We start from the raw sequence: 72,089 nt of genomic DNA on the forward strand, positions 1-72,089 counted from the left end.
CCCGAGCGCATCAAATCTACCAAATTTGTTGATGGTTTTTAAAAACACACTTAATGTGTACTGCCTATACAACTAATTGACTTTGTGTTTGAACTCTTGCTATAAACATTAGGCCCCTGTTTTTGGTTTTTATGGTCTATCATTGTATATCTTTATATTTTCTTTGACTTTGTAATTATGTTTTTCTTTCATTGCTTTTGAACATCATGTTTTGATGGAATATGCGTGTTATAAATTCATTAATTTAAATTAAATTAAGTTATGCATCGGTGATTTTGTTGTTGTTGAAGATGACACTCAAGTATAGAGTGTCGCAAGCTCAGCGCTCCAATCATATCGGCTCTAAACTTTGATAGTGATTTTCCCATCTATGGCCCAACAAAATCGAATCTTCCACTTGTCGATGTGCTGCATTGGGGCCGCCCTTAATCGTTAAGATGTTACTATCACAAGAGCCTGAAGGTGAACTCATGATAATAATGATTGGAATTTGCAGCATATGTGCCGCACAAACAGCAACAACGTGATTGGCCCATTCTCCACATTTTGACATACTTTCACAGAAACGTCCCCAGTCACAATCGTGGACATGTGCAGCAAGATCTACATCACCATCAAGTTCCTGAAATTCAAAAGTAGAAGCATTTTTATCTATAATATAATAGTTTAAGGATTCCGCAAAATTATCATTTAGCGTAGAATACTAATTTAGTAAACATTGTTAATGCACCAATTGTGTTTAATAGTTGCAGAGATTTGATGTGTAATTTTTCAGTCAGATTAGCAAGTTTTTCCAAATACAGGAATTGCATAAGAGACCACTTTCAGCTTTTAAAAAATCGCAACTATCGTGATTATTAGCCAATTATTTTATGGAATTTTGTAGAACAACCCATGTTAGAAATTTTCCGTAATATCTACAATTTGTAGTAAGCAATATTTTTAACATAACATGTTGAACCCCGCAGCCCCGGGAAGGATACTATTTGAGTGGAAGTGAAATAATTTTTTGGCAGCCAAAACGAAGGAAGGAAATTTTGGTAGATCGAAATAGAGGCACACATATTGGTATAACATTACCCACCTTTAGCACCCTGTGTTCTGCCATATAATTCGATACATCTTGTCGTAAACATGACGCGATAGGTCTATACTGATTGCCTATCCTATCCAGCTGGTCGGCAACTGCCTCAAAGAAACAATCTCCATTACCAGGAGTTATGCCACGATATTGGAGACCGTTCTCCGCACAGTTGGCTTGTAATCTGTCATCTTGCTCTTCCATAGGACCACTTCTAACAAGAAACTCTGTTAAACGCTCTAGAATGCTCCGACTCGAAAGAGGTATATTCATGTCTAAAAAAAACAAATTATCACACAATTTCAGAGTAGTTTCAGTTTGCCTTATCTACATAATACAGTAAAACACTTATGAAGCATTATTTCAATCATTATTTCATTTACACGCTTTAAACTATTAAATATATTTTGTTTTTAAGATCTTCTACATTTGAACTTGAATTTGCCTTAAGAATATGAACTCTCACAGGAATGTATTGGAAGGAGCTCTCAAAAGCTTTTGACTTTGATTGTTAACCATGGTTTCCTTTAGCTTGTAAGGCCAACGCATGAGCGCAATTTTACCGCAATTTGAGATCTCCAGTCAAAATTGTATTTTCAAAATATTTATGTTACAGAATTTGTTTACAAGCAATATTAAATTAACAACATTTATTTGAAAACAAGTCAATCCCGGGTTTTCTTCAAAGTCCAACGTTCTATTTCTCACATCTTTACAGATGATTTGACATCAAATATGTGTATAATTTTACCACTAACACTAACTCTGACACATATTGGTATTTGGAGCGCTACAAAAAAGTGCCTTTCTTCTTCTTTTTAGCCTATAGAATCATTTAATTGAGGGTCAAAGAACGTTACCTTCAAGATTGTTATTGATTTCTGACTGCGGTTGATCGAGACGAGTAGGGCTACTTGATGAAGGTAGTGCAAACAATTCTAGCGAATAATGATAACAAAAAAGTTCTGCACTTAGAAGGATGTATTATAGAATCATATAAAACAAGCGATCCTTGCTAAAACAAATGTACGAAAATACAAACCGACTAAAATCATGCATAGTTTAGTGAAAAAGATCATTATTGTTTGATCGTGTACACTGGTATGTAATGTGTTTTTTGTACTGTTTACCATGGCTGCTCATATCCATAAGTACATGACTTGAGTCCTGTTTATCAGGGACAGTCTGTGTAGCTCAGCGCTCGCCCGTCAAGCGAGAGGTTTGGGGTTCAAGTCCCCGCACAGGCAGGTATGTCTGGAGTTTTTACTCTGGTATATCTGCCTATATCTGCCTATGTATGTCATGTTTCCATTTGTAAATTCATGTTTAATTGTGCTAGTGTACGATGCGTAATTCTTCTCTCCCCTGTATATTGATATATTGAGAATAACGATCAAAATCATTAATTTGATCTCGTGCGCTAGTTTGTAATGTTTGAATGTTTCTACGTTCCAGTGTATGATGTGTAAGCCTCTTCCCTTGTTTTTACCAAAGCACATAACTAGACATGTACCTCCATCATGTCTTACACTTTTGTGATACAGCTGACGATGTGGTGTGTTGCTAGTGATGTGTTGTAACCTATATCACTTCCGAAAAATATGCGTTTTCATAAAATACAACTTTTACCTTGTAAAAGTTGTTAAAAGTTGTTAAAATAGTTTCCAAATTTACATTTTAAAAGAGTAAATAGTTTCCAAATTTACATTTTAAAAGAGTAACTAACATCTTCATTGCATCTATACATTTCACAGTGTCGGAATAGTGTGCTTTTGGATTGCCAAACTGTTTTATTGTTTTCCTTTTCTACTTTTCTTTCCCGTTTTCCAAACACGCATGATGTAATCTAATATTATAACGGCATTAAACTTACCATGAGGATTGTCCGCAAGTTGCAACTGTTGAGAGCCAGCAGATGTCGTCTGTCCTGCACTGGGTGTGGTTTCATTAGGAAACAGTCTACCTGTGTTTTATAAATGTGGTAACAGTGGTGTTATTCCTTATATGTCTAAAATTACGTGGCAAGTAAAATTAACTTAAAGTGAACTATAACTGTTTGGAGAATAATGCTTTTAACCGAAAAATAAATGAAATAGCCATATAATTACCTTGCATGATTTCCATGATAACTTTATAAAGTTCTTCTTTGTCAACTTCCCACAATGCTTCCATAAATCTCACATATGCTTTCACTGATTTCCTTTTCAATATGAAGAGAAGCTTCTCCACCCTTTCAGCCCGGTCCGCTATACTTTTTATATTCGCTACATCGCTATCATCCAAATCTCGATGAGATTGTAATTTGCGTATCACTTTTGTCGGTTCAAGATTTTCACAGAGGAACTCGGTAGCAGAACTTAAAATGTACCTCACTATTTCACGTTGTTGGCTAGTTGGAAGTGCTAGGTATGTAGGAAAAGTTTAGTAAAAAAACCAAGTAACTATATTTTGTGACGTTAAGAACACTTGTGCCATGTTAAATATGTGTTCTCGTAAAAGTTTGCTTTTCATGGTACAGCTACTTGTATCTGTTATCATTAAATTTGCTTTTATTATTATGATAGAAACATATACTAGAATTTATTATGCTAGTAACACGATAAACATTCTATGACCGGCATTTACATCCAGATCTTATCCAGATTGGGGCACAATCCCATCAAATAAAAACATTTTCGACATTATTCGCAAAAGGTTAGAAAAGGTTGCCAGATAACGTTTAAATGTTGGGTTATATAAAGGGTATATAAAGGGTATAAAACGTTTTCACAACATTCAACAACGTTTTTTGATTACTTAATGTTATTTAAGTGTTGACAAAATATTTGGTAAAAAATGTTTTACAATAACATTTTTAAAACATTTAAAATATATATTTGTAGTGTGTTTTCATACAAAACGTTTTATAACGTTTTCATGAAATAACCCGACATTTGATGTTATTAAAATGTTTTTACCAAAACCAAAATTCTAAAGTATAACCTATTAAAAACATTGTGTTTTGTGTTTGCTGGGATGCTAATGAACGCCTGTAATCGCTTACCATGAAGAACATTGAATATGTACACTTGCTGCAACCAACTGGTGTCCTCGTGCATGTGCATGTTACCTGTTTTGTGGAAGATGAAAATATCACATTCAGTTTTGTTTAGTAACTTATAAAAAGGCAGCCTTCCACAAAAAAGGTGAGGATGCCATTTTTTAAATCCTAATGATACAACCGAATCAGCCTGTATCTAAAAAAAGATCATCGCAACTTGGGTCAGCTCCCAAAGTTTTTGTATGGGTAAACAGAGACACCTAAATCAATTTTAACAACCTAATGCACCGTAGTCTAACCCCTTATTGATTAGGACACGTCAAAGTTGTTTAATAAAATTATACATACGTTCATGCTCATTGATGAAATCCATTTCTATATGTCTAACTGAGTCGTGAAGACGAGTGTCTATTCCTTGCAAAACTTCCATGAAACATTCGTATCCCGAAGGTTTCCATTTAAGTATATTCAGCAGTGTTTCAATTCTCTTATCAGTTGGTCCGTGACTGGTAATATTTTCTACGTCACTTTGACTCAAAATACCCTGTGATTGTAACTTGTGATGACATGGCTGGAGGCTTTCAGGTTTTAGATCCTGACAGAGTAAATCAGTGGCCGAATTTAGCATCTTTCTGTTGAGTTCTCGTTGTTGGGCAATGTTAAGTCCTGTAAATGTGCAAGTAAGAATAAAAATATTCGCATGTAAAACATGTCGAGTTGTCTTTTGGATAATAGCTACAACAAGGAACTAAAATAATAAAATGTGTCAGGTTAAATGATATTGTGAAGTATTTACTTGACCATCAACGTTCATCGGTCTGATGTGTCACACAAAAAATATTGTGCAAAAGTAGGGCACAGAACCCTTGAAGGGCCACATTGAATGACACTCTATCTATGAAAATCAAACCTGCACCATTAGCAAAAACATTTACGATCCTCACCTGATTTAACTCGCACACGCAATTCGTCATTTGCAGAGACTGGTTGCATTTCAGAATCTGCAATAAATTCCATAAAGTGTCATTTGCGTCAATAGCTTATTTGAATTCAGCAATTGTATTGGAGCAGTTAAGTCCGAAGCCAAAGGCTTCACAATCCGCTACCAAATGAAGTTAAATGTATAGTTTTGTCTTGTTTTCGCATCATTACACATTTTTCCGCACATCTCAAGCACCCCCACCCCTGCTGCCCTCAATTATGAAAGTCTAATTACGACACCATGGGTCGTATCACATACTGTTCTATTCGAGATTTTTGACTTATTTGACAAAATTGGTATGTAGCAATATGTTTTGGAGCTCTTCAAATCCACCAATTTACATACCTCAATTGTTTCTGATTAATAAATATAAAACTTTGATTTTGGTCTATTTGGTATATTCCGAAATTGTGTGTTTCACATACACCGCTATTCAACGAAGTACGCTACTTTCCCCCATCCATTAGTACGTATATCACATACAGATCTATACGGTGAACGACGCATCACATACTGATCTATTCAGAGCTTATTTATGTTGGTAACCAATACACACATCACATAGAGATATAAAGAAAAACATTGCGAGACTGCATCATAATATAGAGACAGAGTTTTGAAAAATGTTTCACATACAGAGCTATAAGTTTAACACCATATTAAACCACTTTACTTGAAAGATGGACATGTCCATTTCACCAAAATGAAACTTTCAAGTTTCTTCTTTATATACCCTGTCGAGGAAATTCTATTGAGAAATAAGACTTAATTAGTATGAGGCCAAATCCAACAACAGAATTTTCAATCGTAATTTTCTCGAAAATCGTTTTGCGTCAAATAGAAGAGAATGTGATGCGACCGACCATATAGCATGATGTGTGTTCATGGCACTGATATAAAATCATGAGTTTATTACAGGCATTGATCGCAACAATGGAAGTAAGTTTTGAAGATTTTCACCTGTTCTAGCTTTCACATGTGATTTTGCCTTTTCAGAGACAGGTAGGAAGTCTGAGTCTGAAATGACAAATAGCAAATATTTGACTACAATCAGAGTCACACTACCCTTACGAAAATGGCACGCAGTTTTTGAACGCATGCAGCATGCAAGCAGCACGCGTGCCGCACCGCATGCAGCACGCGTGCAGTTGGTAGCGTGCGGATGCGTATATTTGGAACGAGGCACGCATGCAGGGAAGCGTGCAGATGCTTGCTGCATGCGTGCAGGTCATTAGCGTGTGCAGTTTGCATGCAGCATGCAAATCCATTAGCGTGCACTGCATGCGTGCAGCACGTACTGGTCATATATATGCGAGACAAAATCATGAAAAAAAAAATCAAAAAAAATGGTTACCAGTGTATACTGTCCTTACAATTAGTCTTACATAACCTGGCTATACATTTCACAATGAACCAAAATTGCCTAGCTTAATTTTATACAAGTCACTTATCTAACTTAACCTACCTGATTTTGAACCTGGGACCTTCTGCATGGGAGTCTTATGCTTTACCATTTGAGCTATTGGGGTATACACATTTGATGAAGTGTTTTAAGTTAATATAAGCAATATTTTGATGACTAAACCGGCCAAAGTGCATCATTTTATGAATATTGGTCAAATTTACTGTGAATATTGATAACATTCACTATAAAAATGTTGAATTTTGTTTTGATTTTTTGCAGTGCCAATTAACTGTTGATTCATGAATGGCATACTAACATTGGCCCAATATTGCAATGCCAACTATCGAAAAAGAAATGGCATTCCAACATTGGGCCAATGCTGCAATGCCTACTATTGAAACAGGAATGGAATTCCAACATTGGCCCAATGTTGCAATGTCAAATTTCGAAACAGGAATGACATCCAAATATCCAAATAACAGGAATGGCATTCCAACATTGGCCCCCGCATTGGCCCAGTGTTTTAATGCCAACTATCAAAACAGGAATGGCATTCCAACATTGGCCCAAAGTTGAAATGCCAACTATCGAAACAGGAATTTGCTTATTGCCCTCCCCTCTAGACCTGCCAAAAATGCTTGCCCCCTCCCCTGTTGGCCTGCCAAAATTGCTTGCCCCCCCCCTCCCCTCTTGGTCTGCCAAAAAATTTTGGTCCGAAGGCTAACTTATTTATTCATTGTAAACATTTAAATATTTTCACTTCTAGATCATTGCCAAATTGTGACTTGATGTCAGTTGTGTAACAGTGAATTAGTCATTGAAAATCCTGCATGCATGCAGCATTTTACCTTTACTGCTTCTGGAAACCCTGTATGCGTGCAGCATTCTAACTTTGTGATCTGAAACCCTGCATGCGTGCAGCAATATGCGTGCTGCATGCAAGATGCGTGCAATTTGCATGCAGTCCTACAGTCCGCACACAAGTGTAGTCTGCGCGTAATTTGCGTACAGATTGGTAGTCTGCGCGCAGGTTCTGCAAGCAAATTGTGTGCGCGGTGGATATTTGTGTGCGGTGCCTGCATGCACACAGCTGGTTCGCACACATGAACACGCTACCAGCAGGCCTTGCTTGCATGCTGCACACATCTGCACGTGTGCTGCACACTGCCGCACGCGTGCTGCATGCTGTCGCACACATTTTTCATTGCTTGCATTTTCGTAAGGGTAGGTTTCAGTTCAACTACAAAGAAGGTGGATGGAAAAATACTCCAGGTGCTTGAACAAATAGGGTCGTCAGCTGAGTTCTAACCGTCTTCGGAAGTTAAACTACACCAGCTCTTACGTCCATGCTCATTCGTGGGTAAGGAACCAACATGTCAAGTCTTACCCTATTTCACCAAACAATGTAGGAATTCTACATATTCCCGATGATGGTGCAAAAATAAGGTAATACTGGTCACAGGATCCTAGTACTAAATTATTTAACTCAACTTCACATTCGGCTTCAAACTACTCACACCATCACCGATTGCTTCAGTACACTCAACCTATGCATTCCATAGTATTAAGTGGTGGTGCTTCAGCTTTCTTCAGCTGAAAGTAGCGTGATAATATCCCAGAGGATCCAGATTCAGCTGCTCCTGACACATTCTTGCACTGATCCGAAGTCGCGCAACTACCCTCGGCATCTAGCTTCGGAAGGAAATGATGCTGCTTCCCACCCCATATGTTTGCACTCTGATATTAGCTGTGCATACTATACTTAGCATACTTCCGTCCATGCGCCAAATGACAATGTCTGGTCTGAGATATGTCATGGCATCTCTATCGGGAAGCAACACTCGTTTGCAGGTCTACTATATAACTATCCCTGTCTCTGCGCTAGACAGTGAGCTGGTATCAGAATGTCATGACCGGAGACCCTCATTGACAAAACGGATGAACTCCCATGTAACACTGCCGCCATACTGGATCTATGTACTTCTTCCTGCACTTCATTCACAATAACGTGTAGCACTTTATTGCGCCATGTAAACATACCACCAGAGAGATTATATGGACAAGCGCTTAGAAAGTGCTGCAAACTTTCCTTTCAGGCACATGGGAGACATTGGTCAGACGATTTGTTGGAGTAGGGAGCAGTTCACAGGTATATCTCCATAGAGCCTAACCAATAGCGGTAGCGAAAATCTTCTGCTACGCGTATCTCTGGGGCAAACAGCTCACGTCACTCTCTTTCATTAGCAGATGGCCATCGATATGCACTATTTGTGGTTTGTCCAACCAACGCCTTGAGGCCCTGTATGCGTTGCTCCTATCATTTCTTTGTGCTTGAGTCTTGACTATGCATCATCCACTGCCCTCTCAGCAATCCACTTCCTCCCGCTAGATCTGACCTCGTGTTGCACACTTTAAACTCCACCATCATATCCTCATTACTGACAGCACGAATTTGCCGCGGTTGTTATGAATAGCTATGTTGGGTTGTGCAGACTATTGGGAACTCACAACCATCACTTTGTGAATGACTGACTGACACTTGGCATGATACTATACTGCAAGCTACTTTAAACACCAAAACTTCAGCTTTCCGGGCAGGCCACTCTGTTAATTGCATTCCTCTGATATTTGCTTCCTACCTCCCCAGCAAACACAAAACGTTTTCGACATCATTCGCAAAAGGTTATAAAAGGTTGTCAGAAAACGTTTAAATGTCGGGTTATATAAAGGGTATATTAAGAGTATAAAACGTTTTCATAACCTTAAAAACATTTTTGATAATCTACTGCTCAGCAAACAAAAATGTTTTACAGAAAACGTTTAAATGTCGGGTTATATAAAGGGTATAAAAACGTTTTAATAACATTCCAAAAACATTCTTGAAAACTTGATACAAAACATTCTAAACAAAATGTTATTTTGAGGTTCAAAAAATATTTTGCGAAAAATGTTTGCACAAAATATTTTCAATAACGTTTTAAAAACGTTTGCATGACCTTTATATAACCCGACATTTAAATGTTATTAAAAGGTTTTGAAAAAACCATTTTAAGAACATTTCTGTGTTTGCTGGGTTCAAATATTTTTACATAATGTTATTTAAGTATTGACACAATATTTGGCAAAAATGTTTGCAAAAATAGTTTACAATAACCTTTTTGAAAACATTAAAAAATATTGTTGTAGTGTGTTTTCATACAAAACGTTTTAAAACGTTATCATGACCTTTATATAACCCGACATTTTAATGTTGTTAAAACGTTTTTACCTAAACCAAAAGCCAAAATATAATTTATTTAAAACGTTTTTAAAACGTTATTGTGTTTGCTGGGTCCTTCACTCTCCTGGTGTCTTTCAATTCCTCAGTATACCACCTGTATAAAGTGGTCGTTGACCAGCTTCACTTTCTTGAGAACTGCGGGATTTCTTTGTATGAATTTTACCCTGGCCGGTCCATCAATATATATACATCCTCCTTGCGCATATTTGACTAAAATTAGAGTCAGACCAATCGCCCTATTATACCTGATTCAATAAATCAATATCATATAACCATATTAACGGCAAATCACGCGAAAGGATTAGAATATTATGAATGTCTATGTCTATTTTCGGCCAAAATGACTTAAGTCCACTATTAGGTACGTTTATAGATACACGTTCTTTGGTAGGAGTGACTAAATCCAATAGTGAAAAAAAGATGGCGTCATAGCAAGATCAATAGTGTTTTTGTCCATTTTGTTTTTATTTTATACCAAAACTGGTTATGTCCAGTTTAATGTATTTTTCCCAGCCAAAAGTGGCTATGTCTAGCGCGATAAGTTGTCGTACTACAATGGCCTTTGGTAGGTGATAATGATAATTAATTCAATGCAACACTTGCAATAAAATAGAAAAATAGTGTTTGACAGCTAAAAAATGACTGATGCCTTTATATCCAGTTTGTCACTAGTAGTCTTACATTAATTTGTCCAATAATGTCCATTTCGGTCACGTTGTGCCCCATCCAGTGGATCTATAAGTATGCAGGGGTGTGTCACATCCTTCCCCAGATTCTTCCCCGATTGGAATCCCACAAAAATGGACCCAAAAGGGAACCTTTTATGCTCCCTACCCTTTGGGGGTGAATAATGTTTATGCTAGATTTTCAGATTTTTCAGCTATGATCAACTTCGATTTTCTCAGAATGACATTTTTGTATATAGACGGTTCTTGCTTTAATCCCTCGCATTGTTGTATTAATAATTAAAATAACTGAAGTGAAATACCTGACTTTGAGGAACTTTGCGCCATTTCTTTATTGCCATCTGGATCACTTTCGACAGATACGTCTGAATCTGAAACGTTTAGTACATGAAATATAGATGAGGTGACAACTGTAAGAAAGTCGTCGTCACACAATACATACATAATAAGTTGTATCAGCGGCGATGCTTACAACGTAAATACCGTAATATATTCCTGTGTTTGTAGCCTGAAGAATTGCAATTGTGCATCGCGCGCACTTGTTCATCAATACCAAAATGCACTTACATTTGGGGCTAAAAAAGTCTGAAATTGAAAATTTCCCACGCTTCGCGCGCAAATGTTCATCTTAAACAAGTAAAATATGCTCGTCGCGCCCCTAAAAGTTTTAATGCTTCCACCGTCACTGGAGTAGGTCGATTAATAGAGCCAATTCATATATATTTTTATTTTATTTGTAACAAGAATATAATGTTTATTCCAAAAATTGCAACATTTTACGAAGCCAAATATCCGTTCACGGTAACATTTCTTCAGAAAAGCTGGCGCAAATTGCAGTTGCTATATTATATTATATCAACTAGGCTATTACAATGTATCAATCTGCTGGCTTTTTATTAAAATAGTTCTTATAACACCCAATGAACCAAATACGTACGTTCATCTTGACTTGCGTTCCCGTACATGTCGTACGAAAAATTGGTATTCGTTACGCATGGTTCGTCACCTTGGATTCCTCTGAGGCATCCGTGGATCGACCCAACTTCCACTTGTGTTTTCTTCTCAAAAACAAATTCCGACTTGTTATACTGCATCTTTCTATACTTTTTCGTAAGTACCCGCTATTTCAAAGGGTAAACGTGTGAGAAAATAAAGTTGACATTATTGACAAAATTAAATACTTTATAAAGTAATTTCTAAAACCTTGCTTCCCTTGTTACCCTAAAAAACAAAAAAAAACATTTTTAATGTTGTTTTTCTAGACCATGAAGGACAGTCTAGAAGAGCGAATGTCACCTAAAGAAGGTGAGACCCCCCCGATGACACATAAAGAGGGCATGGCCCAGGGTATTAAAAGAACGAGAACAAAGTAAAACACAATTAAAAAAAACTAAAAAGGGTAACCAAAGGTCATGGGGTAGTGTCTAATGAAATAGGGAAGAGTAGAGCATGCAACAAAAAGACACACCTTCTACTTAATCCTTAAACTTGGGGGTATTTTTCAAATTAAATTTCGGAAACGTTCGGAAACTGTAAAAGGTGTAACTCTCGGGTAGTTTCGATGAAAGAAAAAATTATGCAAAAATATAAATAAGAAAATAAATAGGGATCCTATCCTAATAGTTTTAAAGTTTCGCCTATTTTGGGGTATACTTCCCATTAAATATCTCCAAAAATAAACAAGTGTAACCCTTGGGTAGGGTCAAATGAAAGAGTAAAAATAAAGAACACGATAAAAAATATGGGGTCCATTTCTAATGGTTTGAGGTGTACAAAAACAATCTGCTTTTCCCCTTTTTTAAACTCTGCTATTACTAACCGCGGAAGCCGATTCCAACACTGCCCTCATTTATAAATATGTCTCCACATGACCACACCAGCAACTTTTAAGTATTAAAATAACAATGATTAACTAATAGCTCTGCTCGTGAATATATGGCCGTAATTGAAAACTACTTTCGTTTTCTTTGATCAGTGGCCTTCCAACTATAATTTGACATCAGATAATTAGAAAATAAACTACAACAAAGTCCGTAAATAAATTCATCAGGTTTGCAGAAAATCACATCACAAAGTTCATTTTTCAAAACCAAATAGATTTGTACACTGACCTGACAGTTTCGAACATCATGGGCGACATTCTTCTTCAAAGTAATGAGCTATGTCCACACACCTTCCCCGACGATATTTCCTATGGGTAAAATACACTGTAGAGTGCGAACTATTCGCGGAGATGATGGGTCAAATCTAAGTCTTATCTTAGTCACATCAATGACCCCATCATCTCCGCGAGTAGTGCGCCCTCTACATGCCGAAGTTTGTCGGGGAAGGTGTGATCATAGCTCATCACTCTGAAGAAGAATGTCGCCCATGACGTTCGAAACTGTCAGATCAGTGTACAAATCTACTTGGTTTTGAAAAATGAACTTTGTAAACCAAACTAAAACAAACAAAAAACATAAAATTACGGTTTTCAAGATTTCGGTAACTGTCAAAGCCGTAGGACAAAAATGTCTATAACAGGTTTTGGCCCAGTTTTACAGCAACAATGAGAAACCAAGTGACCAAAACAAAATAACTCGAAAGGACAGTAGCTGGCATTACAAATAGAATGAAATTGTCATGGACATAAAATGTCTATAACTGGTTTTGTCCGAGTTTTACAGCAACAATGAAAAACCAAGTCCAAAAAAAATAACTCGAAAGGACAGTAGCTGGCATTACAAATAGAATGAAATTGTCATGGACATAAAAGACACATGTTTACCTCATTGTTATTTTCCTGGGTCCATTTGCTGGATGAATATGTATCTAATTTCACACTATAGACTAAATCGCCTTCACTTGGATCCAGTAAAAATTGCACGGGTGGTGCCGCCTTAACACTGTTACACTCAGCTTCATAATCATCAACCTTCTACAGTAATAAAATAAAACAAAATGTTTAGATGGTTTAGTCAGAAAGTGTACAGCATGTCAACGTTCGTAGCCTATGGGAAATGCGAAAATCGGAATACATTCATTTTATTCTGACCATGGTCCAAATGTATTTCACATAAAATTACAAAATGAAACCGTTATAATAAATGTGCAGTGATAAAATGGTAAACGTAAACAATTAGTTGAAAATTAATTTTAACGTAAATAGAAAGCAAATTTATACTTCTACGCTACTCAAATTTGGTATGACTCACCGGAGCGCTTTCACCGGGTCAACCGGATGTTATTGCTCTGAAGATTGTTGTTGCTAGTGATATAGTAGGACACCTCCGATGACATCACAGATGTTGATGATGTCAAACTTGAAGATGTTGTGCCGCCCCCTTGGTTCCGGGGGGTCAGGAGGTGGTCCCAGACATTGTCGATGTCCAACCCTTTGTCACGGTTCAGTCTGGGTCTTTTAGTTCTGATATGGATTGCTTCCAAGACCTTGCGAGGGAAGTCCTTGACTCCCTTTCTTACACTTTTACGTTCTCCCAGTCAATGTGGTGTCCGTTGCTCCTGTCGACGTGTTCCTTGATCGCTGACTTCAATCTTCAGAGCAATAAAATCCCCTGAAGACGCCGGTTGACCCGGTGAAAGCGCTCCGGTGAGTGTACCAAATTTGAGTAGCGTAGAAGTAATTTGCTTTCTATTTACGTTTACCGCTACGTATGAATATACATCATTATAACTTTAACCTGTTTTATCACCCTAAAGTAACTAAACGTGGAATGTTAATGTACCTTCTCTGCATCTTGTCTGGAAGAATAAATCCTGAGAACTACTTTCCGTGTGGCTTTTGACAAGGTTTTCGGTGCCAAGAAAGGTAACATCACCATAAGATACGCAGGCTTTCTTCGTCCTCTAAATAATTCCATCAATGGTTTGTACCAACTGAAATGCTTGACTCGAAGCTTGATCACGTTATCTTTTAACTTGATTGCAACTGATGACTGCTTCATGTGTTTTTCGTCATACAACACTTGCCATGTATTTCTCGGTCCTGTGAAAATGTAATAATAATTTTAATTTAACTCAATTAAATCACTACAAGAACAAAGCAACTTGGGTAACTTGATAAATGTGCAAATTAATTTTTCCTTTCATATACATTATTAGCTAACTGCAACCCGCCGAGCTTTGTTTGAGCATTAAAAAATATTCATAATAATATAATAATTTCATGAAAGTCAGAATTTTCAGTATAGGTTCCTGAATAAACAAATAATTAAATAAATAAAATATAAATAAATAAATAAATAAATAAATAAATAAATAAATAAATAAATAAATAAATAAATAAATAAATAAATAAATAAATAAATAAATAAATAAATAAATAAATAAATAATAAATAAATAAATAAATGAAACTTAATCTATTTAAATGAATTAATTAATTATAACCTAAATATAATGGATCCTATGTCCGGAACTGTTGTATTATATAATAGTCTTTCGACTTACCATGTGTATTTGATTTGGAGATAATGATGACATCACCTGTAGTAATGTTGACTGCTGAATGTTCAAGTGAAATAGTGACTGGTTTGTTAAACTGAAGACCATCTGGTTCACATTGAATAGATGGTCCGATTACCCATTGGTTATCTTGCAGCGGTGGGTCTTGCACCCAGTCAAGGGAAACCGTGATCAGTTTCCCTTGGCCTTTGGGCAGTGCTCCAGGTGGAATTTTGAGTCTTGCACAGGAACCATCTATGCTAAGTTGACCCCCACGTTCATCAATATAGGTTGATTTCGTCCACTTGTTGCTCTTTTGCTGTTTGGAAATTGGGGCGCTGACACCTATATTCATGAAACAGAGGAACATGCAGGATCAACTTTAGTTTAAAGGCAACTTCAGTTGTACAAAATGCACGAAGTACTCTTATATATACCCTACCTTCAATTAGTACGTCGTTGTTATTCCTGCTACGTCTTTACATAAGAGAAAAAAAGTGAGCCTCTTCGAAATAACATATTTGTTATTTAATTCATCTATATTTTGGGCAATAGTCGAGGTAATTATTTAATTCATCCATATTTTGGGCAATAGTTAATGCCCTTTAAAGGATCTAAAATGAGCGTTTATTGCGTTTCGACAGTATTTTTTGTGGGACATGAGAGCACCTCGGACCTATCGAATTGCATTCTGAATACGAAGCATGTCTTTCTGATATCAAATAATTTTCATTTTTGAAAATCACAATATAATACAAATTTTATGACAAATTATAAAAATTTGATATTTTCAAATTTTTCATATATAACAGTCCTCGAAGTAAATTATATAAATCTAATGATATATTCTTAAAGTGTATGTAGCAGGGAGGAAAAGCCGACGGTCAATTGAAAATTTTGACCTTTCATATTGAAGATATGGATTATTTTTCCCAAAAGACCTAATTTTTTTTGGTGTTTTGGGGAAAAATCCATATCTTCAATACGAAAGGTCAAAATTTTCAATTGATCGTCGGCTTTTCATCCCACCTACATACTTTAAGTATAAATCATCAGATTTATAAAGTTTACTTCAAGTACTGTTAAATATCAAAAATATCAATTTTTAATGATTTGCCATAAAATGTGTATTAAATTGCGAATTTCAAAAATCAAAATTATTGATATCAAATGACATTCTTCGTATTCAGAATGCAATTCGATATGTCTGATGTGCTCTGATGTCCCAAAATAAATACTGTCCAAACGTTCATACCCCAGCCCTTAAGGGTACCTCTTTCTAGGTTTTGAGCAAAAAATGGGATGAATTTGCCACATTAAGAATCAAATTTGGCCCAGAAATAATCATCGGAAAAATGAAAGCTATACCTCATCTTAAAGGTAAAGGCATATATATTATTATTTTTCCATTGTTATTTTTATAGCCTTAATCAGATTTTCACTGGACTATGACTTGGGTCCTCGCTTTCACCACTCGCTATATTACGTTTGGACCGTTGATATCATACCATACTTTACACCGATTTCTCTACCAAATTGTAGGCATATGTCAATTCCACAATTACATCCTTGCTATCAAACTTTGGTATCTGAATCTCCGAAATATAATTTACAAGTTCTAGAAAACGTAAATTTTAAGTGCTCCACACTTGGCCAAAAGCTTATTCATTAAAGTTCTTCTGTTTTCATTGTTGACACATATTTTTTATTTTAAACTAGCTGCAATATATCACTGAATCCTACTTTAGCATAGGTACAAAGTTTGTATGTCCAAACTACAGCAGTGATGAAAAATAGTAACATTTCTTGCCACCATTCTGCCAAATCACACACTTTTTCAAAAGCTTCCGTTTCAATCATTTTTGTGATTCAGGTACCTGTTTTACCATTATGTGTCAAATCAGTTCTCAGTTTACCATCTCAATTGTACTCACCATTTATATCCCAAGCTAAATGTATGTATCCTTTATATTATATCCAAATTCAGATTCAAGAACAGGTAAAATAGACCAAATCTCAAATGTCTCCAGTCATATAAAAAGCACATTGTTTTCAAAATGGTGCCCAGAATTGACCTCAAGTATTTGACCAACATATGACCCTATAACCTGACACAAAAACCTCAATTTACAAGTCACACTATTGACAACTAGCCATGCATACTACAGTACAGTAATGAATGGCTTTGAAGGTTGATGATGAGCCTAAGCTTTCAAGTCAAATCACTTCCCACAAATCAATGCAGTCAATACTGTGTGCTGACGCGTGACAAACTAACATGTATTATAATATTGCAGCAGACCATTATAGAGGAATCTAAATCCACGCATTCCTACACCTGACTAGCAGCCTTTAGTTGGGTAGCCGTCGGCTACAATGCACCCAAAATGTGAAATGATTCGACCTTGGCGGAAATTTTAAACTGCATTCCATCACCCGTTTTACACCTTCCGCGAAAACACAGGTAGACAAAAGAATGATTAAAGTTTACAAGCTTCTATATTATGAATGGCCAAGTGGTCCAAAAACGTGTAAGACAAACGTGTAAGGTTACACGTGTAAGATTGCATCTTATACGCGTAAGAATGCATCTTATACGTGTAAGGTTGCATCTTACACGTGTAAGAATGAAGCGGGATTTTCTTAATCATCTTACGCGTTGCAAACATCGACCAATAATATGTAAAGACGTTTTTAGATTTGTAACACCCACGACTTCTTATACGTGTAAGATTTTGAATTTAGTGATGGACGATACGCGATATTATCAGATATTATTGGCAGCGTACCGAGGATAAGTATAGAGCTCGTCACGAACATCGTAAACAAGGCATTTTCTAAATTTGTATGAGTGCTACAATGTCCTGTATTGTATGCCGAAACTCTGTCAGGAATTGTTCCGATTGTTGGACCGTCACGGTCACAGCTCAATTTATCTCACTTTCTGGTTACTTTTCTCAGATATCTGGAGTCAATTTGTACTCAATATCAATTAATTTCAAGAGGTCAAAGTAAAATGATCACGTTCTACAGTGGTACATATCGATATCGTGGCTGAGATTATTTGACGCTCGTCGTATGTTTTAGTCAAACTTGAATACCGTCCATCCCTAATAGGCAATTCTTACGCGTGTAAGAAAAGCTATGTCGAGATTTCATTGGTCAAAGATGAATACGGGTAAGATGATTGGTTGTTTGGGGTTTAAATATGGGTTCTTTATTATGATTCGTCAATTTAAGCAACCCGCTAGATTCTAAGACGTATAAGACGCGATCTTACACGTGTAAGATGCCATCTTACACGTGTAAGATGCTATCTTACACGTGTAAGGTTACACGTATAATCTTACACGTTTTTTGGTCCACTTGGCCATTCATACTATATGGTCTATTCGCTGTTGAAGTGACATAATAATCGGATTAACTACACACGGTATCTATGCATTGATGTACTTGCGAACAAAAGAACTATGTATGAATAGATGCGACGGGATTACCTGCGGAATTATCTCCATTGTATATATTATTAGCTATTATTCTATTAACCCTCCTCGTCCTTGCATCTTCTCTAGGTGTTAGGCGGCTTTTATTTGCACAATTGGACGCTCAAAACACCAGGTTGGTGCTAGCGGCTACCCAAAGATGTCCGACCACATCCTGACCATGACTTGGCTCGTTGGATTCGTCTATACGAGGAGGGTCAATAGAATAATACAATAGAGATAATTCAGCAGGTAATCCCATCGCATCTATTCATACATAGTCCTTTTATTCGCAAGTACATTCATTTGTAGCGTTTGATATGGTGTAGTTAATCCGATTATTATGTCACTTCAACAGCGGAATAGACCATGTAGTAGCTGTGTGTTTTGCCGAAGGGAACTGTAGGGCCTATTGTTTTGTAAACTTTAATCATTCTTTTGTCTACCTGTGTTGTCGCGGAAGATGTAAAACGGGTGATGGAATGCAGTTTTAAATTTCCGCCAAGGCCGAATCATTTCACATTTTGGGTGCATTGTAGCCGACGGGTACCCAACTAAAGGCTGCTAGTCAGGTGTAGGAATGCGTGGATTTGGATTCGTCTATATCTGTGAACACTGCTATTTAGATAAAGAGGTGTCAAAAGCAGGTGAATTGTGGGATGGTGTTCAATATTTCCTTGGATGCTGAAAAAGGTGTTATGTCATTGTCTGTATTCTCTTTTTTTAAGAATATATTTGTATTTATGGATTTTCTCTGCGTTGTGATTAATACATATTGTCAATAAGAAGGGATTTATTCTCAGCTGTGTTAGAAATCTTTATGGCTTGGTCTGGCAATGCCATTTGCCCTCACCTAGCAACTGTAAACAATATATATGCAGGGCAAAAATGAATATACTACAAGCACTTTTAAAAGCACTTTTTAGGCACAAATTTTACAATTTGAATATCTGAAGTGTTGAATACATTTATGTACTTCATAAATTTGCAAAAATGGAAAACATTGACAAGTTGGATGGAATTCAAGAGTATGTATACTGAAGCTTTTCTCAACGCATATATGTTTTAAGACAAAAATTTTGGCATGGGTCTGCTTTGAAATTTTTATTAAAAATACAGATGAACTCATTTTTAATCTAAAATACATTTTTTGCACCCATCGTGCGACATTTAGGGGCTACCAATGTGGACCTATATTTATCAAACTCATTGAATATAGAACCCTATGAAAATTCTTACATATGATTCCCTATAAACAAAATCCCTAGATATGGGTCCCTTTAGTAATGGATAAGACCGATCGGCAGTGCGAGCTACACAAAATAATCAAAATATCCTCGTTATTAAAAAATGAAACAGTTGTGCTATTTTTTACTTTATCTGTACTTTAGAAATGAACAACGTTATATATTTAATTATTTTTAGAAAAAGGCTTCGCGGGCCGCATGTGACTCTAGGATCGCGGATTGGCCACCCCTAGTTTGTAGTTTGTGATAGAATTTCAACTACTCACCTGATATTCCTTGTGGAATTTGATTGTGGTAGTTTCCACCTGCCAATTGGATGTTTGTACCATTATGTGCATGAATAACTGGCCCATGGTAAATGCTTGTAACTGCTCCTGCTGGTGAAGACTGAACTATACTAGGCGTACTGGTATACTGGACTCTGTGCGATTGGTTTATGAAGGAGGAAGATGGAATGGATGTCATTAGCACGCTCAAGTCACTAATTGTATGAGCTGGTTCGAGACTCCGATTTGTAGAAGGATCCGAGAAAGATGGCGAACCATATTGGTTGGCAAATCCTGAGGCATCATGTCTACCAGCGTACTGTTCAATCAAAGGATTATATGTTATTAAAGCTGCGATACCAATATCATCCTGTTCTGGCTGTGCAACAGGACCTTTTGGAGATTCCTGACTGGTATACTGGACTCTGTGCGATTGGTTTATGAAGGAGGAAGATGGAATGGATGTCATTGGCACGCTCAAGTCACTAATTGTATGAGCTGGCTCGAGACTCCGATTTGTAGAAGGATCCGAGAAAGATGGCGAACCATATTGGTTGGCAAATCCTGAGGCATCATGTCTACCACCGTACTGTTCAATCAAAGGATTATATGTTATTAAAGCTGCGATACCAATACCATCCTGTTCTGGCTGTGCAACAGGACCTTTTGGAGATTTCTGACTCCCCGCTAAAAGTGAGTCAGTTTCATAAGGTTCATCTTCAGGACTTTGTTCATCAACAGTCATGGGGTTGTCGTAACTGTGCAGTCTTTTATTCTCACGTCTTCTTCTCTGTGGAGCTCTACTTGGATGTGAAGTCAGTGATTGCATGTTACTCTGTAATTGCAATTGAATGCTGGGTTTGTTCATCGACGTTGTGTTTTGAGCTTGAGAATCAAGTGCAAAATCATCATTTGTACTACTAGAGCTGAATGCACCACCTGCAGAGTATAGTGGCCCTATGGAGGTCAATGATGATCTTCTGCGAGATTTCCTTGGTGGTGGAACTGCCAGAGAAGTAGAACCCTTTGATGTTTTAGTATACTTGTGGAGCAAAGATTTTGCTTTTTCTGGTACATCCGTTGATCCCCGCGCGCAATCGCTCTCATCTCCGCTAATGGATGGCGTTAATATGCTAGGGGATTCAATAAACGTAGGAGCTGGTTTGGTCTGTTTTGTAGAAGGTACAGATGGCAAACCATGTTTGTTGGCAAATTTTGAGGCTTCAGATCTACTACCATACTGATCAATCAACGGATTATATGTTTTAAAACCAACACCATCCTGTCCTGGATGTGCAACAGGATCTTTTAGGGGATTCCTGACTCCCCGCTAAAAGTGAGTCAGTTTCAATAGGTTCATCTTCCGGATTTTGTTCATGAACAGTAATGGGGTTGTCGTAACTTTTCTGTCGTTTAACCTCACGTCTTCTTCTCTGTGGAGTTCTACTTGGATGTGAAGTCAGTGATTGCAAGTTTCTCTGTAACTGCAATTGAATGCTGGGTTTGTTCATCGACGTTGTGTTTTGAGCTTGAAAATCAAATACAAAATCATCATTTGTACTACTAGAGCTGAATGCACCACCTGCAGAGTATAGTGGCCCTATGGAGGTCAATGATGATCTTCTGCGAGATTTCCTTACTGGCGGAACTGCTAGAGAAGTAGAAACTTTTGATATTTTCTGATTATACTTGTGGAGCAAAGATTTTGCTTCTTCTGGTACACCCGTTGATACCCGGTCGCACTCATCTCCCGAACTGACATCACTGATCCGTTGGATATCCCTTTGGATAGGTTTGTTTTGAATCAAGTCAAGTGAATTCACGGTGGTAACGCTAATGAGAGGCAAAGATTGTGATCTAACTATTCCATAAAGGCCTTCCTTAACCTTGGGAAGCAGCTCAGATAGATTGGTGGATGATATCGAAAGAGTCTTTGATGTGACAACATCACTGCCAACTTTGCATGTGTGGGATTTCTCCCATGAAGGACTCGTTTGATCTAGCTTTAGCTTGACTGTGTCAGGATCACTGATTCTGGTGTCCGATGACGAAAGCTCTTTTGATGACCATGATATTTCTTCAATATCAGATGATGAGGGTGTTTCTTCATGGATATCAATCGCTACATCTTCGTCTTTGGATCTTTAAAAAGGCAGAAATAATGGCATGGTCATTTAACATATTTAATGATAATGTTTGCATGCAGCACATATTCCAAACCCACGTAATGTAGGCGATAAAAGAAGACAAATTGAATTATTTGTAAACGTAGGAGGTTGTCAGAAGGTAGGAAGTTGTCAGAAGTCTATTAGACCGGAGTAACGCGTTAGTACCGGAGGAAACGGACAAACAGAAAGAGTAGAACAATATTCACGAAATGTTGTCTTGCTGTGGATATCCAGATTGGTCTATTAAAAAGGTAAAACAAGACCAACCCACTCCTAAAACAAATCCGCACACTTCAGAGCAAGCAGATGGCAGTAAAAATTCTAAATGCATGGTGGTAATTCCTTATAAAGGGGGCCTTTCTGATCGAGTTTCAAGTGTGTTTAAAAGCCGCGGTTTTTACGGCTATTTTCCACCGCATCATTCGCAGTATGCTTGTTCACCCTGAGGACAAACCTCTCCCTCAACAAAAAGCTGAGGCGATCTATGAAATTCCCTGCAGGGATAGTTCTGAATAGGCTGGCTCACATAGTAGCGTCAGATAACCCGCGAAAGGCGGCGAACGTAAAAATCACAAAATTTTGGCGGCAAAGCGAAGGCAAAAAGGGAAAAGTAAGACAAGTGGGAACGACCTTCAGCGACAACACGACGGCAGGTGACGAATGGCTGCGGCAGGAAACGGAGTCTAGCGTCCAAAATCGGACGTTGTCTAGGCGGCGAGTGACGATGTCTCGACGGAGCCCGACAACAAACAAGGAGGTAAGACGGCTGGCAGCGGATTGGCTGACGTCAAGGAACGGCGGCTGACGGTGGATTGCGGCGACGATGACGTGACTCAGGTGCCGATATCAAAGCCTGTTTGTGTGTGGGTCGTATAGTCCACTTTGGCTTTCCCACACTTCACAACGTTCTGGTCATTTTGCTTTTTATATTAACTTCAAAATTGCATCGTGCCGGACAGTCCAAAAACGTCAAAAAAACGCACACAAAGTTTGAAATCGTAGCTATCCGCGCTTCAGGTACGCTTGTCGAATCGCCTATATGTGAAAAGCACTTTACTGGTTATGTTAGGGCCGCTGTATGAAATGTGGTTTACATCAGTGCCGTGAGTCACGCTGTGTTCTTTTTCTTACAGGTTCTTACACAGCTGTGACGTTAGTCACGGCTGTGTCTTTTTTCTTACAGGTTCTTTCTTCTTTTTTTCTTTCTGCCGACCATTACATTTGCTCTAGCACTCACATGCTTACACCGATTTGGACTTAACTTGGTCACAACCATCATTGACCATGCCCCTACATGTCATATGAAACTCGTGGGGTTAAAGATCACGCAGGGGTCATAGGGGTTAAAAACGTGATTTCAACTCAAAATGCTTCGTCTCTCACAGATTACGTAGGACGGTGACACCACTTGCACACATGCATTGTTATTATCCAGTGTCTATGGGGTCCTCGCAGATTTGGGGTCAAAGGTCATTAAGGGGTCACTTCCGGTATAAAACGAAAAACATAGGAGAACAAAGAAACAATTGTAGCAGTGGCAACGAGCAGTGGCAGCGAACAGTGGCCACGTGTGCAACATCCAAGATAAGCAGCAGAGAAGAAGTTAATTTATTATATGAAGATGCTAAATGCTTGATGTTGCAATTTTTATTGAATGACTCTTTCTTGTGTAGTACCAAAGTCATAGCAACTGTCTGCAGTTACATCCAGTGGTAAGATATGTTATGAAGTTTTCTTGTTTACTGTGAAGTGAAGTGTCAATTACATGATAGTGCAATTAATCTTGTGAACTTAAGCAGTGGCATCGAGCAGTATAGTAACGTGCACTGTTTACTGTGAAGTGAAATTTCCGTGATAGTGCAATTAACCTCGTGACCTTTAGCAGTGGCATCGAGCAGTGGCAGCTTTTAGCAGAAGACAAGCAGCAGAGGAGTTTATAATATTTCATGTTAAATGAGAAGTACAATTAACCTCGTGAACTTTAGCAGTGGCATCGAGTAGAATCAAAGTGTCTATTGTGAAGTGACAGTCTCGTGATAGTGTAATTAACATCGTGAACTTTGCAGTGGCATTGAGTAGAAGTAATAAGTGTCGTACTGTGAAGTACTAGTTCCGTGATAGTGCAATTTAACCTTGTGAAATTTAGCAGTGGCGTCGAGCAGAAGTAAAGTGTTACTGTGAAGCGACAGTTTGGTGCATTTAAACTTGTGAACTTAAGCAGTGGCATCGGGCAGAAGTAAATGTTTGCTGTGGAGTGAAAGTTTAGTGCATTTAACCTTGTGAACTTAAGCAGTGGCATCAAGCAGAAGTAAAGTGTCTTCTGCGGAGTGAAAGTTGAGTGCATTTAACCTCGTGAACTTAAGCAGTGGCATCGAGCTGAAGTAAAGTGTCTTCTGTGAAGCGACAGTTTGGTGCATTTAACCCTGTGAACTTAAGCTGTAGCATCCAGCAGAAGTAAAGTGTTGCTGTGGAGTGACAGTTTAGTGCATTTAACATCGTGAACTTAAGCAGTGGCATCGAGCTGAAGTAAAGTGTCTTCTGTGAAGCGACAGTTTGGTGCATTTAACCCTGTGAACTTAAGCAGTGGCATCGAGCAGAAGTAAAGTGTTTGCTGTGGAGTGACAGTTTGAGTGCATTTAACCTTGTGAACTTAAGCAGAGGCATCAAGCAGAAGTGAAGTGTTTACTGTGAGGTGACAGCTTAGTGCATTTAACACACGGCTGTTTGATGTATATAGAATTGGCTTCATTATTAACTAAATGCAAACTATAGATGGCGCTATTTATCCTAAATCATCTTTATTTAGAATAGGTGATTAATACCGCCATTAAAACAGCTGGAATAGGTGAAACAAGCAACAAGGAAATTTTATAAACATATTTTATCAAACAATAAAAGGAATTATTTGTATTAAAAGCTTGAAAGGGTAATTTCCAGTAACTAAATAGCCCACCAATTTTGGCATTAATAGATACATTTTATATCCGAAAAAGCTTTAAAAAATACTATAAAAGTGAATAATTTTGTGAAAGAGGAGAAATTAAAGTTGAGAACGACTCAAAAGCATCTGTATACATTAGCACGATATCACTTTTAGCTGTTTAAGCCTAAAATTTGGTTAAACATGATGTTTTGTTTGAAAAACTAATAAATGATCCCATCAAACAACCGTGAACAGTGTTGCTGTGGAGTGACAGTTTAGTGCATTTAACCTTGTGAACTTAAGCAGTGGCATCGAGCTGAAGTAAAGTGTCTTCTGTGAAGCGACAGTTTGGTGCATTTAACCCTGTGAACTTAAGCAGTGGCATCGAGCAGAAGTAAAGTGTTTGCTGTGGAGTGACAGTTTGAGTGCATTTAACCTTGTGAACTTAAGCAGAGGCATCAAGCAGAAGTGAAGTGTTTACTGTGAGGTGACAGCTTAGTGCATTTAACACACGGCTGTTTGATGTATATAGAATTGGCTTCATTATTAACTAAATGCAAACTATAGATGGCGCTATTTATCCTAAATCATCTTTATTTAGAATAGGTGATTAATACCGCCATTAAAACAGCTGGAATAGGTGAAACAAGCAACAAGGAAATTTTATAAACATATTTTATCAAACAATAAAAGGAATTATTTGTATTAAAAGCTTGAAAGGGTAATTTCCAGTAACTAAATAGCCCACCAATTTTGGCATTAATAGATACATTTTATATCCGAAAAAGCTTTAAAAATACTATAAAAGTGAATAATTTTGTGAAAGAGGAGAAATTAAAGTTGAGAACGACTCAAAAGCATCTGTATACATTAGCACGATATCACTTTTAGCTGTTTAAGCCTAAAATTTGGTTAAACATGATGTTTTGTTTGAAAAACTAATAAATGATCCCATCAAACAACCGTGAACAGTGTTGCTGTGGAGTGACAGTTTAGTGCATTTAACCTTGTGAACTTAAGCAGTGGCATCGAACTGAAGTAAAGTGTCTTCTGCGGAGTGAAAGTTGAGTGCATTTAACCTCGTGAACTTAAGCAGTGGCATCGAGCAGAAGTAAAGTGTTGCTGTGGAGTGACAGTTTAGTGCATTTAACCTCGTGCAATTAAGCAGTGGCACCGAACTGAAGTAAAGTGTCTTCTGCGGAGTGAAAGTTGAGTGCATTTAACCTCGTGAACTTAAGCAGTGGCATCGAGCTGAAGTAAAGTGTCTTCTGTGAAGCGATAGTTTGGTGCATTAAACCCTGTGAACTCAAACGGAAGTAGAAGTGTTTGCTGTGAAGTGACAGTTTAGTGCATTTAACCTTGTGAACATAAGCAGTGGCATCGAGCTGAAGTAAAGTGTCTTCTGTGAAGCGACAGTTACTTAAAACAGTGGCATCAAGCAGAAGTAAAGTGTTTGCTGTGGAGTGACAGTTTAGTGCATTTAACCTTGTGAACTTAAGCAGTGGCATCAAGCAGAAGTGAAGTGTTTACTGTGAGGTGACAGCTTAGTGCATTTAACATCGTGGACTTAAAGCAGTAGCATCCAGCAGAAGTAAAGTGTTGCTGTGGAGTGACAGTTTAGTGCATTTAACCTCGTGAACTTAAGCAGTGGCATCGAACTGGAGTAAAGTGTCTTCTGCGGAGTGAAAGTTGTGTGCATTTAACCTCGTGAACTTAAGCAGTGGCATCGAGCTGAAGTAAAGTGTCTTCTGTGAAGCGACAGTTTGGTGCATTAAACCCTGCGAACTCAAACTGAAGTAGAAGTGTTTGCTGTGAAGTGACAGTTTAGTGCATTTAACCTTGTGAACATAAGCAGTGGCATCGAGCTGAAGTAAAGTGTCTTCTGTGAAGCGACAGTTACTTAAAGCAGTGGCATCAAGCAGAAGTAAAGCGTTTGCTGTGGAGTGACAGTTTAGTGCATTTAACCTTGTGAACTTAAGCAGTGGCATCAAGCAGAAGTGAAGTGTTTACTGTGAGGTGACAGCTTAGTGCATTTAACATCGTGGACTTAAAGCTGTAGCATCCAGCAGAAGTAAAGTGTTGCTGTGGAGTGACAGTTTAGTGCATTTAACCTTGTGAACTTAAGCAGTGGCATCGAACTGAAGTAAAGTGTCTTCTGCGGAGTGAAAGTTGAGTGCATTTAACCTCGTGAACTTAAGCAGTGGCATCGAGCTGAAGTAAAGTGTCTTCTGTGAAGCGACAGTTTGGTGCATTAAACCTTGTGAACATAAGCAGTGGCATCGAGCTGAAGTAAAGTGTCTTCTGTGAAGCGACAGTTACTTAAAGCAGTGGCATCAAGCAGAAGTAAAGTGTTTGCTGTGGAGTGACAGTTTAGTGCATTTAACATTGTGAACTTAAGCAGTGGCATCAAGCAGAAGTGAAGTGTTTACTGTGAGGTGACAGCTTAGTGCATTTAACATCGTGGACTTAAAGCTGTAGCATCCAGCAGAAGTAAATGTTTGCTGTGGAGTGAAAGTTTAGTGCATTTAACCTTGTGAACTTAAGCAGTGGCATCGAACTGGAGTAAAGTGTCTTCTGCGGAGTGAAAGTTGAGTGCATTTAACCTCGTGAACTTAAGCAGTGGCATCGAGCTGAAGTAAAGTGTCTTCTGTGAAGCGACAGTTTGGTGCATTTAACCTTGTGAACATAAGCAGTGGCATCGAGCTGAAGTAAAGTGTCTTCTGTGAAGCGACAGTTACTTAAAGCAGTGGCATCAAGCAGAAGTAAAGTGTTTGCTGTGGAGTGACAGTTTAGTGCATTTAACCTTGTGAACTTAAGCAGTGGCATCAAGCAGAAGTGAAGTGTTTACTGTGAGGTGACAGCTTAGTGCATTTAACATCGTGGACTTAAAGCAGTAGCATCCAGCAGAATTAAAGTGTTGCTGTGGAGTGACAGTTTAGTGCATTTAACCTTGTGAAATTTAGCAGTGGCATCAAGCAGAAGTGAAGTGTTTACTGTGAGGTGACAGCTTAGTGCATTTAACATCGTGGACTTAAAGCAGTAGCATCCAGCAGAAGTAAAGTATCTACTGCGAAGTGACAGTTTGGTGCATTAAACCTTGCAACCTGAAGCAGTGGCATCGAGCAGAAGTAAAGTGTTTACTGTGAAGTTTCGGATATTGCACCAAATTTCGTGAAGCGCGTTCCAAGTAGACGGAACATTTTCCTGCATCGTTTTATCAATTTTTAAATGATTTTCGTTTAGTGTATGTATCCTGTTTTTAAAATGTCGTGCCAGGAGATATTTAATCGCAGTGCATCATCCTTTTAACATAGCTGTTTTTTGGTGTTAATTTCGTGAACTTTGTGAACTAGTGAAATAAATTGTGTTGCAGTGTTTGAACCTTTTGGTGTACATTATCAGCGGGTAGTAAGAGCATTATAATACTCAATCTTTTTCATCATAACCATTTTCAACAATGGTAATCTCCATCAACCAGGGAACCAGCTAGCAAGGGAGTGTAATGTGTGTGGTAGACAGGGAAGTCATAACCGTAGATGGATTACATGTGGTGAGTGCAGCCAAGATTACCATGCCAGCTGTTGTGGTGTATCAAGAGGTGATGTCAACCAAATTAGAAATGGAAAACAGTGGTCTTGTCCAGTGTGTACATCTCCCTGTACCATGTGTGTTGACAACGTAAAGTTTGGTGAGGAGGGCCTGGTCTGGAGGGTAATGCATGCAGGGCATGGACACACTGTGCCTGTGCTGGAATGGATAATGATACTTATGATGCCCTCACTAATAAATCTTTCAACTGGTTGTGTCCGCACTGTGAGATAACTTGCTTCACCAACTCGTATTTTTCTTCATCTGAAGGAGAGACTACTGACAATGATGACGACACTGAAGATTACGACAATGACAACAAGAGTGGGGACGACGACATAACTGACAGTACCAAAAATAAAAGGAAGCCCGCAAGCAAGAAGAGCTTGAGGAAAGAGATGTTGTTTACTACTCTGAACATAAATTTCCAGAGCATCATGAACAAGCGTGCGGAATGGGAAGCCATGATTCATGAATTACAACCGGACTTCATCCATGGGACGGAGACATGGCTAGATTCTTCAATAGAAAATGCTGAGTGTCTGCCAGATGGATACGCTTTGCACAGGAGAGATAGATCTAGTGGGACGGATAGACATGGTGGTGTCTTTTTTGCATACAGGAAGGACCTACCAGTAAACCGTAGGCAAGATCTGGAAACAAACAGTGAGATGCTTTGGTGTCAACTTAATATCCAGGGGAGAAGACCTATACTGTTTGGAACATTGTATAAGCCCAAGCATGATGATATAGAAACAGTCGAAGACCTAGCGGTGATGTTAGAAACCATCAACAACCACTCCAAACTCAAGGACGTAGTCATCCAGGGTGACTTAAATCAACCAAACATAGACTGGGTAAACAAGAAAGTGATAGTAAATCATCCTGCATCCAAAATAACTGCAGAGAGGCTGCTTCAGACTGTACAAGAGCATGGCTTGGACCAGGTGGTTGACAAACCAACCAGACTCAACAGCATACTTGATTTGGTTCTCACCAACAACTCTTCCTTCATCAAGAATGTGGAAGTCATACCATGTTTAAGTGATCATGAGGCTGTGCTATCGGTGCTAAATGGATTTGCTCAAGTAAAGAAGAAACCTCCTCACAAGATCTACCTGAAGCACAAGGCTGATGTGGAGAAGATAAAGCAAGACATGAAGATCTTTGGTGATGAAGTCAACCTCACTGTCCAAGAAAAATGGGACATGTTTGATAGTAAGATCAAGCAGGTGATGGATGAGAACGTTCCAACCAAAATGTCATCCAACAGAAGAAATCTTCCTTGGTTTACTAGAACACACATAAGAATGTGCAAGAAGAAGGGTAGAATGTACAGTAAAGCCAAAAGAACTGGCGACCAGAAAGACTGGGAAGAATACAAAGAGTTCTGTAGAACTATTAAAAAGAGAGTTGAACCACGCCAAAAGAGAGTACGTGGTGGGTAAGCTAACACTTTCTATGGAGGAAAATCCAAAGGCCTTTTGGTCCTTCATAAAGAAGATCCGCCAGGAAGATACAGGAGTAGCTGATCTGAAAGTCAACAATAAAATAATCAGTGATGATCTTGGTAAGGCTGAAGCCCTTAGTAACCAGTTTGCAGGTGTATTCACCAAAGAAGACACAAGCCGAATACCATCACTGGGAAGAAGTAGCATCCCTGACATTCCAGATCTCCGGATTGGTGACGAGGGCGTGCTGAAGCAGATTAACAACCTGAAACCAAACAAGGCCCCTGGCCCAGATGGTATACCACCATGGATTCTCAGAATGTGTGCTGAAAAGATAACCCCTGTTCTCACAGACATCTTTCAACAGTCGTTTGAGGAAGGAACTCTACACAATCAATGGAGAGAGGCAAATATTTGTGCTATTTTCAAGAAAGGGGCTAGAGACAATCGTGGTAACTACAGAGGCGTAGCTCTCACAAGTGTAGTGAGTAAAATTCTGGAGCACATAATCCACTCACATGTTATGAAACACCTGGAGAAACACAATATTTTGGTGGACAACCAACATGGTTCAGAGCCAAGCACTCCACTGTCACTCAACTAGTGTTAACCACTCATGACCTTACTAGACGTATGGAGAACAATGAGACAGTTCATAGGGCCATCCTAGATTTTACCAAAGCATTTGACAAGGTCCCGCACGAGAGACTCCTTGGCAAACTTGACCACCATGGTATCAGAGGATCTCTGCTGAAATGGATTAGACACTTCTTGACTGAAAGAACTCAGAAGGTGGTATGCAACGGCATGGCATCGGCACCAAGGAGGTGCTTTCTAGTGTACCTCAGGGCACAGTTCTAGGCCCCCTATTGTTCCTGTTATTCATAAATGACCTGCCAAACAACATCAGGAGTACTGCTAGATTATTTGCAGATGACTGCGTCATATATACATCTGGGAAGACCCTTAGAGATGGACATGCTACAGAAAGATGTACATCAGTTGGAAAAGTGGCAAGAGGAATGGGAGATGTCATTCAACCCAGCCAAGTGTTCAGTCATGAAGCTATCAACTAAGAAAGAAGCGCCCGACAGAAGTTACAACTTCTGTGGATAACCGCTACAAGAGGTAGACTCTCACCCATACCTTGGTGTTAAAATTGATAGCAAGATGAGCTGGAAGGCTCAATACCAGAAGTTGACATCCAAAGCCAACAAGTTTCTAGGTTTCCTCAAGCGTAACTTGTGGTTTTGCCCGAGAGAAATGAAAGAGACAGCTTATAGAACGCTGGTAAGACCAATCCTGGAATACGCTGGATGCTCATGGGACCCGTACAAAAAGAAGGACATCGTAGCCATCGAGGCGGTACAGAGAAAGGCAGCAAGATTCTGTATGAATGACTACAAGCAACTCAGCAGTGTCACTGAAATGACCAGAGAGCTGGGATGGGAAGCGTTACAAGACAGAAGAAGAGACGTCAGACTCCAGCTCATGTATAGGGTCATGAATGGGGAAATTGGAATCAGAGCGGAAGACTATGTTCATCGTGGTGGCACAGCGGGATTGAAAACAAGAGGAAACAGCAGGAAACTCAAAAGGGAGCTGAACAGGAAGGATGTACACACATTCAGCTACTTCCACAGGACTGACTGGAATGACCTCGACGAGACGACAGTGACAGCGACCAGCGGCGAAATGTTCAAAAATAATCTTCATTAATTAGCTCTTTTCGCGACGCGATGCCTTTAAATGCGCATAGACCTTTGACCGCGAAGTTGAACCAGAACCAGAACCAGAACCAGAACAGTAACGGTATAAAACGAAATACCTTTAAAATGCTTCTTCTCCCACAAATTACGTAGGACAGTGACGCCACTTGCACACATGCATTGTTATTACCCAGTGTCTATAGGATCCTCACAGATGTGGGGTCAAAGGTCATTAAGGGGTCACTTCCGGTATAAAACGAAATACATTCAAAAAAATTTATTAGCTAAGAAAAACGTAGGACAGTAACGGTATGTTCACACATGTGGTATTATTTTTATTTGGGGTCAAAGATCATTAAGGGGTCACTTCCGGTCTGAGACAAAAAACCTTCAAAATGCCCCTTCTGCCACATATAACAGCAAAGTGGTGCCACGTGCACCCATGCATTGATATTAGCCAATGTCTATGGGCGTTTTCATAAATTTTGGGGTCAAAGGTCAATAAGGGGTCACAACACGGCTGTGTTCGTGGTCTTAGACCACAGCTAAGTCTAGTTTCTTCTCCTTCTTCTGTCGACCATTACATTTGCTCTAGTACTCACATACGTACATCGATTTTGACCTAACTTGGTCACAACAATTATTGACCGTATCCCTACATGTCACATAAAACTCGTGGGGTCAAAGATCACGCAGAGGTCACAGGGGTCAAAAACGTGATTTCAACTAAAAATGCTACTTCTCCCACAAATTACGTAGGATAATGACGCCACTTGCACACACGCATTGTTATTACCCAGTGTCTATGGGGTCCTCACAGATTTGGGGTCAAAGGTCATTAAGGGGTCACTTCCGGTATAAAACGAAATACATTCAAAAAAATGTATTAGCTAAGAAAAAAAGTAGGACAGAATTCACACATGAATTGTGGTTACCCAATTCATATGTGTTTTTTTTATTTGGGATCAAAGATCATTAAGGGGTCACTTCCGGCCTGAGACGAAAAACCTTCAAAATGTCCCTTCTGCCACAAATAACATAGCAAATTGATGCCACCTGCACCCATGCATTGACATTAGCCAATGCCTATGGGGTTTCATATATTTTGGGGTCAAATGTCATTAAGGGGTCACAACACGGCTGTGTTCGTGGTCTTAGACCACAGCTATGTCTAGTTATAATTTCTTACCTCGTATCACTCTTGACACTTGACGAACGAGCTGTTGCTCCGCAACCTATAGTAGAAAAATATTGGGGAATGATTTCTATTAATAAAATACAAATATTATACAAGTATCAAGTAATTAATTTATATGTCATTTATAGTACAATCTTAGACTGAGTAGATGACCTTTATTACACTCTTAGAAAAATCGTGATGTTAAAAAAAAGTGAAAATCATTTTATTGTTGAAAAACATGTAGCTGATAAAAGCTGTCAGCATATGTGTCTAGGAATTATCAAAAACATAAAGATGGTAAAAACAAGTGGACGACTATATTTGAAGTAAAACATTACCTGAGTCCATAGCACATTCAAGGACTAATGTTGTAAAAGACGGTGTTTGCTTCAGTGTTATCTTCATCAGTTTCGTGGGAATTGTAAAATGACATCTTGACAAACTTCCGCCTGTCTTCAGCACGGTATATGGAATATTCTATAAAAAATGATATGAAGGGGTGGGTGTAATAAAGTCATAACCCACCTAAAACACATGTTACTGGTTTCGCGATAAGTTGTTTTTGACCAAGTACATGAGAATTTCCATAAGTAAAGTATACAAGCATAAAGTATAGGATTTCTTCAACAGACTAACTGTTTTGTTGAAATCATTCGTACAGTTTTTACACACAAACCAGTCACTTGTAAATTAGTGGATTAGGACCTTTTTGCCCCAAGAATTCCACACTAGTTTCTAGAACTACTTATGGATATTTCTTTGAAAAAAAATATCGAATCTAGTCGTTGTTGATGTAAGAAACACGTTCTCAATGATCCAGATCAAAATTGTTGTTCATAGAAAATCTAGGACCCCAGGTTTAAAGTCGGTAGCAATATAGTGCTAACCCACATTTCTTTTATGAAGAAAAACAGGGAACATAACATAGCTGTAATCATGCCAATAAGTTCATATTGGTGCAAAAAGTACACATTATTTTAATAAGTACAATATAAGGATTACTTTTTATAAAAATGGATTAAGTAGTTGTCCAATCTATATGTTTTAACTGCAACTGATTTGAAACCAGTAACAAGTGCACCGAAAAAGGGGGAGGGTTAGTACTATATTACACCCACCCCTTCATATTTTAAAATATACGTCAGACCACCCTTTTGAATGTTTGGAGTGACTATTTTCAAACTCGTTTTGTGACGTCGGCCGGGCTCAAGTGGCTAGATGTGTGCATCACATACAAATAACGATACCTGTTAACACCTGGCCAACATATCACTAATTATCTATTACACAGTAATGGGAAAACATCGGGTGGATTTTCTCTTATTCAGAACTCGCACATTTAAACGCCACCAATATCAGGTGAAACTAAATGATTTAGATGCCAAATGATCAAAAACTCAACATAGGTTGCCCTGCGACTTTTCTTGCTTTAACGCACTGAACCGTTAACACAAAAAATGGCAGTGCGCCCTCGAAGCTGAAAGTTACAATCAGATAGGGCCAATATTTACTAAAAACCGATGCCGTGCGAATGTATTGTGGTAATATTCAGTGATTTAAAACCAGTATTTTCAGATGCCACACAAACAAGGAGAATACATTGCAATACAATTATTGATTTGTTGCTACTAAAGGTGTGACGCACGCTGGCAAGCACTAAGGCTAAGTAGTCATTATAAGCAAACATGGAATTGTTATCTAGAATTATTCAAAATTATTTAATTAATTAATCTAATTAATTAATACATTAAAAGTGACTTCATTATAATTTATTCTGCAGATAAGATCTTTAACTTACATGATGCTGTGAAAGTTCCTTGATATGAATGCAAAGATCATTTTTGTTGCCTTCTATGAAATGTATAAGACGAGTAGAACATTCTCTGAATCCCGTACTATCCTCTGTGGTAACAACTTCCTAAATAATAAGGTTGAAAGAAGGACACGTATTAAGCATGTTGAATAGCCGCAGGTTCAATCCCTCGCAATACATTTATGAATTTAACAATAATTTTTATGGTAAAAATGGCTCATGGCCTAGGAATGACCAGATCGTGAACAAAATAACAGTGCACTACTAGAGATCTCCTCTTGGGCCACTCAAGGAACCTCTTCTACAGTATGATGATGAAAGAAGACGTTGATAAACTCCACTCACAAAGGACTGAGCACCGCGCTGTCTGAGAAACTGTTATAGTCTAGACATGAATCTCAGTGTGACTAAAAGCTAAATACATGCGTTCCCGTTTAGGGTGTCAAAGACAGCAAAAATAAGACAAAAGATAACCTTTAATCACACAGATGTTACTTGATTTCTTAAAACTGCACACATGAAAAGGGGTACTTTTCAAAGTCCTTGTACGCGGGTGATGTACAACTTGAAATACAAGTGCCTTACCTCGAACTGAAACACCATAGCACGATTGGGGCCGTACTGTTGTACAATACTCAATAACTTAGTCCAGTTCATACCAGGGTTTAATGTGCATCCCCCCCAGGACTCTACCAAACCAACTTTTTAGCTTCCTTTTATGGTCCTATAACACGTTCAAAATGTTAACAAAAATAATTCCCAGCACTCCGGCCATATTCAAGGTTAAAATAATGTCAACACAGTGGTCAAATAGTTGTATCACAAAATAGGTTGTGGTCAATAGGTTGTAATGGGGATTAAACTTTATTGGCCAATTTTGTCATAACCAAGCATGTTAGACAGTGCAAATGATTACTTGTTTGACTTGTTTTTACATGACGAGCAATTTGAGACCATTTGCGTTGAAATCTTTGCTTGTAACTCAAGAACGGTATGTCACAGGTAGGTCAAACTATACTTTTTCTGAATTATTGCAATGACAGGAATAATTTGGCGTGCTTGTTAACCAGAGTTGCGCAACTTTTAAATTTGACCACAGTGTTAACTTTTAACCGTGAATATGGCCGAAGTGCCGGGATTTGTTTTTTATTAACATCTTGAATGTGTTATAGGACCATAAAAGGAAGCTAAAAAGGTTTGTTTGGTAGAGTCCTGGAGGATGCACATTAAACCCTGGTATGTACTGGACTAACTTGACAAACAGATCCGTGCAGCAAACAGTCCCAATTAATCTCCCTTTTTAAAGTTTGTGTGAATTGTGTATCATTGGTAATAAGCCATATCCAACACAAACACGTTTTCATGACTGTACAAGTCTTTTAGAGTATATATTGCCATGGTTGCTTACCGAGATCTTGTCTTCTCGAACTGAATACACTCTCACGTCTGTAGCACCAGCGAACAAATCTGGATTCTTCTTCTTCCAAAAGAGTACAGTCCGCTCCTGGCGTTTATTCGTACTCTTTGCATGATGGGTGCAGAAGGCCAATATGGTATGTCGAACTCGTGAACTCTTGACCCCTGCAACCCATTTACCACTCAAATGGGTCATTGATATTTTGATCTGGTTACTCTTCACATCGACTTCGGCTCTGTTCTCAAGAGTAATCCCCCTGTCGTAGATTCTCTTCCATTGCCCGCTGACTGTAACTACCGATGAATAATCTAAAATGAATAAAATACTGTTACACTGGGTCGACAAGTTTCTACATTTCTCGAAATATTCTCTACATTCAAGATCTAAACCCACTTGCACTGTAAAAATTAATTTCAGTATCATGTTCTGCTATATAAGCACATCACAAAAAGTAATGACCCCTTTGATATGAGATTTTAAAACTGAATCAGATTTTATTCTGCAAAGGTTGATACCGCATTTGACTTAATAGCCCAAAATGTGTTGCCAAGGTAACCTAAAGCCATGCGTGATAATTACATTCTCTACATGACCAGGCAAGAATGACCAGGTATTCTAGCAACAAAAAACACCAGCTTTGGGTTTTAGTGCAGCTTTTGAACCTGCCTCTTTTTTCATTCGACGGGTCACCATGGTAATAGAGTTTTGGATATGACAAGTGAGGTATCAAAATTTGTAGAACAAAACTGGGTTTCATTTTGCTATTTCAGTTCGAAAATTTAATGTATAGAAAAGATCTCATAACATAAGGAGTAATTATTTTTTTTTTTTTTTTAGATAGAGAACTTTGTTCTGCCAACTTTGATTGGGCACGATGCTACTTATTCCACGAAGCTATAGGCATTTGAATGACATGTCAAAATTGCTCTGTATACCTGATAAACCACAACCACAGCTGATTCCATTTAGGTGTAATTTGGGACATGTGTAAACATTACAAATATGCCAAAAATCAGGTTAAAAACCCAACAATTTCATATTATAAGATCGTACATGGCTTTGGTAGTGGTTACATGGAAGCTGGAAAAGTGGTGTCAGGGAATAAAATATGAAAGATAAGAATTAGGCCCAGCAGGTGGGTATACTGTTACAAAATGCCTTCTGACAATCAGCGGCTTCGTGAGCTTCTATGGCTAAAGCTAAAGTGGTGTGAACAAATATTGAATATTTGCATAGCCTATACCGACAAAAATATTTAGATCCATTTTGGCAATTTTGGGATGCTTGAAATTAAACATACACCAAAGCAATGCAGTATAAAATGTTATCTCGAAAAAACGTAATACCGTGCAGATTCTCCTAATAACGCTACTTGACAGAACTGGATTTTTAGGCACAACAAAAAATGTCCTCCCGTAAAATTCCCACCAACAAACAAGGGCACGGAACATTCATTCTTTTTAGAATTTCAAAGGAGGGAGTTCTCTATTTGTACATGAAATTAACCAAAGGCAAATCTTAGGCGAATCTTTACTGTACACTTTCACACCAATTCGAAACGGCAACATACCTGCCTCTGTTGTTTGATACCAGACTGTGAAATTCTCATTCGATTGATGATTAACATAGTGAGGTAACACCAAATGGATTGGTTTAAGGAACTTCTGCTGCGGAAAAGACTCAACTACCACACAAGGTCCCGCTATAGTTTCCTTGTCTTCCAACTGAGGGTAATCTTCTTTTACATCCAAAGTAACTTTAAACTTGATCACGGTGTTTGGTGGAATTGCGTTTGGAGGAACAATCAGTCGACCTATTGTGCCTACAATTTCTACTTCACCTCCTAAAGAATCAATGTAGCAGATGGTAATGATTGGTGAGAATACTCCGTCCGTTTGATGCATGTCCAGAGATGGTACATTTGCGGATGTAGTTAGTCCTTTCTTCATCTTAAATGGTTTTCCAGTGATCAGATGTTTGCTGTACCTATTTTAGCAAAATAAATATTAATCTTTAACATGAATTTTAAATATACATTTGGAGACCAAAACGGGGAAAGAGATCGATTGACATGTACTCCAACCAACACAGACAGAAACAGTGAGGTAGTACCTAGAAAATATATCTTTGGATCAGACTAAACCGCTGTGTACACGAGAAACTTTACTTACATAAGGACATTTCTATAGCGCTTTTACACACAAAAATCGAGGGATTTGCTTGATCCCTGTTTCAAGACAATCCCTTGAAGAAAAAACATTTGACAACTCTAATATCAGTGCTGAAACTACTTCTTGCGTCGGTTGCCAATAGCAGTTACTACCCATCAAGTGTTGATAAAGACAACAGGTGTTGGTGAAACGTATACAAGTAAGTGCAATTTCAGTAACAGATACCAAGAGCCTTGTCTACAGAGTTTACTCTACCGATCTTGATGACTCTTTTCAATCATGGTCAAAGGCTTTGGAAAGATCAAGAAGATATAACTATGTTTTCCATATAATGTCTTTTTATTGTTGTTGTTGTTGTTGTTGTTGTTGTTGTTGTTGTTGTTGTTGTTGTTGTTGTTGTTGTTGTTGTTGTTGTTGTTGTTATTATTGTTATTATTATTATTATTATTATTATTATTATTATTATTATTATTATTATTATTATTATTATTATTATTATTATTATTATTATTATTATTATTATTATTATTATGTATTATTATTATTATTATTATTATTATTATTATTATTATTATTATTATTATTATTATTATTATTATTATTATTTGCAAAATTGAACATGATAAACTCACCCAAAGTATGTGTAGTTATTCTTGTGGCAGAACTGCAGAATGTCAAGAAGACTGTCGTGGTCAACTCTAATTCCAAGAAGTGTCAAGCTTTCGATTCTTCTGGAAGCACGAAGTACCTCAACAAAGCTACTCCATATCTGTACCTTCATTTTAAACGGTATTTTCTTGTTAGTGTCCAAAAGAAGATTCTTCAATGCTGGAAGTTTTGGTATTATATCAACCATTGCGTTGAAACATTCCTCCGGGTCAAGGAAATCATAGATACACAGACTTTGCAATTTCTGTAAAGAGTGCAAGACTTTTCCAAGCTCAACGACTAAGTATGAAGGTAAGTTACGAATTGACAGGCTTATGTTTTTCAACGTATACGTTGTTGTTAAAGCGGCCGCTAAATCCGTGCCAATTTGTTCATATATTTGGTTACCTTTCAAGTTTACTCTTTGTAGACTAGTGGAACTGCAGAGTTTCTTTAAAACATATCTCAATGCTTCCGGTGGTGCATCCATGTCAGATATGTCCAATTCTTGTAGAGGTTTTCCCAATATGGCATCTACCATAACACGTAAACCAGAACCAGCTTTATTGTTCGATACATCGATGACCTGCAGCTTATAAAGTCTTACCAATGGTCCCATTTGGTGTAAATCATGATGATCTAAATGAGTGAAGGGTAATCTCAATACTTCAAGTAATTGCAGGTGACCATTCTCAATGATTCTCATTAAACCACCAAGTTGACCACGAAGGCTTACTCCTTCCAGAACTAAAGATATTAAGTTTGTAAACCTCAATGATTTGAATAACGTTTGAAGATTCATCGACTCATGGAAATCCAACCTATTTTTCAAGGGCACGTATCGTCTGGCGACATTGTCATGAACAATGGTCAAAAGGTTAGTTTCTGCAGACTTGCTTTCTTGTCGATGTGTAGATATAACTTGTAATGCGTTGACTTTGTGGTTTTGCATAAAGTAAGCCAAAGGACCTGTCATGGATAATTGGGAAAGGTGTATACAACTTCTGGGAAATAATGTCATCAAAACCGAATCGAAATCTTCTTGGTACCTGCCTTCAATGTTCAGTTGCAAGCATAATAAAACAAGATTTTCCATAATCATTTCTTTGTCTTCATCATTGACACCGTCGTTTGATTCCTGCTGGAAAATCTCCACGATTCTCTTAATTATCCAAAAACACGCCTTTCTACTTGAAATACATGCTGTCCGAAGAACCCTATGCATACCTATCAGGGACGTGTAATCCAATGCTTCTAATATGTTGGTAAATCTTCGAAGATGTTCAGCGGATAAATTGGCCAAATTGGCGAGATATTCGCCAGCACATTCTTCTTGGAAAGATCTTATCCTAAATGTGTATACACCTTCAAGATTGGAGAGAAATCCTATCTCACACAGAGAATTCAGCTCATTTTCTTCATCTTCCACTTCAAAGTCGGGTTCAGAATCGTTGTCACTTTGGAGAAACCAATCTATTGCATACTTCCCAAGTTTAACCATTATCTTCACGGTCGGAAATGGCAATGGAAATAGCAAAGATATTTCCGACTGGCCTGTAATGTGTGAGATATAAATATCATGTCACTCAGTCAAAATCTTAGTCCAAGAAAAACAATGAATTGTTTATTTAATATTATGAATTTATGAAGTAGATTTGTGTCTTCTAGGGGTTTTGTTTGTTTGTTTGTTTGTTTGTTTGTTTGTTTGTTTGTTTGTTTGTTTGTTTTATATCTTCTTTTGCCTGGGTTACTCATTCAGTGGATGTTTTAAGGTATCCTCTGTTCTTCCATGAGGCCCAGGGGTCACATTAAAATATACATCAAAATACATCAAAATAATGAAACAAAATATTTAAATACATAGGATACATAAATATATAAGCATACACAATCATGAACTTAAAATGGGGAAACTAACTCATATTTACAATTATAAAATACATAACCAACACAGCGCATCAAATTTAAATACAAAGTACTTTTATCAAATATAAAATTCAGAATTCAGAATTTGCAAGCAAAAAACCCAACAAAACCTGGGAAAGTTTTCAAGAAAGAAATTTCAGATTTCAGATTTCCATTATACTTGCCAAAATACAACATAAAAGACATGTTTTTGAAACTAAATAATTTACACAGTTTAAGATTTAAGACACATTCATCATTTAGTATTTGAATTAAATAAACATGTTTCTCAAATTATAAAACAATTGAATATTTAAAACACACTAAAAATTGATACAGTAAGAAATTTCATCAGCATTTTAATTATATATACACATTTGAAAACTAAAATTTTGATTTCAACATCGGCCAAATACAAGCTGAAGGCCATGTTCACACAATTTTTTTTAAAGGTTTGCTACTTATTACACAGGTGGTCATATTAAACTATTAAATATTGCTAATATTATTACACACTTAAAACCTTTGTTTTTTAAATGGAAGTATTGGTTGGTATTGGATATTTCAGATCAGATTGCAGATTATTCCATGCTTTGGCCCCCTGAACACGAAAGAACGTCTTCCAGCTTCAGTTCTGGGTTTAAAATTGAGAGCTATATTACCGTGAGAGCTACCTCTTGTATTATGGCCATGATTGTCTCTAATAAGAGTAAAAACATCATTTAGGCCTTCAGGAACAAGCCCGGCTAGGCATTTAAAGACAGTGATACATAAGTTATCATGTCTAGGATCACTTAGGAGCTTCCAACCAAGCCCGTCCCTATAATAAATGAAGAAGGTGTGCGAACAGGGACCCCAGCCCGATTCTGAAGACGTTCTATCCTGTTCTGTAGTGTATATTTGCAGTTACCCCATACAATGTCACAATAACTGAGTCTGGGAAGCACCAGAGCTTTGTAAATAGTATTTAAATTGTCAGCTGAAAGCCATTCTCCAATTCTATATAGAAGACCAATTTTATTTTGAAACATTACAACAAATTTAATTTATGTGAGGCTCCCAGCACATTTTTTGATCCAGAGTGAGGCTAAGTATTTACATTTATTTACAGTTTCCAAGACATCATTATTCAAAAATAAACTAAGGTCATCAGATTTACTAATATTACGACTTGAGCAAAAGAGCATGGCTTTGGTCTTTTTTGCATTACGAGTGGGTTTATTTCTTTCCATCCACAATGCAATTTGAGAAAGGTCAGAATTGAGATGATCATTAATGTTGTGAACATCTTTGGAAGCGATTGGGTTTTAATTACTATAACTCCAAGGTTACTTCAACACTCCTTGTCTTCAGATTTCATAACCTTTTGTAAAGACCAATACGTTTGATTACGTTGCCTTAAAGATGCAGATACATAAGAACTTTCATATTATCATTTTTTTATCAATAAAAACTTTTCAACATTACCATTGTTTTCCATTGAAGTGTATCGGTTGCCCTCCTGATATTGCGCTATACCGTCGAGTAGTTGAGCTCCGGTACACATATCGGACCCATGTGTATTCGTATGATCTAGAAGAATTATGAAATACAATTTTAGCCAAAAGTGTTAATATTGGTTAATAAAGCAATGAATTTTTCAATGCTTTAACATTATCAGCTGCAAGATCCAAGCAAGATCTTGGTTACCAATTGTACCGCCTCAAGAAGCCTATGCAGACAATCGCAACTCTCCGTTGTCGGGTTCGTCTGTTCACATCGTCGGTTTTTTGTAATACTTTGAACAATGGCATTGATGGGATCTTCTCCCACTGGAAAGTTATATAGCCATGATAGAGGTTATGTCACTGTTGCAGGGGAAAACATAAGTATATGGCGTAACAAGTTGCCAAATACTTTGAGTGCAATAATGTATTATCACTGATTCTACTTTACCGTCATCATCATGATACTTCATGCTATCTTCCAATAGTTTAGCTCCTTCACATAGGCTGGTGCTTTGCATATCCGTATAAGCTGGAAGGAAGAGGTGTTTTAAATTAAATGAAACATACGTTCTAATTATAAACAAAATATTAGAAACGAATAATGACTTATGTTTACTAAGGTCAATCAAGATTCTTTGATACCACATACCAACAAAAGCAGAAATACATGTCTGATCGAACAGCCTCCTCGACTCTATCCATAGAAAGACTTATAGTCAAAATACACAATGCTGCATATTCTCAATTGCGAATTGCGTTCAGTTTTGGCTTGATTCAATGATTATCTAAACGACTACAATATGCGATATCTAAGAATATCGAGCATCGTGGCATGAACGGAGTTACTTTGGATGAGTTTTAGCATCTTAATTCGTTGATTTTTATACTGTTTGAAATAGGTTTTAAATTTGATGCATCGATCCTTACCAGATTGTCCTATTAATTGTTCTGTTGTTTTTCTGGATGTTGATTTATTAAAGTTATAGGTTTGGTGACCGATTTTGGGCATTGGATCTCCGTAATACTTCAATCGCATTGGTTTCGGATCTCCTTCTTCTGAAAGTGATCCTATAGCGATTATATTTTGGGGAAAAACATAATGACGTTATGTTACAAAGTGTCAGTACTTCTTCATGCACTAATTTGTATTGTATAACCCATATAACAATTCTTATTAACTGATTGTACAGAACTATTGGTAATTTTTGCGTAAGCTACAAAAAAGATTATATAACTCATGCAAAGATTCTTATCATTTTATTGGTCAATTACTATTGATTATTTTTGCCATTTTTAGAAAAAGACTATTGCACTCCGCGCGAGTGCAATAGTCCATTTTCCATCCTTGGCAACGCTGACAAACTCGGCCGTATAGCCAGCACGGTGACCACCTCGACTCGGTGACTAGACTACTCCGTAGTCCACTTGCCCATTGTGCATAATCTGGATATTGCATTTAAGCTTAAAACCCCGATTTAATTAATTTGTGCACAATTGATAGATTTTCACAACTGATCATCTTTTCAGTCACCGTACTCCCTCTGTTTGTTAGCTTCCCAAGTGGACTACTGACTTTGGATTGCGGTTTACATGCTTAACACGGCTGTCTATGAGCCTCTATGGATGAGATTGTCGGAAATCTGGCCTACTGAAATTGGCCATGATGTAATGCATCTTTAAATGGATCTGGCTTGTGATTAGTCGCCCAGATCTCGTTACTGTTTAAATCCTCCCGACACCTACTATTACCATTAACTATTATGGTACACAATTATCTATGGAATGCGGCGCTTTTGTGCTGGCGCGAAAGTTGGTGGATGAACGTACGCATCTAGCGCGTATTATACCAACATGCTTAGTCTTGTGGTTAGATTTGATTGATAAACAAGTATGATTGACAGTGTGTTTTAGAGAACCCCGGGGTAAAAGTGAAAGTCCATAGTCGATTTTTAACTCGGATAATAAACTGGCAGATTCTAAAATTAGAATTGTTCAGTATTGAAGTGCTTATATAATGACAGTATGATGTTGCATGCAATAATAAGCCTACGTATACTTTATTTTTACTGTCACTAATATAATTATATAAACTTTTTCTAACAATTTTATACTAGTATTTTGATGTAATAAATATCAGTATAATTTCGAGTTCAACTGAATGCTTTCATCATGATTAATAACATGTTTTATTTATCAAAAATCGACTATGGCATAGTCTACTCGGTGACCACCTCGCCGATTATAGTTGTCGCTTCTAAAATAAATACACTTTATATATTTTTTAATTTATTTTGTTTTCTGGTGATGTGGAATAAATATATAATTTATATATGAGTTATATAAACAAATATTGAACGTTTTTATTCGTTCAATGGAAAGAATATTTCGGTGAAATATATGAACTGTTCCTTTCCACTCGGCAAAAGTCTCGTTGAATAGGACAATCCATATTTCACCTCATGAAAATATTCTAACCATCGTTCTCATAAACATTCAATGTTTGTATACTATTGCACTCAGCGCGAGTGAATAGTCAATTTTCCATTGTACTCTCGCGGAGCTTCCATGGCAACAATGACAAACGCGTATGGCAAGCCAAGGGGGCCAAAAGCGTGGAACAGCTACGCGTAGCTTCTTTCTGGTTACGAGCAGCTGTTTGTCCAATCAAAATAGTCAAATTTAATCACGTGGTTGGGTCGTTAGCTGCGCGTAGTATAGTTATAGGTATCCTCTTTCACAATTATTATCTTGTAATTAATTTACGGAATTAGCATAGATAACGAACGGGTAAAGGAGGCCAAATCACAGCACGTGTCAAGAGAACATGTTGCTAATGCCTGGCTAAAATGACACAAAGCATATTTATTTAGTGTTTCCAAGTTTACATCGTGTTTATAATAGCAAGTAACTTTATACTCGGGCTGTATTAGCGGTGCAGGGGATATGAAGGTCAAACAACAACTACTACTGATGTAAAGCGCTGTGTAAAGATATTGCAGGGAAAGCGAAATCACATGCCACTGTGTAAATATGGAGAGAGTAAAATGGGTCATCATTTTTTCGGAACGGGGGGTTCCTAAATTTACAAAAAGTCGGCGTCAATAAATTGCGGCCCTCACTATTTCGGCATCAAAATGTTATGACCCCCGACTTTCACCACCGATACACCTTACCCCTAGACAGGCTAAAATTGTATTGAAATCAGTCTTTTGAATACAATAAACACACTATCTGTAGTCATCTTGTGACTCCCTACATTTTGTCATTATCAATTTATGACCCCCCCCCCTTATTTTTCTTTCCAAAAAGTATGGCCCCTATATTTTGGATCCCTTCCGAAGAAAATGATAGCCCCTAAATATAGAACAATCATCATTCTGTTCAGATATTACTTTAATAGCACCTATACCGTTTTTTGCTGATATACTACAGATATTTTCATTTACAAAAATTAACAACGTAATATTTGTGAGAGAGGATGTTTACATCAGCTCCACGTGTTTAAAACCGCGAATCTGATTGGTTAATAAGCTGCACGTAACGAGAAAGAAGCTACGCGTAGCTAGTCCCACGTTCTGAGCCGCTTAGCTTGCCATAAACGCGAGCGTATAGCGTGCAGTGACAACCTCGACTCGCCAATTATAGGTGTGGATGTGGCTTCTAAAATAAATCTAGCTAGTTGCTGTATGATTGGGGTGAGTGAAGATCGAGTCGGAATTTTGTTTTATTAGCGCTCACCCCTTTAAAAAACCTGGACCCGCCCCGAGCCTTACCTTCGCTTCGAGTAAAACCCATAGCAGCACAGTTCCAACAGATACGAAACGGATAACACAACACACGTAAAACTGGAAAAAAGTGGATAAAAATAATGTAGTAAAGTCATAAGCATATAAATTTTCATGATATTTCTATGCCTTAAAAGGGCATTTCGTGATCCACAGCCTCATCCCCCACTTTTCTCAAAAAGTTGAGATTTTTATATCACTGGAAACCTCTGGCTACATAATGTTTATGTACAAAATATTTCTTGCAGATTAATTCGTTTAGCAAAGATATCGTGAAACTTGAACTTCGTTCTGGTGCACCAGAACGAATACAACGCAAAATCGGAATCAACTGAAATTTTGGGAATAGGTTTTTTTCGTGGATATTTCCTGAAAATGTCATAAAAAGAGGATGCTAGAATCACGAAATACTCCTTTAATTTACAAATGTATATATAAATCCCAATTTGAACCGAAGAACTTGTACTATATACCTTTAAATGGGGTACCATCAAATTGTTGATACGATTATCATATGTAAGAAAACGTATGAAATTATACGGAAATAACGTTTTAAAGATATTGAAGAAAAAATATATAAAAGGACTGCAAAAATGAGGTGATTATTTAGATGCATTTTTAATTTATTTCCTCGTTTTTTAATCATCAGCGTTCCAAAGTCTTAATTACATGGCTATATCACAATCTCTTAGCAGTTTGAGTGTCGAAAACGTTCCTCTGATGCAAAAAATGACAAAACGAAACACACGATTCACTTTGATATCCCAGAATACAACCAGAGACCGTTATCGATGACGCTATACTCGTCAATTTAAAGAAATCAACATACAGGGTGTCCAAAAAAAACCAGAACCCTCATTGCGCCCTCTTTTTTCCTATTTCTGAAAAGTTGATCAGATATATTTTGGCATGTAAAAACACCTTAAATCGGTAGCTTAAATAAAACAAAATCGGCTCAAAACTTTTAAAGATATGCCCTTTTTAAGAAATGTGCCCGTTTTTCACTCTGTCCACGGATGAGGTTTGGGATGGGTTATGCTGTGGAGTGGCCTGCAAGATTACCAGACCTCACACCACTTGATTTCTTCCCTTGGGGCAAAATACAAAGTGGCGTCTATGAGCGAGGACCACCAGCTAGCTTCTAAGATCTTCGCAACCGTATTACTGCTGCATTCGCAAGTATCCGGTACACAACGATGGTACGCAAAACAATTGATACAATGAGGACCAGTGCTGAGACTTGAATTCGTCAAGGAGGTAACCAGATAGAAGACAGAGCAGCACAGCAAACTCACTTCACTACCAAATGCAAAACAAACAGCCATTTTCAGGAGAGAGAAAGAAAGAAAGAAAGAAAGAAAGAAAGAAAGAAAGAAAGAAAGAAAGAAAAAGAAAGAAAGAAAGAAAGAAAGAAAGAAAGAAAGAAAGAAAGAAAGAAAGAAAGAAAGAAAGAAAGAAAGAAAGAAAGAAAGAAAGAAAGAAAGAAAGAAAGAAAGAAAGAAAGAAAGAAAGAAAGAAAGAAAGAAAGAAAGAAAGAAAGAAAGAAAGAAAGAAAGAAAGAAAGAAAGAAAGAAAAAGAAAGAAAGAAAGAAAGAAAGAAAGGAAGGAAGAAAGAAAGAAAGAAAGGATGAATGAAAGAAACGTAATAAACAAAATTGAAGGCACAAACAACCACGAAAACATAGGTAATTTCAAGTATAGCAAAAGAAGTACCATCACACATCCATTTTGCCTACAAATTAATGACACAAAATCCATAGCCCATAAGTCTACCGGTAAAGCCCATTCCCTAAATCAAGCTGTTATTTCATAAAATTATCATTGAGGAATATTTGATATAATAATCATGCATGGTACATGTACTCCGTTCAATCTTTGAAGTAGCCAAACCTCTTCCATGGACAGAGTGAAAAACTGATACTCTTCTTTAAAAGAGCATATCTTCAAAGTTTATGAGTTTATTAAAGCTAAAGTTAATTTTTTATTACTTCCGTGGTCCGGGTACGCGCTGGTGAATTGCGATTGCGTAGAAGTGACAAGGTCGCCTACTACGCGCCGCGCCGAAGACCAATGGGTCAACCGGCTTGTTGTCAAGTGCGTTGATCAGCCAATCAGCGTGATTATTTATTTCTTCTGTGTGTACGCTCGTCTACGCTTGGTGCACAGCTCGGACCACGGAAGTAATAAAAAACTAACTTTAACTGATAAAGGTTTCTTTACATACCAAAATATATTTGATCAACTTTTAAGAAATAGGAGAAAAAGCGGGTGCAATGAGGGTTCTGGGGTTTGTTTGTTTTTGTGGGGGGGGGGGGCACCCTGTATTTTTGTTGCGGACCAGACTGATAACGTAGAAATCAATCTCAGGATAATGGATGATAACAGCAAATAACGTGCTCTTCAGCAATTTTAGGAACAGCGACACCTTGGTCTGGGGCGGACATTTTATAAATGAATTTAAAAGAGCAGCAACGACACCACTTGCATTACATTCCAGATGTTAAATCTACATCATGTGCAAAATTTGAGGAAAAATGAACGAGTCCGTTTTATTTTAGGGCCATTTGTCTATAACTGGTCTTTACATGTAGCCCTATGGAGAGATTGCCCGTTGAGGGCGCTATAACCCCCATTTTAGGAACAAAAATGTGATTTAAAAAAAACGGACACGTGCGAATTTTCTAAAATTTTCAGAATATGTAGTATGAACATGTAGAAATATAATCAAGTAGTTGCCTTACCTGCTCTTCTCCAAAAAAATAAAAAGTCCTATACCTCAATGATAGTGAAACCTAGGTGCGCGCGAATCCCCCACGCTGGTCCAAATTGGTTTACATGTTTAAGGCCGGGGTTTATAGCAGCTGTGATGTTGTAGAAAGTCTTACCTTTACGAATAGAAGAAGAACGGCGAACAATAATTGCTGAAATGATCACCGCTAAAACAAATAAAGACAGTGGAATTGCGATGTATCCAGCGCTGTCCTGAAATGGTTCTGTAAGGGCGGCAGTGCAAGAAGATAACAATTTATAATTATTACCCAATATATGAATCTGCTTATTATTACTCAATATACGAATCTGCTTCTGTGCATTTTATTTATTTATTTATTTATTTATTGATATCTTTAAGGGCTCTGGTATGAACGTTTGGACAGTTTTTGTGGGACATGAGAGCACATCAGTCATAGCGAATTGCATTCTGAATGTACGAGGACTGTCCTTCTGATATCAAATAACTTCGCAGTATAATACAAATTGTATGATAATTTTTTTTAAATTGTGAAATTTGAGATTATTTAAATGTTTGATAAAATAAAAAAGAGGACCCAAAATTGATCCTTGCGGCACACGTGCCACACACTAACTGTATTACAGGTATTACAGGTATCACATTCCAACTTATTGTCTTTGGTGCCATAACAGTATACCATAGGGAGGAATAAAATTACTTTTGTTTGAAAATACGATCCCTGTTATTTCATGGTGGCACAAGCGAGTAGGTTCTCTCTGCAAACACATGCGCAAAAAGTGCATTTTATTTCTCTCGTTTTTCTAACAACACGCCAGAAGGCTTTTGCCGAGCGTACACGGTAATTTGACAGCCGTACGCACATACAACGCATACTTTGCGAGTAGAACCTCATTTTGAGATGACCGTGCAAAGGGTCAATTTAAACGTTTTTACTGCCGAGGACAATTATTTGGGTGTAAAAGATAATGCTACCAACTGTTCTGTTCTATTAGGCCTACCACAAAATAGTGCGGTTTAAAGATAAAATATTACTTTTTTGCCCAAATATTTTAAATTGTTTACGTGAAGGCCGAGCGCGTACGCGTAAGTGACAGTGCGAATCGCGGAAATATGTGACCGTTCACGGCGAATGAGCCGTAAATTCCTCCCCCGGTCAATTTTGTTTTATTTCATGTTTAACAAATATACATCATAAGCTTTAAAATGGTATATCATTTGACTTCAAACGATACCCAGAAGCGGGGTTATAGTTTGTTAAACTTTGCTCCTTCAACGACATTGAATACGACATTCGTACACATTTTACGCTGTAACTCAGAATACAATTTAGGGAATTTACGGCTCATTCGTGCTGTACGGTCACATATTGTACGTGTAACCAAGCGTAGTGCAAAACGTAGACAGAATAAATGGCTCTCGCGTGATGTGTTTTAACCAGGTTTTAACAAATCACAATGCGCGATTTTGAAAAATGGATCGTGAGGGTAATATAATAATTCTAAATATCGTTTCTTACCTTCTTCTCCTCGTGCCCCACAGGCGATAAGTACAAGGACTGTGACACGAGCAAAAATGAGCTGATATCCATGCATTTTTACAGTGAGATGAATGAATTTTTAAAAAACGGAAGAACAAAGTCTTTCGACTTCGGAATCTTTTACCGATATCGATAATGTTGAGTATGCGCACTCTCACTCAACAGGTTTACCATTTTGATATAGGCCTATTCTTTAACAAAATTGGTTTACACTTCAACGCCACACGTCAGAATACAAGTTATAACCTTATGTGTGTGTGTCTTTTGCTTTATTTCAATGAGATCTTTGACCCGTGAAGTTTTTCTCAAATATACAAAAATATAAAATAATCGGTAAATTCCCAGATTCTTCATACGAGGTAGCATGAATAGCTGTTTGGTTTCCATTCCATTCTCGTCACGTGACTATACAAGGTGTCCCAGAATGATTTCTAAAACTTCAAATCCTCCATTGAATGGTGAAGACGATAGCAAAATGATCAAATCCCGGAACTGAAATGATCAGTTTCCATTATCAGCTGTGTACAAAAAGTATTGATCATTGGAAAATAACTATTTGTTCGATAGATCCCCATATTTTTGTATCTGAAGATTAACAGCTATTAATTCTTGTAGCCGTTTTGTAAACATATGAAGAGCTTTGTTACAAAGGCCCTTACATCTACCTCTGGGTGAAATAGAGTTATTAGTATGACATTACAGTGTGGGTTAAATACACATTTTGGTGGTTATTTGACCTTCATACCACCTTCCCTTCCGGAGATATCGTTTAGTAAATCTTTGGGAATTTCCGGAAATCTGAACTTAAAATGAATATAAAATAGTTTTGTTGTAATTTTTAATGTACAATAGTAGTCTTGAATGTTCTTTACCTATTAAAACGGAACTGTTTTTGGGTCACTATGTTTGAAAAATTATCATTTTAATTAACAAAAAGAAATAGCATTTTGCCGAATTTAATTAAAATTTTAATTATTAATTCAATTAAAAATTTCAGCATTACGGTCACCCAAAGATCCCTTAATTTTCCAATCGATTTATTACCCCGCTATCACCTTACCCTTATTTTTCAATTTGAACAGCGACTTTCATTTTATCACTGATGTTTTAATTATTACTTATTACAGAGTTAGAACAAGAAATTCAATGTTTCAAAATATGCTAGAAGTTCAATGTTGTGGCTCTCACCCAAATTAAAGACTTCCTTTAAAATGTCATGTTCTCACCCAGCACTACCCTCCTAAAGTTTGTTCGGCTTATAATGGGCGAAAATTAGTCGGTTTTTGTTACTGCGCGCGTCAATAAATTCCCACCTTACGCTCGCATAAATTCACATAAGCGCCCAACTTCGTGCCATTCTATATCAATACACGATGTTATGAGTCTAATATTTTCACCTAATATGGCTTATAATAAGCCAAACAAACTTTAATTTAGGGCCAAAAGTCCGTCTCTTACCCAAAATTCCCATATTTTTCATTTACTCTCACTGAATGCCCCTTACTGTAAAAGTATCAGCCTTAAACCCGTATCAACTTCATTGAAGTGCCATCCAGCGTGGTGCGCACAATACATGGTAGATGTTTTATGGAACACCCTGTAGTCATGAATGGTTGGGTACCTTTGTCATGAGACTCATCAGCATAATAATAATACCGTGTTCGTCATATGCCCGGGTCACATGCCACCGACACTAGACGATATATATTTTGGGTGTTCGAAAATCCAAGCGTGAGAGCAACATTCGATGCAGATCAACTTTTTCCAATTTATGAAACAGCAGTTCATTCGCCAACAACGAACGTTCAAACGGTGGAGAAGAGTATGGCCTGCCAAATTTTACAAAAGATTGTTTCCACTCTTTGTTGGATGTGGACTTTCTGCAATATGTTATGCTGTGGTAGTCTGTTGTCTGCAGAATTCAATACAAATATGAATTGTGAATTTCGCTCTGTAAATTTGTATGACGGTATGCCACGTTGGCTACACGTAAACATGAGCGATGGCTGCCAAAACATTGAGATCATAACTCTTCCACAAATGTCAATACATGCAACTTTGGAAGTTACGTCTAATTGGACAAGAAATAATTTTCTCTATGTCGTTGATGAGGGCAATAATAATACTTGCTGTATTGGCGAAAAGGTAATTGCAATTACTGAAGCGCCAAACACGTGTACCGCCATTTTTGGCAGTAGTCAACTGGAAATCCATGCCAACACATTTGCTGAAATAAAAGTGCAATCATTTCCTCCGGAACGTCAAAATTTCTATGAAGCTAACTGTTTGAGTCTCAACGAATACGATTCTGTATATTACGTTGAACAAAAGAGAGTAACATTTGACGAACTCGTTGAGGAAAGCCGGTCCTTGAAATTGACAATTTTAGCATATGAAGTTAACGAAATATCGTTATCAACCATTTCTCTTTCACGCGATGCTATTCTGTTTATTTTCCCTGATTGTTTGCCAAACTGTTCATGCAGTTTTTCCCGAAACGGCTTCGAAATGAACTGCACAGAAAAGGAAATGAACACGAGTACCTTTCTCGTTTATCAACCGCAACTTAACTCATCCTCTAGCATTGACTCGACAAAAACTTTGAAGACCCTTGACCTCTCAAGAAGATGATAAGACATATCCAACCAACATTCTTTTGGAAATTTGAAGATGGAAAAATTCTTTTATTGTCTGAAAATATGATATCAGAACTTAAACAAGAGGCATTCCGCGGACTCAAGGATTTGCTTGTTCTCGACCTTTCGTACAACAAATTGCCAGAAATCAACAGAGGCACTTTTTTTGGTTTGACTAGTTTGCAACAGATTTACCTAAATGGAAATATGATATCCAAAATCAGAGGAAATGAACTCGACGGCGTTGTAAACCTACAAGTACTGTTTCTTGACAGCAACAATATTGTATCAATTGACGCAAGTAGTTTTACCAATTTAAGTAATTTGATTTTACTTTTACTGAGAAATAACCAAATAGTTGATATCGCACCTGGCTCGTTTAATAACAGCGTTGAGTTGAAAATATTGGATGTAAGTAGTAATGATTTATCATCGATTCATCTGGAATCATTGAATGGACTTAAAGGCCTTCGCGTTCTTAATTTAAGCAACAATGTATTGAGTGAACTGATACCAGGTTGTTTTGGTTGGCTCAGAAGTTTATCTACTCTAGATCTACACGATAATATGCTGCATAAACTGAACTCCGGTATCTTTAGCGGATTGGATGAACTAAAAATACTTGATTTAGCACAAAATCGCGTTTCAAAACTTGATGAAAACCAGTTTCAGGATTTACGTGACTTGCGAGCGTTGATCCTCCACGGCAATATGTTGACCAGCTTACCTGCATATGTATTCAAACAATTATCGCAACTTGAATTTCTTGATGTGACTGGCAATAGTTTCGACCGTCTGATAAAAAGTGCCTTGAATTTGTTAAATAACGATACGTACATTTATGTAGACGATGAGTCTTTATGCTGCTCTGTTACCTCTGCAAATTGTATTCCGAAAAGAATAGAGTCCCCCTTTTCACAATGTGGATCCTTGCTCTCACAAAATTGGCATAGAGTGTTTTTATATATAGTTGGGGTTTTATCATTGCTGCAAAATGGATTTGTGTTAATATTTAGTGTTAAAAGGGTGAAAAGTTGGGACAGAGGGAAAAGAGGAATATATTGGTTTATACTTGTCGCATTTTGCGATATAACCATGTGTTTATATATTTTCTTGATTGTTTTTGCCGATTTATATTATGGAGAAACTTTTCCACTCTTTGCAATAGAATGGCACAGAAGTGTATTTTGTAAAATTGCAGGATTTTCGGCACTCTTTTCAATTGAATCATCGTTATTTTTTTCCACGCTGATATGTACTGAAATTTATTGGGCTGTGGTATTCCCCATTAGATATCGTCGGTACTTTGGGTCCGGTTCATCCAGCATCAAGTATTTATCGGCCGTATGGTTTGTTGTTACCATCATATACAGCATTTTACCGAATACTTTGCCGATATATAGTTTCCTTAGTTACCACCCTTTGTCAAGATTCTGTGTTAATTTGCCAATTTTTAAAAATACAATATATAAAACAATAGAAGAACCGCTCAATATCACATTATCAATTACCTCTAGACATGTTTTTACTGTACGTAAACAAAGCATTCAAGTAGTGGGATCCACTATATGGTCGTTTTACTCCATTGGATTGTTTGCTGGAGTAAATCTTATTTGTATTGTTATAAACCTATTTTGCTACGTAGGTATAATTACTAAACTTACAATAGGTAGGAATAGACTTGTTCGTATTCGTTATACTCGGAGATACAGATTTAATCAATGTTTGAATACAATTAGGATCTTATGGATTTGTTCATCTTTTATTATTCCTCTAATTTTGTCGGCAAGTTTTCTCGTTCAGCTCGATTTCATCGATATTCAACTTGAATACTTGTCTTTGCTATTTGTTGTTTTCATACCATTGCAATCTCTTTATGGATCAGTTGTATATCACCACACAAGTGATATAAAAGAATTTTTTAAACAGCGCAGATTGGTAAGCGAAAAAAAATACATGGCATTATTGCGTGAGTAAAAGTGATGTTGTAATTAACAAACTTTGAAACAATAAACATTATTTTTTTATCTTTTCATTGTATATCTATTTATTTTACGAATTACTTAAAACTGTCGTATGGGCATGGAACTTGGTGGGTACAGTCAACATTTAGAGCCAAAGTTTGGAAGGTCATTTTGGGGGTTATCTGAGGTCAAATTACTAAAATCTGTCGTATGGGCATGAAACTTGGTGAGTACAGTCAAAATTTAGAGCCAAATTTTTGGAAGGTCATTTTGGGGTCATCCAGGGGTCATTTGACGTCAAATTACTAAAAACTCTCGTATGGGCATGAAACTTGGTGGGTACAATCAACATTTAGAGCCAAATTTTGGGAAGGTTATTTTGGGGTCACTCCGGAATCATCCGAGGTCAAATTACTAAAAACTGTTACACGGGCATGAAACTTGGTGGGTACAGTCAACATTTATAGCCAAATTTGTGGGGATTTTGATCATTTCTAGGTCACCAGGGGTCATCTGAGGGCAAATTAGTAAAAACTGCCCTATGGCCATAAAACTGGGTGGGTACAGTCATCAACAGCCAGGTAATCGCGAAAAGCCGTAGCCTTTCTACTACCTCAGTTTGCAAAACGATAGAACTCTAGCCAATTATAAGTTGTAAGGATTATGTACTGCGGATGGAGCAATATTTGTTTGGGATAAATGAAGAGGGGCAAACCTTGCAATCATTATCATCAACAGATATGCAAAAACAAACACAATACAAGTTCACAAAGGGCTTGAAAGTTTTCCAAATTTTATTTCATAACATAAACATTATGGTCTTAATTACATGCACATGTACCCGGAATTAGCATTACATGACTACTACATAGCGACAAGTTAGTTGCAGTGCTTTAAATAGATATTTATAACTTATTCTATGGGTGCACGATAAATAATTTGATTATTGAAATGTCAAAATTAACTTGTTCGTAGTAGACTAGCACTTTCATGAAAAACGTCTAACCACACAAGGTTCTGAACAGAAACAATATACAACCAAATACAACCACACAGGTTTCTCAAACAATACCACTCTACATCTAACACCAATATCAGCTGAGAACCACAAAACAGAGAACCGCGAAAGCTAGGACCATGAAAGCCGAGAACCGCTCTAGTTCTAATATAGTAGTTATGAGCATAGCAATATGAGCATGTCAAGGTAGTGCAAAGTTTAATTCAGGCTTTTGCCGTTTGTTGCGTCTCCTCCATATTTTTTTTTAACTTTATTTTGCTGTTTTATTTCATTTGTATGTGTTTTAATGGAAATAAATTTGATATGATATGGTGATATATATTTCGTCTTTTGTCATTCGTTTTAAGACATTTGTCAGTTATATTAGTCAGTTACGGTGTAAGTAAACTAATAAACTGGATGATTAGGGGTCTGTGCAATAATCATGATACTTATCTGTCCCCCGGGTTGGCAAATTACGAAAATGCATGCCAAAAATGTTTGCCCCCTTTCTGAATGCCACAAAACCTTGCCCACCCTGTCTCGGCTTGCAAAAATTCCCCTCCTCCTTGAGGCCTGCCAAAATCCACCCACCACCACCACCACCCCAACCCTTCCTTTGCTAGTGCTTTGCACATGCCTTAAATGTTCTAAATTGCATAGCATAGAACGTGTCCGTATTGTTTTCAAAAGCTTTTTTAGATCGTTTTATTTAAAAAGTACTCATTACTATGTGCCCAAACTTGGTGCCCCCTTTTGACTTGCCAAACAATCTTGCCCCTTAAAGTTGAGCAACCCCCCCCCCCCCACCCCGCTCCGATCAATTACAACTGGTTTGGGATACGATTCGATTATCAGCAGTGCATTAAAACAGTGTTCATGGTTGGAAGCTAATAATTTGTTCGATAGGTTCCCAATATTTTTGTATCTGAAAATTGTAGCCGTTTTGTAGACTCAGTGTAGAAATATTCAAAACTAAACCGAGTTTTGTTGATGGTATGTAATTATGAATTAAACATTTGAGCTCACTGTATTATGTGTTTAGGTTTTAAACATGTGTAGGAATAATTGAATTTTAAATGTTTTTAAATGATTTTAAAAAATCGACTAGTCTACGGCAGACGAAGTGGTGGTAAACCGTTGGAGGTCACTCCCATTGTGGAGGTGACGCGTATGTAGGGCTGTCAAGACCGCCTTTGTTTCATAACCACTAAGGTATAGGACTTTTTTGTTGTTGTTTTATAGGTCTGTCACACTACACCGAATAGGTCTTCCGTACAAGAAACGGATGGCATTTTAGTAAATCCGTTGTTGTTCGTCAATGATCGTTTTATGTTCTTTTCATGTCCTGCTATCATCCGCCAAATGCGTTTCGGGTTAGGTGATGTTCGTTAAGTCTGTCGGCAAGTTTGTGCATGCACAAAACTTGAAACGGAGTGTACCGAATACACATGTTCGGTATTTATCCGATGTGTGTTCGTATGGTGCTGCATATTGCCGGAGTTTGTTCGCTCTCCTTTCGTTCATGTTCGTTCTTTGTTCGTTGCACTCGGCCCGTGTTCGTTGCAAATACGTTCCTGTGAGGCCTTCACCACCGGATAGCATATTTTTGCATTCGGTGATGTACGTTGACCTAGACCGTCTTAGTGTCACACTACACCGGATCGGTATTCCGTATAAGAAACGGATGGTATTTCAGCAAATCCGTTAGTGTTCGTCAATGTTCGTTTTATGTTCTTCATATGTCCTGTTATTATCCGCCAAATGCGTTTCGTGTTAGGTGATGTTTGTTTAGTCCGTCGATAATACGTTTCAAGTTTTGTGCATGCACAAAACTTGAAACGGAGTGTGCTGAATACACATGTTCGGAAGTTGTCCGATGTGTGTTCGTACTGTTCTGTATATATACCCTGGGTTTGTTCGTTATTCTTTCGTTTTTATACAACGGGTGTTTGCAAGGTTTCGCAGGCGCTTGTGCCGGATGTAGGCCTATGGCGAACATGTGCATCGATCATGGGGGGAGGGGACTTTCTGAAGGGTGTGTGACGCAATATCATATTTCCCCCCATACCAGTACTTTAGTGACTGACAAGTAGAAAAAGGGGAAAGGAGAGAAAAAAAAGAAAAGAAAGTGAGAAAATTGAAGAGAGAGGAGAAGAGAAAAAGTTAAATTGCACGTAATTTAGTAGTAGGCCTATGCATGTAAGTAGTATTGAGGGAGGGGCACTTTCTGAAGGGTAGAGGACGCAATATCAAATTCCTACCACTTTTAGTGATTGACAAGAAAGAAAAAAGAAGAGAAAACATGGAAAAGGTTAAATTGTATACGTTATTGAGTAGGCCCAGGATAGTAGTACTAGTAAGCCTAAGTATAGGCCTGCGATTATTATAGACAGTGCTTAAATGTGGTTCCTTGGCCCAAAAGCCTGTGAAAATTACTGCCGGCCAGTCCATATGCAGGGCCCGTGATATTTTGTCACCAAAGTCAGTATTTAAGACGGACTTATAGGTCTATTCCTGACTTTAACATATCAATCCATGCATGCTTTACCTGAAATTACGAGTCTGAAGTCTTATATATATATATCTAAGTGTCAGTGGATCAGTGTAACATTTTAAATTTTGCAAATTCAAATCGGGCCTTCTTTGTTTTTTGTTTAAGGCAATAATAGTGTAAAAATGATGCACTAAAAACAATTTTCCAAATTTTCCATTTCTAAAACTAAATTTATACACAATAGGCCCAGGCCTAATAATGTAAATAGACCCTACAGTCCCCATGCAAATGGCTTCAATTGGACCTTCATTTTCAAAAATGGACAAGTCTTCCTTTTTGCTTCTGCTATGGACATCCACGTGTTATTTTTAAAACAATTGTTTATATTATACAATAATGGTGAAAACTTTTTAATGGCTTCAATTAGGCTTTCGTTTCACCAATTTGCGGCTGTTTCAAACTAAAATAGTACCCAATAATAGTGCTAAAATTGATCCAAAAAATGACAAATGGCTTCAATTGGGCCTTCATTGTCCAAAGGTTTCTCACCTCTATTGCCCCCGGACGCTGGTTGCCCTGATATATCAGATTTGTAGCCCTTTTGTACTTATTAGCCAATATTTGACCATTTTCGTCAAAATGTACCCTCTTAAAAGTTGTCTTTCCCCACTTTGTTCACCCTCTGAACAGTAGCGTAGCCAGCGGGGGGGGGCAGGGGGGCACAGGGGGGGGCAGTGCCCCCCCTGACAAAAAAAAAAAAAAAAAAAGTGCCCCTCTGACAAAAAATGAAAGAGAAAATCAGGAGGGCAAAGGAAAAGAAAAGGGCAAGGAGCCCTTTTCTAGCAAAATTCAGGGCCAAAATAGTGTAAAATACAAAATTTTTGTGCGCTACGCGCACACATTGTAACAATGAAGCCCTTTTTAGCCGGATAATGGGCGAAAATAGTGTAAAATACCATTTTTTTTGCGCTACGCGCGCACATCATCCCAATAAGGCCCTTTTCGGGAAGCTCGAAGACATACAGTCGCTATGTATTGTATGATGCAAATGCAATTTTTTTCGTCTGTGCCCCCAAAATTTTATTTTGCCCCCCCTGACCAAGAAAGCTGGCTACGCCCCTGCCTCTGAAAAAGTGCTTGCTACGTCACTGGCTCTAAGGGGTCAAAAACCCTCTCAAACACCCTCTCCTCCCCCACATTTCTGATAGGGTGGACGTCCCTGTTGGTGCCACATGCGACGGATTCGCCGGTCATTTGTCGGATGTTGAACGATTGAATATAAAACGCCTGCAGGATTATTAGCGGCCACAACGCATAGAGAGACGAACGGGAATCGGACCCCCAAATCCGGACATTTGTCGGACGTTGAACGATCGAAACGATAAAATAAGACGCCTGCAGGATTATTAGCGGCCACAACGCATAGAGAAACGAACGGGAATCGGACCTTCAAAGCCGGTCATTTGTCGGACGTTGAACGATCGGATATAAGACGCCTGCAGGATTATTAGCGGCCACAACGCATAGAGCGACGAACGGGAATCGGACCCAAAATCCCACCGAATCTTCTGCCGGACTGGTGATTTTTCCACCGAATAAAATATTTTTGTATTCGGTGATGTACGTTGATCCAGTCCGTCGTAGTGTGACAGACCTATTAGCAATAGCCTCCTCTCCAGAAGTATTTAATAATATTTTTCTTGCTCAAGTAACGTTCGATGCAAATTTTGTTACACAATTCGACATAAACCCATAGCATTGGCTGCCAAATAAATCTTCGAGATCATAACTCTTCCACAAATGTCAATACGTGCCACTTTGGAAGTTAGGTCATAGGAGAAAAGGTGGTTGCCATGACTGAAGCACCAGGCACGTGTACCACCATTTTTAGCAGTGGTCTACTTGAAATCCATGTCAACACATTTGTTGAAATAAAAGTGCAATTTTTTCATTCTCACCATGTACGTCAAAATTTATCAAATCATATTTAGAACGCTAACTGTTCGAGCCTCAACTAATACGAACCTGTACATTACGTTGGACACAAGAGTATAACATTTGTATATAGAACTCATAGAGGAGAGTCCGCCTTTGAAATTTACCGTTTTAGCATAATAAACTTAACGAAATACTGTTACCAACCTTTTTTCCTTCAAGCGATGCTATTTTGTTGGTATTCCCTAATTGTTTGCCAAACTGCAGTTTTTCTCAACACAGTTTCGACATGGTTGCACAAACAAGGAATTGAACACGAGTATCTACCTCGTTTATACCTACCTGAACTTCACTCTTCCTCCAGCATTGACTCGACAAAACTTTGAATAACCTTGATCTTTCCAAGAAGATGATAAGATACGTCCAACCAACATAGGACATTTGAAGATGGTAATATTATTTTAATGGCTGACAATAACTTATCAGAACTTCAACAAGAGGCATTCCGTGGACTCAATAATTTGCTTGCTCTCGACCTGTCGTACAACACATTGTCAGAAATCAACAGAGGTACTTTTTTAGATTTGACTAGTTTGCAACAGATTTATCTAAATTCGAATATCCGAATTCAGAGGATATGAATTCGACGGCGTTGTAAACAGCAATTATCCTTTTTGAGTTGAAAATATTGGATGTAAGTAGTAATAATTACTTACTTACTTTACTTTTTCAGCCATTATCAATCCACTGCAGGATGAAGGCCTCAGCATGATGTCTCCGTGTGTCTCTCTGTTTTGTGCTTGTTGGTACCAGTTCACTTCTCCCCAGTAGTTTTGCAGCTCGTCCCTCCATCGCTTCCGTTGACGTCCCCTATTGTGCTTCCTCCCATAAGGTGGCCAATGTGTGAGTGTCTGCGGCTGATATGACCGGCCCAGGTCCATTTTCTGGTTTCCATTGGTTTCCACTGGTTTTGACAGAATCAAATGCCTTCTCGTAATCTATAAAAGCTACGCAGAGCGGAATGTTATACTCCTGGCATTTCTCCTTTGGTTGATGGTGTGGATGTGATCCATGGTTGAAAAGCCTTTCCTGAAGCCTGCCTGTTCCCTTGGTTGATTTCCATCTAGGATGATTTCAAGTCGGTTTGTTAGTAACCTTGTGTACAGCATGTACAAGTTTGAGAGGAGACTGATGGGGTTATAGTTCTTTAGGTCTCGCTTGTCCCCTTCTAGTGCAAAATAATCATAGTGGCTTCTTTCCACTGATGTGGCACTCTCCTTTTGCATACATGTTGTATACAGCTTTGCAAGTTCTTATGATGTCCCTCCTTTGATTGTGTCGATGAGCACATTGTCCGGTCCAGGGACTTCCCCTGACAAAAATGAAAGAAAAAAGTGCCCTCTGACAAAAAAATGAAAGAGAAAATTAGGAGGGTAAAGGAAAGAAAAGGGCAAGGAGCCCTTTTCTACAAACATTCAGCCCGATCATGGGCCAAAATAGTGTAAAATACACAAATTTTTCCCGCTACACGCGCACATTGTAAAGATAAAGCCATTTCTATCCTGATAATGGGCGAAAATAGTGTAAAATAACAAATTTTTGCACGCTAAGCGCGCACATCGTCCCAATAAAGCCTGAGGCAACTGTACTTTTTTTCGTCTGTGACCCTCCGAATTTTATTTTGCCCCCCCCCCCCGACCAAAAAAGCTGGCTACGCCCCTGGACTTTCCTCTCTTCATTTGGTTTACAGCATGCTGTACCTCCCAATTTGTGACATGGGTATTTCTTCTTGTGGTTCTCCTGGTTGATCTGTTTTTGTGTCACTGGCATATAATTGTTTATACACAGCAAAAAATAAGGAGTAAAGTGCTACCGACTAAAGTATGTTGATTAAAAAATAGACCAATTATTTACTCATCAACGAGTAAAAGACGATATTTGACACAACTCTTTGCCAGAGTAAAAAATGGTCAATGGAAAGAAGTAAAATATTTTAATCGCCACATTGTATTTTACTCAAATCGCGTAGTAAATTCAACACGCGGAGAAAGTTTAATTCGACGACGTATTAAAATTCATGTCATCATGGCGTATAAAAGCGGAGCCGGGATGCGGGTGCAGTGTTTGCTGGTGGAATGGAGTTTGTCAGCAGTACAACCAATGTTTGAAGGTACTAATTTCATTACTATTATTCATAACTTTATGTCCATATACCTGTTACACAATTTAGAAATCTTATTGTATGATTTGAACCGGATATAGACAGGTTTTTAAGTTAGTTGCTTATCAGTAATTGTCATCGGCTCACCATGCTAGCTGTGTATTTGCGATCGTAACTAATGTACTAGTCTGAGCAACCTCGAAGTACATTACGCTGATGTGGGCCAGGCCCGGGGACCAGGGGCGTACATGTAGCAAGCGGATAGGGTGGACAAAGTCCATGGGCCCCGAGCAAAAGCGAAAATGAAGTGGATAGGGATCAGGGCTGATAAAGGAGATGTTTAGAAGGCCTCACACTACTCCTTGTCCATATGCCCCAAAGCTATTGCTACGTCCCTGATCCTGATGTTGACTCGTGCCACATAACTTTTTTTGCAGTTATATGTAGTAGGAGAGTGAAACCATTGCAAAATATCACTTGACATTTTTTTTCCATAGGCAGTTTTCTTTTTCAGTGCATTTATAATATTGATCTATATTTTACTTACAGATCAGATGTGACTTTGGGATTTTTGTGCTGCCCTACCTCTTTCCAGGAAAGGTATTGAAGAAAGATGCACGAACGTCAGTCAACAGGTAAATTTCTATCAATAATGTTGCATTTAACTTGCCAATTTCTTTGTGCATTTCAGAATACATGTAGTTCATTGAATGTGTAGTTCATGAAACCTCAAATGCCAAGGAAACCCCCTATATAACCCCTTATCCTCACCGACAGGTGTTGGCTATCGTGAACTTTGAATAATCAACCGCGAATCTTATAATTATCTTGTTTACCATTTCTGTAAATTCTTGTCTCCTAAAGTTTGTGTCCCCTTGAAATAGCATTGCCCGCTATCACAGGAATAATAATATAATAATTATAAAGATATTTTAAATATTTGCAAAATCGCATGAAAGTAGAAATGCCAATGCAATGGGTGATTACAATGGAAATTACATGTAAATATGTCATATTTGCTTTAATATTTCAAGAATTTCAGCAAGAGTTTTCATTTTTGGTTATATACCATCTGACCAATTATAGACAGTTTAAAAATAAGACATGCATAAATTTAGTTATTTGTGTTTTAAACCTTCCATCTGCTTCATCACTTTCGAGTACCAAACAAATTTTGATTTAAGGTTGATACAATGAAAAGGTGGTGGATTTTCTATTTTAAGGCAGCTTTATTTCACTTGAATAGTCCCAATCCATGAAATTAATGTCCTTTATTACATTTTCTTTTATTTTACATGTTTCAGGAAGGCACAGCTTTGGACTGGTTCCTCGCCAACTTTACTGGACGCACGCTGCCATTTATATACTTGTGAAGCAAGTTGAATCCAGAACTGTGTTTTTATATAAATGGATAGGCAAGCCTTTTCAATGCGCAACAGTGATGAAAGTTGTAGAACTTGTGGACAAGATATACCAAATCCTTCACATACAATGACTTAGCATATCCAGTACAGGCTGATCACTGCTATTTGGCAGTTCCTGGACACTATATCAGCTACTAAAGAACCTGGTAACATTAGACAATTCTTGAGTGTTAAAACATAATGAAGTGAAGACTTAATTTCTGTCCCATTTAAACACTCAGCATCTATAACATTAATTTTCAAATGACTTTTTCACATCAAAAGTTTTGGGAGAGGTGACCGGCTTCTATTCTATGTTTGCTCACATTGGGTAATGAGACAATAGACATGCTATATTGTGATTTATTTGATACCAATTTTGAAAATAAAACCAGGAAAAATGCAGAATATTATATTTAATTTTGTATTCTTTTCATTCTTTTAGTTTAAAATACTGCTTTGTTCCAGCTGCAGATGGAGCCACAATACAACTCGAAAGTGTTTTTTGCTTAATATTTGTTGAGTAAAATACGTTTCATGTTGCTCAAAATGTTGAGTAACACTTTACTATTCATCATTTTGCAAATCTTTTCACTTAAGTTTTACTCAAATAATGAGTAATCGTTTTAATCAACACTTGCGTAAACCTTTACTCAAGGTTAAAAGAGTAAATGTTTCCTTGTTTCAGAGCAAAAAAGGGAGCTACTCAATATTGGGTAAAATTTAATCAACAAACGTTGAGCAAATATTACTCCATAGTCAATGAGTAAAATTTACTCTCATCTTTGAGTAAAAAAGGGAGCTACTCAATATTGAGTAAATTTTACTCAACAAAAGTTGAGCAAATATTACTCCAAGTGAAAGAGTAAATTTTACTCTCATCTTTGAGTAAAAAGGAGCTACTCAATATTGAGTAAAGTTTAATCAACATGTGCTGAGTAAACAATTAATCAACCGAGGCTGAGTAAAAATTACTCAAAATTCGACTAGCTCCCTTTTTACTATCGTGATGAGTAATATTTTACTCAATATTGAGCTTTTATTTTTTGCTGTGTAGAATTCTTCTATCCTTTTCAGAATTTCATCTTGGTCTGTGATTTCGCGCCCATTACTATCGAGGAGGCTTGTAATTTTCTGTTTCCCCATGCGCTAGTTTTTTATAGGTTTTCTTCAGACTTTTGTTTTCCTCAATTGTGGATTTGATAATCTTGGTGGTATAGCTCCGTATATCTTCTGGTAGCTTTTTCCTGATTGTCTTGCAGGTTTCTGTATATTCAACCCGCTGTATGTTTGTTCGCTCTGCCTTCATCGATCTTCTCTTCTTTATGAGTGTTCTGGTCGAATCTGATCTTGGTCTCTCGAGTCTTTGGTTTCTTTCCTACAATATCCATGGCCAGTTTTTGTGTTGTTTCCACTATCTGGTCATTCCATAATTCTAGAGTCCTCTTTTCTGGACATTCATCTGCCAAAAGTTGGAACTTGTTTTGCAGCTGCAGTTGGAATTCTATTCTCTTTTCCTGCAACTTCTCTAGGTTGATGTTGCTCTGCTTTGGTCTTAGTAATTTTTGTCTCTCTAGTCTGGTGTTGATTTTTAACATGCTCATTACCATCCAGTGGTCACTACCTACGTTCACTTTGTTGATTATCTTTACGTCTTGAATGATGTGTGGATTGTCTGTGAGAATGAAATCAATTTCATTCTTTGTGCTTCCATCTGGGCTTCTCCAGGTCCATTTCCTACTTGCTGGCATTTTGAAAAAAAGTGTTCATTATTTTCAGCTTGTTACTGATTGAGAATTCGATGAGTCGGTCACCCCTATCATTTCGTTCTCCACTCCCAAATTTTCCAATTGTGCACTCTTCTCCATCTCTTTTTTTCCAACTTTGGCATTAAAGTCACCCATTACTATTGTGAATTGAGTCTTGCTGTTCTTTAGTAGTTCAGTTATTTCCTCATACAGTTTGTCCACCTCTTCATCATTGTGTGTTGAGGTTGGAGCGTTGACTTGAGTAACTTTTATCTTGTATCTCTTGTTTATTTTTACTGTCAGCTGAGCTAGGCGTTCATTTATACCTTTGACCTCAGTTATATTTCCTGCGATGTTTTTGTGTATCAGGAAGCCGATCCTTGGTTCCAATTTGGTAGAAATGATGGCCACTCTTTAATTCTGTGAAATCTTCTCCTCGTCTTCGGACTGCACCCAGTCCGATGATGTCCCATTTTACCCCTTCGAGTCCTTCTTCCAACTCCACTAGTCTTTCTTCCTGCAACAGTGATCTCACATTATATGTTGCGATGGTCAAGTTCCATTGGTGGCCTGTTCTTACCAGGGATTCTTAGCACCCCATACTCCTTGCTTTGAAGACCCGCCACCTTGGTCCGGAGCAAATGAGCTGCTGGGGACTGGGGCCTTTGCCTTCTTGTGTCTGTCATGCTGGTTAGTTGGGCCTACCCTTCCACACTGGCCCAATATCAGAGCTCCAACTCCTAGAATGATGGCTTTACTGGGCTACGAAATCAGTCATTCCGCATATTTACCCGTAGGTGGAGCTATTTAACCCATAGCTGGGGCTATAACTATTTATCATCAATTCATCTGGAATCATTGAATGGACTTAGAAGCCTTCGCGCTCTTAATTTAACCAACAATGTCTTGAATGAACTGACACCAGGTTGTTTTGGTTGGCTCAGAAGTTTATCTACTCTAGATCTACACGGTAATATATTGCATAAACTGAACTCCGGTATCTTTAGCGGATTAGATGAACTAAAAATACTTGATTGAGCTCAAAATCGCGTTTCTAAACTTGATGGAAACCAGTTTCAGGATTTACGTGAATTGCGAGCGTTGATCGAATTATGTTGACCAGCTTACCTTCAGATGCATTCAAACAATTATTGCAACTTGAAATTCTTGATATAACTGACAATAGTTTCGACCGTCTGATAAAAAGCGCCTTAAATTTGTTAAAGGTCCGTGACCCGATCGACAGCATCATCCCCCGATTTTTCTCATTGTTGATGAGTTTTTGGTATCATTTAATAGATTATATTTTTCTCATTACCATCCTGAAATTTGACGATCCAATTTGATGTATTTTCGGAGATCTCAAGAAACAAACAGGCTATACTGGTAGCCACCTTCGACATTCTGGGTAGGAAAAAATGATTCCGTGAATAAGAGCCGTTTTACTCCCATGCCAATTCGCACGAACGGAAATAGGTCCGAAATAATGAGGGCGCTATAATGATAAACGCTTAAAACAAAAAAATAAAGAAATACATAAGGGATGAAATAAATACCAAACAAGACCTTATCTTGTTAAGTATGATACGAGGAATATGAAAAAAATATGAGAAAAAATGTCCCCCACTATAAAATTAATTAATTAATTAGAAACCATGGGCAGGTTGATATGATATATCTTGATTTTTCAAAAGCCTTTGACAGTGTATCTCATGAGCTTCTTATTCATAAACTTGGCTCATTTGGTATCCACTCAGATCTTTCGCACTGGCTTAGGGCTTACTTAACTGGCAGACGTCAGAGGGTCGTTGTTGATGGGGTTTATTCTGACTGGCTGCCTGTTATTTCTGGAGTGCCACAGGGGTCCATCCTTGGCCCTTTACTTTTTGTTTTATATATCAACGACCTGCCTAGCATTGTCCAACATGCAAAAGTTGCACTCTTTGCGGATGACGCAAAATGTTACATTAATATAAAAAATGTAAATGATTGCAAATTGCTTCAGGAAGATCTTCATCATCTTGTTCAATGGAGTAATACTTGGGAATTAAATTTTCATCCCTCAAAATGCCAAGTCATTACTGTTTCAAGGAAACGTTTGTTAGTGAATTTTGATTATTTTATGAATAACACAAAACTTAGTGCAATCAAATCTGTCAGAGATCTTGGTGTTGATGTCACATCCAAACTTGATTGGAACGACCATATTAACAGATTGGTAAAAAAGTGCAATAAAAAAATGGGTCTCATCATGCGCACAGTTGGTTTTAAGGCACCTGAAAAAATCACTAAAGCCCTGTATAATTCATTGATCAGGAGTGATCTTGAATTTGGTAGCTGCCTTTGGCGTGGTACATCCAGACACAATATTCAGTGTCTCGAAAGTGTTCAAAGGCGAGCTACCAAGTTCATCATGCACTATCCTGATCTGGATTATCGGGAGCGGTTGTGCCATCTGGGTATGTTACCCCTCACGCTTCGTAGAGAGCAACTTGATATTTGTTTATTTTACAAGTCCTTGTCTGACAATTACGATCTGGATGTCTACAAGTATGTCAAGTTTTACAAGTCAGAGATTGGGCAAGACCGTCCCAACACAAGATCAACATGTGACACCTTGCGCCTTAGGATCCCCTTCTGCAAAACGGAAGCTTTTAAGTCCAGTTTTTTTTTTCTTTTTGTGCCAATTTGGAATCAGCTTCCCCTTAGTGTTAGGTCCTCTTCATCTTTTTCTGTTTTTAAAAGCAATGTGGTTAATTTTTTGCATTCTCATTTTGAGTTAAATTTTCGGCCAGCTGACATTTGTACGTGGGTTTCCGTATGCAGCTGTGCTATTTGTAGGGTGTCTTAATTAAATTTTTGATCTTGAGGTGGGATGGTCTTAGAGGTGATATGCACCTGTTCATCCCAATCCTCTACACTGGTATCTCTCCTACATGTGCTGGATCCGTGGTGCGTTTTATTCACATGTATATATATATGTCTTTTATACTTTTACTTTGTGCAATATATTTATCCATCTTTTATCTAATTTTGTTATTTGATATTGTAACCAGTGTATGAAGCCAAATAAATAAATATAAATAAATTATTTTAAAAAAAACCAAAAATAAACGATAAGTGTAAAATATACGTGATGATAATATACAAAATTAAAAGGAAATGTATCAGGGTCAAATTAAAATAAAAAGAATGAGATATTTTGTCACAAGAATGATGAGCGTAGTGGTATGGCGAAGCACTCGACGGGAGTGTTGTTTCTGGATGCCGGACCACAATGCAATTCATGCGTACCAACGTATTGGCTTGCTAATTGTGCTAATTATTCACTTTTACGCTGAAAATGTTCTCGTTTTCTCACATAGATGCATAAAGGGGACAATATTTGAAATTGTATGTAAGTTTGAAGACAATCCATATCCTAAACTGATAGGGTTACCCCCCTTTAAATAACGATACGTACATATATGTAGACGATGTATCTTTATGCTGCTCCGTTACTTCGGCAAATCATTGTATTCCAAAAAGCATAGAGTCCCCGTTCTCACAATGTGGATTCTTGCTCCCACACACATGGCATAGAGTGTTCTTATATATACTTGGGGTTTTATCATTGCTGGAAAATGGATTTGTGTTAATATTTAGTGTTAAAAGGCTGAAAAGTTGGGACAGAGGGAAACGAGTAATATATTGGTTTATACTTGTCGCATTTTGCGATATAACCATGTGTTTATATATTTTCTTGATTGTTTTTGCCGATTTATATATATTATGGAGAAACTTTTTGTATAAATTTATGTATACGTATAATATGGTTTCAATGCAATTGTTAATTCTAGTATATTGGTGTACGGTATTTGTTCTGAACATGTCAAGGTAGTGCAAAGTTTAATGCAGGCCTTTTCTTTTTGTTGCGTCTCCTCCATCTTACTTTTTACTTTATTTTGCTGTTTTATTTCATTTGTATGTATTTTAATGGAAATAAATAAATATGATATGATATGATATGATATGATATGATATGATATGATATGATATGATATGATATGATATGGTGATACATATTTTGTCTTTTGTCATTCGTTTTAAGACATTTGTCATTTATATTCGTCAGGTGTAAATAAACTAACAAACTGGATGATTAGGGGTCTGTGCAATAATCATGATACTTATCCCCGGGTTGGCAAATTTCGAAAATGCATGTCAAAAATGTTTGCCCCTTGCCACCTCCTCTCGGCTTGCCAAAATTGCCCCTCCTCCTTGAGGCCTGCCAAAATACTCACACCACCCCCACCTCACCATCAACACCACCACCACCACCACCACCACCACCACCTCCCTTTGCAGATGCCTTAAATGTCCTAAATTGCACAGCATAGAACATTCCCGTACTGTTTTCAAAAACTTTTTTAGATCGTTTTATTTAAAAAGTACTCATGACTATGTGCCCAAACCTCGTGCCCCCAGCTTGATTTGCCAAACAATCTTGCCCTCCCCCTTTTGACCTGTCAAAAATTGCCCCCACCTTAAATTTACCCCTCCCCCCTCCGATCAATTACAACTGCTTTGGGATACTTCGTTGAACTGAAATGATTAGATTCGATTATTAGCTGTGCATTTAAAAAGTGTTTATGATTTGCAAATAACAATTTGTTCGATAGGTTCCCAATGTTTTTTTTATCTGATTGTAGCCGTTTTGTAGACTGTAGACATATTCAAAACTAAGCCGAGTTTTGTTGATGGTATGTAATTAGGAATTGAGCTCACTATTTACCACCACAGACGTCGTGGTGGTAAACCGTTGGGGGTCACTCCCATTGTGGAGGTGACGCATATGTAGGGCTGTTAAGACAACCTTTGTTTCATCACAGATACTTATACAAGGTATATGACATTTTTGTTTTAGCAATAGCCCCTCTCCAGAAGTATTTAATCATATTTGTTCTTGCTCAAGTAGCATTCGATGCGGTTCTTTTTATGAGCATTTAAGTGCCTACAACGGCCTAAAATTAGGCTATATAATAGCGCCTCTAACATAAACCCACAGCGATGGCTGCCAAAACATCGAGATTATAACTCTTCCACAAATGTCAATACATGCAACTTTTAGGTCTAACTGACCAAGAAACAATTTTTTCTGCATCGTTCACGAACTCAACAATACTTGCTTCATAGGAGGAAAGGTGGTTGCCATGACTGAAGCACCAAACACGTGTACCACCATTTTTAGCAGTGGTTTACTCTGAAATTCATGTCAACACATTGGCTAAAATAAAACTGCAATCTTTTCATTCTCACCCTGTACGTCAAAATTTAAAAAATCATATTTATAATGCTAACTGTTCGAGCCTCAACGAATATGAGTCTGTACTCTTACGTTGGACACAAGAGTGTAACATTTGAAGAACTCATATCATAGAGGAGAGTCCGCCTTTGAAATTGACCGCTTTAGCATAATAAACTTAACGAAATACTGTTATCAACCTTTTTTTCTTTATTCGATGCTATTTTGTTCGTATTCCCTAATTGCTTGCCAAACTATGCAGTTTTTCTCAACACGGTTTCGAAATAGTTGCACAAACAAAGAATTGAACACGAGTATCTTTCTTGTTTTAATCAACCGGAACTTATCTCTTCCTCCAGCATTGACTCGACAAAACTTTGAAGACCCTTGATCTTTCCAAGAAGATGATAAGATACGTCCAACCAACATTCTTCAGGAAATTTGAAGATGGGAATATTCTTTATTGTCTGAAAATAGGATATCAGAACTTCAAAAAGAGGCAGTCCATGGACTCAAGAATTTGCTTGTTCTCGATCTGTCGTACAACAAATTGTCAGAAATCAACAGAGGTTCTTTTTTTTTGGTTTGACTAGTTTACAACAGATTTACCTAAATGGAAATATGATATCCGAACTCAGAGGAAATGAATTCGACGGCGTTGTAAACCTATAAGTAGTGTTGACCAGCTTACCTGCAGATGTGTTCAAACAATTATCGTAACTTGAATTTCTTGATATAACTGGCAATAGTTTTGAACGTCTGATAATAAGCGCCTTGAATTTGTTAAATAACGATACGTACATTTATGTAGACGATGAGTCTTTATGCTGCTCCGTTACTTCGGCAAATCATTATATTCCGAAAAGATTAAAGTCCCTTTCTCACACGGTTGTTTGATGGGATTATTTATTAGTTTTTCAAACAAAACATCATGTACAATCAAATTTTAGGCTTAAACATCTAAATGTGATATCATGCTAATGTATCCATATGCTTTTTAGTCATTCTCAACTTTGATT

At 37.7% G+C, this 72,089-nt stretch overlaps 3 protein-coding genes and 1 long non-coding RNA gene across 4 annotated transcripts; 2 read left to right on the forward strand and 2 right to left on the reverse strand.

The window, feature by feature from the left end:
- Positions 1-272: 272 nt before the first annotated feature.
- LOC140171683 (uncharacterized) lies at positions 273-21,178 on the reverse strand. Its single transcript, XM_072194977.1, has 15 exons — positions 19,912-21,178; positions 14,923-15,261; positions 14,200-14,459; positions 13,242-13,391; positions 11,412-11,595; positions 10,777-10,845; positions 6,064-6,120; positions 5,066-5,122; positions 4,470-4,787; positions 4,125-4,190; positions 3,190-3,483; positions 2,955-3,044; positions 1,942-2,019; positions 1,085-1,356; positions 273-622 (listed from the first exon to the last, which is right to left on the reverse strand). Exons 1-15 carry the CDS (start codon positions 20,777-20,779, stop codon positions 332-334), a joined length of 3,393 nt encoding a protein of 1,130 aa, XP_072051078.1. The 5' UTR covers positions 20,780-21,178; the 3' UTR covers positions 273-331.
- On the reverse strand, positions 21,177-50,624 carry LOC140171682 (uncharacterized). Its single transcript, XM_072194975.1, has 13 exons — positions 50,425-50,624; positions 49,042-49,149; positions 46,145-46,216; positions 43,299-43,439; positions 42,820-42,900; positions 42,352-42,456; positions 38,964-40,533; positions 37,731-38,146; positions 36,152-36,468; positions 34,729-34,848; positions 33,269-33,407; positions 32,940-32,985; positions 21,177-22,053 (listed from the first exon to the last, which is right to left on the reverse strand). The coding sequence occupies exons 1-13, from the start codon at positions 50,498-50,500 to the stop codon at positions 21,177-21,179; spliced, it is 4,068 nt and encodes a 1,355-aa protein (XP_072051076.1). The 5' UTR covers positions 50,501-50,624.
- LOC140170977 (uncharacterized) lies at positions 28,755-30,038 on the forward strand. The gene has a single exon (XM_072194166.1). The coding sequence runs from the start codon at positions 28,755-28,757 to the stop codon at positions 30,036-30,038; it is 1,284 nt and encodes a 427-aa protein (XP_072050267.1).
- Positions 50,625-62,574: 11,950 nt separating the features above from the next.
- Positions 62,575-64,405, forward strand: LOC140172225 (uncharacterized). Its single transcript, XR_011861707.1, has 3 exons — positions 62,575-62,644; positions 63,185-63,270; positions 63,940-64,405. It is a non-coding gene; the product is annotated as an uncharacterized lncRNA (long non-coding RNA).
- The last annotated feature ends 7,684 nt before the right edge of the window (positions 64,406-72,089 follow it).

The sequence above is a fragment of the Amphiura filiformis genome, chromosome 15 (genome assembly GCF_039555335.1).
Source record: "Amphiura filiformis chromosome 15, Afil_fr2py, whole genome shotgun sequence".
NCBI lineage: Eukaryota > Metazoa > Echinodermata > Ophiuroidea > Amphilepidida > Amphiuridae > Amphiura > Amphiura filiformis.

Coding starts and splice junctions, on each gene's coding strand:
- LOC140171682 (XM_072194975.1), bottom strand. CDS start 50,500: ATGCATGGATATCAGCTCATTTTTGCTCGTGTCACAGTCCTTGTACTT. Junction 42,457..42,819: donor GAAGTATCATGATGATGACG/GTAAAGTAGAAT, acceptor TAATTCTTCTAG/ATCATACGAATACACATGGG. Junction 32,986..33,268: donor TGAATGTGCTATGGACTCAG/GTAATGTTTTAC, acceptor TTTCTACTATAG/GTTGCGGAGCAACAGCTCGT.
- LOC140171683 (XM_072194977.1), bottom strand. CDS start 20,779: ATGAACAAACCCAGCATTCAATTGCAATTACAGAGTAACATGCAATCA. Junction 5,123..6,063: donor ACATGTGAAAGCTAGAACAG/GTGAAAATCTTC, acceptor AATTTATTGCAG/ATTCTGAAATGCAACCAGTC. Junction 2,020..2,954: donor ACTTGCGGACAATCCTCATG/GTAAGTTTAATG, acceptor ATTATTCGCTAG/AATTGTTTGCACTACCTTCA.
- LOC140170977 (XM_072194166.1), top strand. CDS start 28,755: ATGGATAATGATACTTATGATGCCCTCACTAATAAATCTTTCAACTGG.